Below are 56600 nucleotides of genomic sequence, written 5' to 3'. Positions count from 1 at the left end.
TTTCATGGTCAGAGACCGTTCAGCCAATGGACTTATTTGGATTGAATAGAAAAGGGAAAATTATACTATAAATGAGTGGTGACTCATGATTGAAAAAAGTAATTAAAAACCTTGTTATGTTCATGTCGGTTTAGTGTGATTTGACATGTAATTTACTCGCTTTATAAATAAGTAAAGAAGTGTGTAACCATTTAACACTAAAATCTGAAGTACAGAAAAAACCTCATTTAAACTGTATCACCATGTCTCCAAAGCATTTATAGGCGCGGGAAATATGGTTCTATAGTTTAGTGGTTACATCACAGCAAGGACTAATAAGTAGTAATTACAGTTTTTTAACCAAGCACAATCTTCCTTGATTAACTCACGCTCAACGTGTGGCTACAATCTGGCACATTTACATATTTGCCTATTAATGTGCATTGTCCCTTGTCACAAATAATAAATAAACTTTCAATTAATCACATTTTTCTTACATTAAAGCAAAATTAAAAAGTGGTGTTTATTGTCCACAGTATAAATAACAGTACAATATCTTGGATGGGGGCTTTTACCAGAAAAAGTTAAACTATAGTTATTGGAATTTTAATGATTTGAAAAGACGGAAATGCATAGTAAAAACTTATTGGAATTATGAGATTTTTGTGCCCCAGCTGTCGAAAACACATGCCAAGACTGGCTTTAGGGTCCCAACCCACAAGTTGAGAACCACTGCCTAAGAAGGGAAATCATAGTCTGCTTTAAACAAGTAGTTTTCCTGGACATTGTGCAATATTGTGCTGATTAAACTGACAGGAATCTACCTCTGAGCACGGTGGTGGTACCATCATGCTGTTGAGGTGCTGTTTGGGAACCCCACTGGGACAGATCCTTGCTTTCACTCTAATAATACACTGCCACATTGATGTTGAGTCGTTGTCCTTTTCCTCCTCCTACGGTGTGTGTGCCTTGCAGCGGCGAGCCTGTAGCGTACCAATTGGTGGAGCAAAGTCAGAGGGAACGGGGACCAGAGCTCTAATCAATCACTGACAGATTACCTCCAAAAGCCACTTCTACAGCCATTAAAGCAGGACAAATGCAGAATTGCAACTGAACAAGTTGGAGTTTTTAAGCCAACACCGGGACTTCCTAGTTATTCGTCAAAGTCAGTGTTGCTGAGCCGCATGAGTGGCCGCATGATTGTGTGCGTGTGTGTGTGTGTGTGTGTGTGTGTGTGTGTGTGTGTGTGTGCTGGCGGCTGCGCTCTGGGCCCACTGGAGCTTACAGTAAATCACATTGCCTTTATTGGTAAATTTAGCAGCTTATACTCAATAGGCTCTTCTTAAAGGTACACCGCGTCCCATCATAATGCAGGATTGGCCACACACTCTTCTTTTCTGTTTCCCTACATTATCCTTCATCTGAGCCTGTCTGGGCTTCTCTAATCTCTCGCTGGCATTCTCTGCTTTGACATTGTCCCTCATTCACATGGGGCTTTGTTTACATCAGGGTATAGTTGATACAAGAGGCTGAAATTGGATTGGATATCATCATTTTTCCTCTGCTTGTATTACCAAGGGAACGCGTGGCACGTATCATAAAGAAAAAGGCTATTTTATCCTAAAGCTTTTCCATTTATCCAAATGAAATGTGACGTCCCTACATCTCGGCAGACAAGATGGGTTAAGTGCTGATAATTATTAGCAGAAGATAAAGAAAAATAAGGAAAGGGGTGACATCAAAGCAGCTGGCGCGTTAGCGGAGAGAGCTTGATAAGCGTGACTTTCAGAGACTTCTTTGTTGTAGGCTCCTTTAAAAAAAAAAAAAAAAAAGCAGCCTTGTAATTTATTTCATAGCGCTGTTTGTAGAAAAGCTTTGTTTTGTGTGTTCTCGAAACATAAAAATATAGAAATAATAAATGGAAGTGAACTAATGAAGGCCACATCTGTAGTCTGAAGTTTAGTGAGTGCTGTGAATTAGAGGACAGCAATGTACGGTAAATGAGAGATGTGATAAAAGTCGTATTCACGGGCCTCTGGTGTTCTGTAATTGCAAAAAAACTGGCAGAAATGAAATAAAATCACATCCTGAAACGCAATATTGTCATTATCGTTATGGCAATAAGACACAAAACATATCCTCACGTTCATATTTTGGGACAATATCTCACATTCACACTCAGTTTTCCACGTAAACGGGTGGATAAAAAGACATAAATGTCAACTCTCGCACAAAGTCAGACGAAATACAATCCATTATCATGAAATTCAGTTCCTGAAATGGAAATAGCTATAATATAACACAGGCTAAACCCTCACCTACATTTTTTGGGACAATCGTGCATTTCTATGATATTTTTCACTGTAAACTAGGTTCCCTCATGTCCAGCAATTGTAGCAAAACTGCCAAAACCTGCATAATGATATCAACAAAAGTTCAGTAAATGGGTAAACTAAAAATTTGAAACTGAAAAAGCCAATTTTTAAACGAAGTATGTCGGGTTAAGACACAATCTCTCAAATATCTGTAATCCTCAGGTGACTCATCATCAAACGACCTGAGTCAGCCAATACCAGAGACCCTTTAGCATGTTTAAAGAGCCACAAAATAGGCTAATCATTGCTAACCAACTGTACAACTAGAAGAACAAGACTCTTCTGGCAAAACTTCCAATCCTTAACATAACTTATCAACCAGAATTAATATAAATATTGAGATATATGTTGAAATATCACACATGAAAAGATACTAGAATCAGGTCGGACACCGTAGACGGATTAGGATTTCTCCATCAGTGAGGAAGATTAAGTGTGGAAAGCTCTGAGAATCGTATGCATTTGCATGAAATCTGAATACTGGATGTGTAAGGAGTCACTTTTGTTCCAACCAGGTACGGCTGGACTCAGCGTGTTGTTGCTTCAAAGAGGTTGAGAAACGCGATTGTATCATGTTTTCCTCTTAAAATATTTAACAGTGTTGTATTGCCACAGGTGATCTGAAAGCTAATGGTGAGAAAACACTTTGTCACACGCCTTTGACTGAAGTCAAGTGGGTCCAAAAATACTACTTTGTCGCTTCTAATACCCAATGCGACATCAATATTGTTGCCAATGCAGATATTGATTCGATGCAATATCAGCATGAATTAAATCATACTTTTGCTCCATATGTTGTTGTTTGGACTGTTAGAGAAGGTTTGATGACGTGATATTAATCAGAGATCAATAATCATCAACAGACGGTTTGAGAACAACTGACCCATTTATTATTAACCAATGGGTTACATATGTTTTAACCCTTAAACATGAAAATAAATGAATAAATAAAAACAATATATATTAAATCAGATGTATTCGATGCAGGACAATTTAATCCAATACTTGTTTTTTGTGTTTCAGATCAGGACACCTTTCATAAATACACTGTAGTATGATGTATGTGTATGTATTAACTATATACAGTATATATGATTATTTTGTGAATCATTTTTTTTCTTTTGATAAACAACAAAATAATAATTATCTCTTTGTGTCAGACCGTAGTTAAAAAAACAAACAAAAACCCACCCCTAATTTCCTCCCACTTTGGACCTCCAAATTCTTGGAAGCGGCCCTGCTTTGTCCTTTTTTGGGTCATGATCCCACTTTTATAGATCGCAAATTTCTGGGGACCCCAGAGACTTTTATTCTTGATTTAATTTGAACTAGATTTTTATATTTGAGAAAGTGAAAGTTTAGAATGTGTTTGTTTGAGATTGTGTGGAAAAGAATAATAATGAAAAAAAAAACAAAAAAAAAAAACATAATTTTAATCATTCCTTTTTTTTTGTTTGACCAATTACTAGACATTTAATTCCTTTGCGACCCCATATGGGGTCCTGACCCCAAGGTTGAAAAACCCTGTCATGACTCTTTTAATCGTGTTCATTGTCAGATGTGTTATTTTGATGGTTCTCTGACTGGAGTCCAGTGCAGCCACATGTGCAATTATTACATTTTTTCACACTGCCTCTCTCCACCGCGCACCCCCCCCCCCCCCCCCCCCCCCCCATCACCCCTGTCTCTGTGCGCATGCGCACTGAAGGGAGCTGCATACTGGTCAGTGGGAGAAGCAGCTGTTCTCAGAGAAGGAGGGGAGAGAGAAGCAGAGGGAGAGCTGGTGAAATTCCAACATGGCAGTGTTGGCTGTGGTCAGTGTCCGCCGCCTTTGTTTGGGATGCCTTCGGCTCGTGCGCAGCTTTAATAACCCGGCTTAACCTCCGACTACCACAAGGAGAACCCCCCCCCACCCCCCACCCCTCCCTCCTCCTTATCCTCTACGGGATCGATGCGACCCTAACCCCCCCCCCCCTCCGCCCCCCCACTCCTCCACGTGAGGAGTCGACCCGCTTTAAAAAAAAAAAAAAAAGAAGAAGAAAAAAGAGGCAGGTAAGGAGAACACATGCGATCATCTGTGTGTGAGTGCGTGTCTGTGCATGTGTGTGACTGAGTACGCTATGTTGATAAGTCGTATCCAGACCCCCCTCCCCACCCACCCACCATCAACCCAATGCGTAAAATGCGACTCCGGCGGTGCGCACCTGTGCGTAAATGCGCATCGTCGGGGTGCGTAAAAGCACAACAAGTTGGCTCCGATGACAGCGCCGCGCGTCTCTCACAGGCTCATCTGACACTTCCCTAATGAGATGCGCGTGTGTGAGACACCTCCACCTATAGAGTTGCTCCAGCGGCATCCTCAGCAGAAGGTCTCTCTCCATCATCATCCTCCTCCACTGGTTCACGCCAATGCCCTCATCCTCCTCCTCTTCCTCTCTCTGTTCTGTTCCAGCACGACATGATCAGCAGCAGCAACAGCGTCTATGGTAGGTGCCTTCCACCATTAACTTTACTGTTCCCAGTGTGTGTGTGTGTGTGTGTGTGTGTGATGGAAGTTACTGGATCATGTTATTTTTATTTATTTTTTGTTGTGCATGTGTGGTAGTTTTCAATTTCTTTTTAAAGCACACACGTGCCACAAATTACGTTTTCTTTTGCAAATTTTGGTCAAAATGCAGCCTTATTTTAATTATAATTCTAATTGCATTGATTGAAATGCGCCTATTTTGTTATTGAATTGCACACATTTTTTTATTTTTTTTATTTTAACATATAGTAAAATGAAACAATTTGCACCTGAAGATTCAGCTTGAATTTATTAGTTTTTATAGTGTTGCATTTATTCCCGATTCACATGCTTTTTAATTAACGTGTCATCGCTACTGCAGTTTCATGACACATTTCAGGTGTTTCCCTTCAAAATAAGAGTGGTTTTCGCTCCAATTTTCCGGTGTGACCTTTCACCCCGGTGTCAGGATTCTGCTACATTATCAATAGGCCTCGAGGTTTCTTAACGACAAAATCAATCAATGACTTTGTCACGGAGAGATTAAACCGTGTTGCTGCCATACAAAATCTGCTTGTTTTTTTAAGCAAATCCACACATTGTTGTATTTATTTTAAAGTATTGATATATGTAAGTTAATCTAGGCAATAGTATTCCTGCACGTGTGTGTGTAACAGATGCATTTGTGTGTCTGACACACACCATAAAACTCATCAGGATTTATTTATTTTTTGGCACGAATGTAAATAATGTGTATTTCCTGTGTGTGTTCACTGATGATTGTGTGTCGTTTGTATGTTGTCCGTGTTGAGTTTTGCGCTTTTCTCATTTATCATGTACACACAATTTGTAATTTCACATATTTATGGATCATCTTTGCACATAAGTAGTTGAAATATGCAGGCCTTCTTTCTTTTCCACACCTTTGGACGTCTTTGTGTGCACACGTGCAAATTGAAAGCCAATTTTCATCAAATTACGCAACTTTACACACTTTTTCCCGCACATGCTTTCATCTTTGTGTGCCGTTTCTCTGTGCATTTGCAACATGTGTACAAAACTCCTGCATCAATTACTTAAAAGCTGCGTGTTTGTCCACATTCGTGTGCATAGGTGTGGGAAAATCTGCATTTCCAGTGCAAATGCTGTTTTTGTATCGCTTCCTGTTGGTGTGCACACGCCTGCGCTTGTAGGAATATTTATTTGTTCCCCTCAAGTCTATTTGTTTGCTACAGTCTCGGGCTTCAGATCTGCATGGGTAGAGTGTGTGTGATGCAGTGACAGTCGCAATAATCTCCCTCATTATACACATAACGTATCGCCTCACGTCTCCACCAAAGCTAATAGGGATGGATAATGGGAACAGAAGGATTCCTACTTATCTTATGCTACAACTACTTATACTAGACTTGGGCAACTGGCGGCACAGGGGCCACGTGGTGTATTTTTTTTGTCCCAAATGACTTCAAAAATACATAAAATCAACGAAAAATACATTAAAAACAATAAAAAAAACACACTAACTCTTGAAAAAAATTAAAAATGACAGAAAAATACACAAAAGGACCACAAAAATACATGAAATTACTTCATAAACACACAAGACAATTACAAATAAATAACTGAAAAATATATGGAACAGTAAGTAAAATTCCAAAAAAAAAATGACAGAAAAATATACTTGATGACAAGTTAAAAAAAACACATACACAAAACAGCAAAATATACACAAAATGAGAGGAAATATACAAAATTACAACAAATTGAATCCAAACAAATGCACATAAATACATACAAAATAAAACATTCGAAATGACTGAAAAATACACAAGGACAACAATAAAAAAAACAAAAAAAAACCCCCAAAACACTTAAAATGACAACAAATATACAAACAGTTAGAGTTGCTACAAATAAATAACTGGAAAATATACACAACATGAACCGGAATGTTTTTTTTTTAAAAAAATGACAGAAAACCTCCCACAAAACAACAAAAATACACAAAATAATTCTCAAAAAACAACAAATGACAAAAATGGACATAAATACACAGAAAAACACAAATAAAACCCTGTGGCTCAGATTGGTCATTATTCTAAATCCTGACATTAATATGGATGTGTCACAATTTATGTAATGAAAGTTGACTATTTATAGGAAAATACAGACTTTATTTATAGGAAACAGACTTCTTCCCAAGCCATTGTGTGGCGACGGTACCTGAGCATCTCCCACAGGGCCGTATAAATAAATTATCCTGACACTTTCTATCAGTCTGTAATGTTTACCATTAAAAGCTGTTTTAGCGTCCACTGCGGCCCCCGGGGGACTTTTACACGACGCTGTGAGATGGAAGTATCTATCCGTGGTGGGTTTCTCCTTGTCTGAACAGAAATAAAAGACCACTTCAAACAGGAGCCAGGCAGGGTTGTCATCTTTTAGCAGATATGTTAAGTGTTATCTTTGGGGGGCCCATGGGGAGCCCCGGTGCATGCAAATACAACAAATCCCTCTCGGACCTGCCCGCCCTGCCTGCCTGCCTGTCTGTTCCGCTTTCCTCCCTGGTTGGGCTCGACGGTGCGTCAGCCTGTCTTGTCTCTCTGCGCTCTCATCTATTTTACTCTCTGTCCACTCATTTCCCCTTCTTTCCCACTCCGGCTCCTTCCCAGAAGACAGTAACGCTGCTGTGTGTCGGATAACTGGAACCCAGCTCTGTGTCTCCCCCCCCCCCCCCCCCCATCCCCACACCCACCACCACTATGTGAGACAGGGGGCAGCTGTCTGCAGCACCGCTCTGTGGATGAGCCAATCCCTTCAAATCTTTGACACAGTGATCCTTCAGCTCCCCCCCCCCCTCCCACTCCCACCCTCTGTGGGTAGGGTCTTTCCCATCCACACATTCTGATCGGGGGCTTATGATTGGCAGTCGATGGACCCCCACACTCGTCCACCTATCCACCATCACTCCTTAAATACATCAAGAAAAGCTGTTCAAATTCAAAAATCAATTCTCGAGCTAAATAATAATGAGCCAAATCCATCCCCAAATTATTGCCCCTTCAGAATAAAAGATAAATAAAATAAAATAATAAAATAAAAATGTTTTTTTAAATTGGTGGAAAATGCTAAGGACTTACCAAAACCCCGTCCACGAGTCAAGGAAGGTTTGCTATCAAAAAGAGATGTATATAAGGCGAATCAACATCATGCGTTTAAACCAGAGGTAGGCACAGCGGGGCCACATGATCTAAAGACCAATCTGAGCAATAATACAGCAAATAACTAAAGGTTTTTATAGTAATTTTGTGTGTTTTTTTGTCATTCTGTGTATGTTTGTTGTTGTCTTACTCGTTGTGAGGCATTTTGTGCATTTTTCCTGTAAAATGTATGTTTTTTGGAGTCATATTGTGTATTTGTGTTGTCATTTTGCATTTTCTTGGAGTAATTCTTGTGTATTTTTGTTGCCGTTTTGCTTGTTTGTGAATACTGTGGGTTTGTGGAGTTATTTTTCATGTTTTTCTTGGCGTTTTTGTTATTTTCTGTCATTTTTTATATATTTTTCTAAGTAATTTTGTGTATTACTGTTGTCGTTTTGTTGGGGTTTTTTTGTAGATTTGTGTGTTTTTCTCTTGTATTTTCCTGTATTTTATCATGCATTCTTGCTTTTGTTTTGTGTATTTTTTTTGTCATTTTGTACGTTTACTTTGGGGGCCGCATAACATTAGATCGAGGACCTCATGTGGCCCCCGGGCCGCCAGTTGCCTATGTCTGTTTTAAACTTTCTCTTCAGGTCGTATAATGTACATATAGACCAGTTTATACAGACAACAGGAAAATCAACGTATGTTATATAAGTTGTGTGTACATATATATAGAAATTATGTATTTGTGTGTATACACACACACACACACACACACAGTGTGTCAACTTAATTCCATATGCATTCAACACGGATGAAAGCATAGCTTATGTTGATATATTTCACATATATATCTGATATCTATCACTTCTATACACACATTCTGTAGTATGTTATAATTGATTACACACAGCTGATATCACACACATTGGTTATACTGGTGTTGCTATAACAATCGATCCAGCTGACCAGACTTATATATATATGTAGACTGAGTTTTTTTATTCAAATATACAAAGTTACCATTTTGATTTTTGTTTATATTTAGGTGTTCAAAAGTTGTAATATTTATATACAGTATATACACTCTAATAAGCATATAGCAATAATTGTGCTTTCTTATATACAAGTATATGTAGGTAGTATAATGTAGGTTTATACATGTTTAATGATGCGTGTGTGTAAATAACTTGTCTAAATGATATTTATTACATTTTTATGTATTTTTATGTATATCTCTGATAGCCGCGCTCCTAGTTTTGTGTGGTTCATCCCAGTTTCCCCATTGACACTCAGTGTTACCTTCACATCCGTGTTAATCCCAGCATGCAACACGTTATCTGTCTTTTTCTAACAAATGTTTGAAGCCTCTGGTTTTATGTAAAACGCCAGTTGTGTCAAATCAAAGCTTCACATTTCTTCCTCTTCCTGCTCTTTCCTACCTTATTTATTCATTTTTGTATTTCAAACCCAGGCCTGCGTCACCTTTCTTTACTCTTAAATAACCTGGCCCTGGATTCTCCTCACATATTAAACCATGTGTGGAAGCTTTAAATATGCTAAGGGCTTATTTGACAGAAAATGAGGGCCAGGGATGGAACTTCCACTTTGGAATATTCCACACTGTTAGACCTCAATAGACATGGCAGCTTATCCTTCACATTGTGCCTTGGAATGAGAAGTCACCGTTTCTAATCAGGTTATTGCCGTGGAAGTCTTAAGTTAAATTAAGCATTGATATGCGAAGTAGCGCGACAATCATTTGGCCCCCGCGATGGAGGATGATTTAGAAAATATCAGGCAGCGATCGAGGAAAGAAGCCGACGGTAATCTCCAGCCGCTGACGCTCATCTCTTTCCGGCTCCGTCTGCAATGATGTGATTTGTGTTGCCTCGGTCAGATAACGGCGGCTGCCTCCATCTCAGCTCTGCTCTCAACGTCTTGATTAGAAAGCAGCGAGTAAGAAGTCTGCGTCACTTTTAGCCCTTATTCTTCTTCTTCTTCGTCTTTGCCAGGCAGCAAAAAGGTGTGTGTGTGTTGATGAACAATGTCCCATTGGGGGGGTGTGTGTGTGCGTGCGTGACCTTAGAGGGCCGCCAGGGGAAGGGACACAAAAGATACACAGTGGCTGGACGTGTGGCTACTTGTAGATGTGGACAAACTTTAAAAGGGCATTTAAATAACTTTTAGATAAGTTATAACTCAGCATATAGGAGTATTCTATGCCAGTGTTTCTAAAATGGGGGTACGTGGCACTACTGGGGGTACTTGAGAGAGAGAGTGGAAAATTAACAAATGAAAGCATTAAAATAATGTGGTTTTGTTTATTTTTAGTTAAAAATGATCGTCGCACTAAATATTACCAGTAACACAAAACAACTACAAAAACACACAAAACAAAAGAAAAATGCTCACTATTACCAGCAACACACAAAATGACAACAAAGACGCACTAAATGAGAGAAAAACACACAAAATTAAGAGAAAAATATCCTGAATGATTAAAAGAACAGACAAACGACAACAAAATGACACCGAAATCACTACACGATACACACAAATATCAGAGAAAAAATACAAAACGACATAAGAAACAACCAAACGACACCGAAAAAAAATCCTCACTGTTACCAGCAACGCGCAAAACGACAAGAAAGACACACTAAAAGAAAGAAAAACACACAAGATCACGACAGAACACACAAAAATATCAGAGAAACATACAAAACGACACTAAAAATACACACGCTGAGATAGAATAATTTAAATAATACCTACAACAGACCAAAATGACAACAAAAACACACCAAATAAGAGAAAAATATACTGAATAATAAAAAGAACAGACAAACAAACAGCAAAGTACACAAAATGACACAAACACAAAATGATGATAGAAATGATCTTGTTTAGAACATAAACTGAAAATACAAGAGTCAGTCTTGGTCCCACATCAGGATATAGATGACCAGAAATGATAATAATACAAATACATCTATTCCGGAGGCACTAAATACTATTTGATTCCACTAATTTACAAAATGAGAATCTTTCAAATGTGTGTTGTCACTCATTCATTCCATCATTATGATCTATTGATGTTTGAGAGTCACTGTTTATGCCCTTTGTGTATGTGTTTATCTAGTTGGTTTTTGCATTCTCTGCTTCTGTCTTTGGAACAATGTTTTTGTTAAGGTCCCCACAAAGCAGTTCCCGCAGGTGTGACTCTGTGGGGACCTGTGTTGATGTGTGTTTTGGGGGCTTGTAATGATTTGATTTGTGGGAACCTTCCTGTGTTGTGATGCCTGTGGTAATATGTGCGTTGGAGACTTGAGTTTAGGTTTGTCGCAATGCAACTTCCTCCCTTCCGATACGATACCAATATTGCATCGTTGAATATTGGCCGATTGCTGATATGAGCCTGAATCATACGTACTTTTATTACTTTTAGTTGCCTCTGGCAAGGAAATCATATTTTCACTGGTGGTTTGTTTGTCTTTAGGAAGGATTAAGTCAAAGGTACTTGACCAATTTTACCATAATTTGAACCAAAGACAGACCTTACGCCATGGAAGGTTCCAATAGTTTTTGGAGGACCTCCAGATCAAGATACTGATTCTGGATCAGTTTGAAAAAAAAAAAATGCATATGTTGTTTTGTACTTTGACTCAGTTATGTTGGGTTGGTTTCTCAATGAGTTTCGTTTGGGTCGGTTCCAGATGGTGCAAATTTCATCCCTGATTTTTCAAAATAAAGTGTGATTGATCACAGTACCATGATCAGGATCACTGATCCAGATACCTGTCAATGTCTGGCAAAGAGGATATTTGGCGCTCTTTGAGTGCTCTTGTTTTGTCGCGTGGAACGTTAGAAGACACTTGATGAAGTAATATTACTCAACAATAGTTAGCAAGAGTATGTATCAGAAAAACTGACCCATTTATTATCCACCAGTAAGTTAACCTTAAACATAAGAATGTTCTAAAATGTAATGAAATAAATTAGAAGACCTTGAAAAATGACTTTGATAAATCCAATAAAAATAAAAGATTGTTTCTAAAGTGCATGAAAGCCACTAGTTTCACTTTAACATGAGCATCTTCTTCAATGTATTGGAGATTTCAGATGCAAAGCAATATCATTCTATCTTTAGTAGTAAAGGTGTTTGTTTTTGGGGCTTGTGTTTTGGGGACCTGTGGTGTTTCGTGTGAAGTTGGATGTTTCAAAAAACCTGTGATTTTTGTTGTACGTTTGCCGACCGAGGTTCCCCATTGGGAGCCGGCGTGAGCATTAGGATGTTGGTTTGTTCGGCTCGGCTGGCGGGGAGGACACGTGCTGTAGCTAGCTAATGATAGCACACACAGCGTATAATGAGATCCCGTCTCCCCTACCTGGCATCATGCATTAACCATACTAGAGCAAGAGAAAGCACGCATGGTATTGACTTTTGAGTGGGTGTCAGCTTGTCCGTTGTTGGTTTTTGTTTAGCGCTCAGAGGTCAGCATGGCTGCAAGCGCCGCACATTTATAACAAGTTGTATTTTTGGTTGCGTTTTCATGGCAGGAGACTTTTATTTGTGTGTGTGTGTGTGAGTGATGAGAATGTCTCCTCATCGGCACCTCTTGGGTTCTGTTAAATGGTTGTAAATTGAATTTGGATGGGCTGCGATGTATACGCTTAACAAGCCAAATGGGTTCAGTTTGTGGGTTCGTTTGTGTGGTCAGAAGATTATTCTATTAACGAATTTCTCCGACTGTAATCTGCGAGGCACGGCTTTGGCAGCGTTCCATCCTCCTGCCCAGTAACATATATTTATCCTCTTCGCTACACAATCCTCAAGTCCCCCAGGGGGTCCCAATGACATGCTTACTAATATGTGCTTTGGAAACGGAGTGCTATTGTATCCCCTAAATCTCACAAAGCGCTGTATGATTTGCCCATTGTCGTTAAATCGCTCTGCTTGTGCCAAGTACTTGCGTCTCACTGGGGCTTAATGCTTTGAGGGTTTCAGGGACAGCTTTGAGTTCCTCTTTTGTTGGATTCATGGAAATATGCCAAGACTGCTGCGCTGAATATTGTTTTGAGGAAGGAGGGAGGGGTTGGGGAAGACGGCCCATTGCCAAGCGACTCCATTGAACACAGTGAATGGGCCATTCAAATTGAGGAGAATCACCCAGATGCCATATTGTTGGCTCAACAAAACTGAATATTCTCCCGCAACAAGGACGGGATTCTCGCATGTTTTTTTTCTGAGACGAGAACCTTGGGAACTGTGGAAAGAAGAATTAACAGAGAGAGAGTGTGTAAAATGTGAAATAGTTTACATATGAAATCTATATTCTAAATTAGATATACATGAACTATTACCTAGATCAGAGGTATAAAAACATATTTTCACCTAGAGGCTCATTTGATATTAAGTGGGCTACAGATTATAGGTAAGGGAGGGTAAAGAGTGATTTTTAGCATTATTGTGCTCTAGTTTGCACTTCTACGTAAATGGAATATTCAGTTTGGAAGACACCAACATTATCTAAGCATTAAAGTTAAAAAGTTCTTGATTTTTTTTTTGACCAATTTTTTAGATTAAAAACCATAAAAAATGCCAGCCTCAGCAAACAGTCATTTTTATTAAATTTGTGAATTTGGAAGAAACTGGCCATCGATAACTGAATTGTTTGGTAATTTACATAATGAGGAACGTTTTCTCTGTCATTGTTATCGGCTCCAGCAAGCCACGTTAGACCCGCTACAGCAGTGGTTCCCAAACTGGAGTACGTGTTCCACGAGGGGTACTTGAACAACTCTCATTAGGTACACAGAAACCTTTGCCTGTTTATTTATCAGCGTTATAGATTTTTTTTTTTTTTTTTTTTTTTTTTTTTTCATTCAAGTCTTTAAAATACACCAAAAAGTGAAGTTCACATTCTAAAACAAGCAGAAAAAAACAGAAATAAATGAGTGAAAAAGCCTAAATTTGAGTTTAATGTTGGACAAGACACAGGAAAGAGTTCAAACGAGGTCTGCAGACACAAATAAATAATGTATAACATGAGCTAATCCGTAGTGCGTTATGAAATAAAGGCTAAGGGGTGCATGGGGTAATAAAGTTTGGGAAACAAGTGGGCAACTTTTACTACAACAGGGGTCACAAACAAACTTATCAACATTTGTGTCAGCATTTAGAATAATCACATATCTGAGCATTAATACAAGAAAGAACAAAGGGTTTTTGGAGTCATTTGATGTTATTGTGGTCCTATTGTTGTTTGTATGTCTTTACGTTGTCAATTTGAGTATTTTTGTTGTAATTTTGTATTTTTTTTTCTCATTATGCTCAAATTTATAGTTTCTTTGTTTGTTTTTGGAGTCATTTTGTTTTTTTTTTTTTATCAATTGTGTTATTACTTTTAGTGTCACACGTGGCCCTTGGATTTTGAGTTTGACACACGTGCTATAAGTAAATAAACACATACATGTGGATTATGTGTATGAAAAGTGTAACTGTATGTGCACACACATCAGTTTTTCCCTTTTAATTTCTGTTCGTAATGCATTTATATCAGTCAAGGGCAGCTGGTGGCCCAGGGTCCAATTTTGTGCAAGAAAAAGACAACAAAAATACACAATTCTGCGACAAAAACAAACAAAACCCTTTGTTTGAGCCTGTGTGAATGGTCAGATTGGTCATTTTTCTAAACGCTGACATGAATGTTGATAATGTGGCCCTTGGGTTAGAAAATCACACTTTTCTGGCTCCTGCTGTGATAAGTTGCCCATCTCTTACATATAAGATTATCCTCACATACAAGCGCACACAAATTATACATGGCTACGTACCTATAGTTTTGTTTTTGTATAAAAAAAACCCAAATGTCATTTACATTCCTGTACGCCATGCATCCTTTACAATCCCGTGAAAATGTCACTGAGCGTGATGAAAGAAATTGCGTTTGTCTAACGGTAATAAGGAGTCATTTAGAACACTGAGCTGTAAAGTGGAAAGCTAAATGCTCACTGAGCTGTGTCACTATGCTGAGGTTTGTTTTAGACCCATAGTACATACAGCCTGGAGACCTTAGTAAATCATAGGATAGTCATTATTTATATTGAACTGTGTAGTTAAGTGAGCTTTCTCACTAACCGGCCTGTGGTAACTTGAAATAAAATTTTCTCTCTGGCTTTTCAAAGAATAAAAGATCCATTTCAATGACACTGTTTCACATGTCAACCGTGTGCTTGTGGAGGCTAAAGTAGGGTGTCTTATTACAGCCCCAGGCTGGGAGCCGACCCCAGACCCAAAGCGCTGATCAGTGTGCGTTTAAAGACGACCACGATATCCGAATGACGGCCTGAACAACCTTGAAGCATCCTTCGTAAGCGGGCGAAGTCTCGCCCTGGCTTTGTTCAACCGGCTCTATACGAGGACTTATCAAAATGTCACTGTGGCCCTTTATGTCATGCATGCACTGAGTATTAATCACGGTTGGATCCGCGCCTGAGAGCCTGATCAAATTTATTGTTTGGCTGCATGGGACAGTAATGGGTGTTTAATTACTCAATAAAAGGCCCTTTATAGATTCCTAGGCCTCCTGTGTGTTGAGCAAATGGTATTGATCTGTCTCTGGGCTGCAACATGATAGCCTGTGAAGGAGAATTAGAGCCGTTAGCCCGCTAGCGTTCTCTCATTCATTAGCCACATTAGCCAGAGGGGTGGTTAAGATGTTGCATCGTGGTCAATACCGAAGTCTCTCAGGTTTTTTTTTTTCCTTCTTTTTTTTTAATGTCTCCCATGTGTTGTTTAGCTCAGCGAGGCTCATTTACACAAATATGGATTAGATTAGCGATGAGTAACAGCTGTAGAGGTGTCCCAGCGAGAGTCGTTTCTCCGCGCTACATTTGCATCGATCCGCTAACAGCGGTGTAATCCACAGGACTACACACACACACACACACACACACACACACACACACACACACACACACACATTGTCTCCTGAGCTGTTAACTGAACTACTCAGACTGCCAACAAGTCTACATCTTTAATCCCACCGCCTACCCTCCCTCTAATAATCTGTAATCTGACGGTTCCTCCTCCTCATCGTGCTCCTAATTCGCCCCGTCCTCGCGTTAACCCTGCAGGCGGATCAACCTCCCAGGGAAAGAAAACACTAGCCCAGCCCTCACAGTGTCCACTTGGTCTTCCTTGCATCCATTGTTCTTTTATGTGGATACATATCCCAGCTCCACTCCTCTTGATGCCACTGCAATACCTCCCTTGATGTGTCTATATCAAATGAACGTGGCCTATTACAGACGTGCTGGAGTCAGTTGGGTGGCTTTGTGGAGGGGCCTGCAAGAGACCATGAAAGAGACATTGTTCCATACAGAGCGTACAGTTCCTTTGTAGATAATAGGATTTTCATGCTTATCAACGGCCACAGTGACGTGAGTGAAAACTGTGGAGAATGTGGAATTATTCTCACAGCTCGGCCGTACACAACGGAGGACTGTAGCTCCAAGTGTGTGTGGTCTTCCTTTGTGTCGATTACAGGTGCAATTTTTACTAAACATGACAGTGATGTAGTGGGAGTACGCCTCAGTGTGTGCGTGTGTGTGTGTGTGTGTGTGCACGCGCTTTGGGAAACATAAACCCATCAATAACGAACATTTATAACATGTAGTACGGTCCATTGATAAACAGAATTCAACAAATTTGGACTTTTCTTAGCACCAGTTTTTAAAAAAAGCCCAGTTTCAATATTGGCCTAATGCGAAAAATAGATCATTTTTAAGGTGTAGCAAACATTTAAGGAAATGCACTTATCCTTAAATGAAATAATAATTTGACAGTAAGTTCACAAATATAAAGACTTTAATAAGAGTGTTTGGTCCAGCCCTACTGTTTCAATACAATTTACATCTGGACAATTTCATTGGTTTAGAGTATTGATGGGATGTGTTTATTATCAAATATTAAGGCCTGACATTTCTTCTTCTATGGTGCTCCCCAATCTCCTGTTGATACACAGTGAACTCATTAATTACCTTTTAATTTCATATCTAAACACAGAATATGCCCGTAAACCATTTGGTTTTAATTTGATAGTTTTCCCAGAATTAATTAGTTGTAGATAATAAAGATAACCACCAGGTTCCAAACCCACTGAGGACAAAGGACAGTGGAACAGAAGCCACCTGTGTTTGTGGAAAGCTCTAACACACACACAGAATGTCTACGATGTTGAGGTAGTGATCTCAGTAATCTGCCCGTGCTGTGGGAAGCGTCTCCCGCACCACAAATCAATTGTTTTCATGTCGCCCCTTTTAGGCTAACATGGTAAGTGGTAAACACACTGAGCCATGTGGATGCTTCCGCTTCTATCCTCCTGGTTCCTTCTCAGACCGTCCAATTCCTCCTCTCCCGCTCCGTCAGTGCTGGTATTCTTATGGGAGTTACGTGTGTTTGAGGAGAGCTTTTGGCTGATGAACCCTTGTTGTGCTCTATTCTCCATTGCTATGTTTATGCTGTCTAAGTGATCCCTTGGGATCCGGCAACACCCCCCACACTCCCACCCCCTTCTTATCCATCTATGCTTCTCTGTTCCTGTATCACCTTCACTATACCTTTCTCTCTCTGCAGACTGTACAGTAATACAAAGAGCTGCATCAAAAACATTGCTGCGATTAGAAAAATGCTAATTTATGTCCAAGCAGATACCAAGTTTATTGCCGGCAAACAAAACATCACCTCAAAGCTCTGTTTTTTTTTCCCCTGTATGGGTGCGGCTAATGACTTAGCTTGTGTAACTGCAGCAATCCATTGTATCCACTCGTTGGGAGCCTGTTTGAGCTACTGTATGATAATTGAGTCATTGTTTCTCGCTCGACGAGGGTTGCAGAGTGTTTTTTTTAGTTGTTTTTTTAAACATGTTTTTTTTTTGTCCAGTTCAAGTTGAATGGCAAATCTGGTGCCCCATCCACCTGCTGGACCACTGTAAAAACCATACCAATGATATGGCATGGAAATGCGTGTTGTGGTTTCAGATTTGCCCGTAGTGCCAATATATTGTACTGTTGCTAGGAGACGCTGCAACCCTCGGACTCATCTGGCCAGCTGTTAGGACAAGTTGTTGACGAGCCGCGGAGCATCCGCTACAGCATTATGTTGTTTGCAATCCCGTTAATAAACCTGAAGTCTGTCAAGACATCAAAATAGCGACGTGTGATTGGCAGGAAAAAGCAGTTTTTCTGAGCACATCAAACCTAAAGGAGGAGTTTTTAAGGTCCCAGAGTAGAGTGGAGTTATTATAGCATGTTTACTTGCTCAACCTTGACTCTTTTCCCTGGTGGGACCTTTGTGGTAGAATGACAACTCCCTTCAAACAGCATGCAGTCAGTCCTTATCTTAAGTCTTATTGCTTTAATAAATACTTTCCACATTTCTTTTCTTTGTCTTTAAGAACTTGAGCTTTTTGCTCTGAATGATACAATGCCCAGAATATTAACAAAGAGCATGGAGTCATCAAACTCCATGTCTTTGTTCCTCTACATCAGGCAGAACCTGAGGAAAAAACTGCTATAGGCTAATGCTAACAGGATAACAGGCTGCATGTATATTAGTAAATACGTTAGCATTTATTAGCACATTAGTATCACATAGTATGGGGGAGAATCCACAGCCCTTATGGGTTTGGTATTCAGTTCCACAACAATAAACTCAGTTGTATTAAGTTGCTAGCTGACTTTAGCTCATTTCTAGCTAGTTCGCTACATGAGCTATCAAAGATAATTGAAGTCAACACTTGAAATATAATCAAATCTCATTTAGTTTCACTCAACGTGACATATCTGGAGCATTTCTAAAATTAAAAACAAGTTGACTAAACTGGATACATTGTTTTAACTTGTTTCAATGATTAGCTTCTCTGTATCTGAGGCTAGATCTTTGTGGTGGAATGAGAACTCCTTCAAACAACCAGCAGTCAGTCCTTATCTTAAGACTTATTGCTTTAATAGACACTTTACACCTTCCTTTTCTTTGACTTTAAGGACTTTAGCTTTTGCTCTGAATGATACAATGCTTAGAATATTAACAGCGCATGTCTTTGTTCCTCTACATCAGGCAGAACCTCAGGAAAAACCTGCTATAGGCTAATGCTAACAGGATAACAAGCTGAAGATATATTAGTATATACTTTAGCATTTATTAGCGCATTAGCATCACATAGTATGGGTTTGGTATTCAATTCCACAAGAATGAACTCAGTTGTATTTAGTTGCTAGCTGACTTTTGCTCATTTTTAGCTAGTTCGCTACATGAGCTATCAAAAATAATTTAAATCAACACTTGAAATATGATTAAATCTCATTGAGTTTGACTCAATGTGACGTATTTGGAGCATTTCTAAAATTAAAAACAAACAAGTTGACTAAACTGGATCCGTTGTTTTCACTTATTTCAATGGTTAGCTTCTCTGTATCTGAGGCTAGTCGTCGGTTAGCTCAAAGTGTTGGTGGCAGGTCGTGAAGGTTTGTTTACTAGTAACTACTGCTTGTAAGTTTCCCATAGCCGTGCAGCGCTACTGTCTTTATACTTGTGAAATGATCAGTCAGCGGATCAAGGTATTGATCGATAGACGCCGCTTTGATGGAGGGGGCGTGTGTGTCGCTGTGAATGAGAACTACAGGAGCAGGAAAGCAGAGCGAACGCATCCATATGCCCACGCCCGTCGTTCCATATGCTAGTGTCCGTGTACTGTACTCGCGCCTGTTAAACCCACGTCCAGCGCTGTAATGTGAGATCGTAGCCGGCCTGTTAGCCGCAGTCTTACATCTGCTGTCAGCTTCTGGCTCTAACTCTGTTAAGGACGTTATTGATTGCTCATTATTACCCCGTTCTCTGAAAGATGAGCGTCCCCTATGATCACATTAAATCTCTCCCTTTTCCAATTCTCCTGAGATGCCGTCTGCTCATCGGTGCCCATCAAATTTCTCCTCTGAGATCTGATATCAAGCAGCCTGACGTCCTTTATTGTCTTTAGTTCTCCTGTTTGATTCACTCCAAATAACTCTTTCTTTTTTTTTTTCTACCCATCACATTTCCTCCCCCTTAACTGACGCAGTTTAGCTAATTGATGTCTTTAGTCTGTGTAATGGAAATCAGCCGCATTTGAAATGGTGATGTCTTTTTATTAAGCTCTTCAGGTTTCCATGTTAGCGTTGTGATCCTTGCTTATTGACTTGATAGCAAACAAGTAGAGCTGACAGGGAAGTCATAATATGTGCTTTACTTTTCCAAGAGGGGCTATTTTTGCATGCTTGTGTTAAAACCATCAAAACGAAGAGTCTCATTTAAAACCCGCTAATGCTGACAGATCCCCCCCCCCCCCCTCCTTTTTTTTTTTTTTACTTTCCAAAGTTTGCTGCCCTTTCCCGGGCCCGAGGTTGTCATTTTCGCTGACGATAAACAGTTGTTGAAGGTGTCAGCCGTCCGCCAGCCTCTGTAAAAAGTTTGGGACTGTTGAAATCCAGCCCTCAGCGAGAGGCCATCTCATCGGCCCCCGCCGTCCGCATGAATAATGCAGAGCTATCGACTGTGTCAGTTGAACACGCGGAGACGCGGCGGCAGGCAGCTTGATATTCAGCTGCTGGAGCTGACTGGATGCCCTCACTTTGAGACAAACTGCTGGCAGACTGCTCCGACTCCAGCAGACAGGAGCTGAATCTGCTCCACCAGACGAGCACTGCTGCGTTCGCCCGTGTGTTTTGTGTCCCAACGAGCCCCCGGTTTCTCCCCGTGTTGGTAGAAAATGTAAAAAACACGTGTGCAAAAATGTCAACACAGATGTTCATGATATGTATTTATGTTCCCACAACAATTTTTAACCTTTACCCCATCAAATATTAGTTTCTTGTAGTGATAATTCACATTTTATATATATAAAAAAATGTAATTACTACTTAAATTACGGATTTAACCGTTTTTGGGGAAAATAATTTTCCTAATCCTTTTAAAAAAATGTCTCCCTTTTGTTAATGTACACACGTATGCAAAAATGTCTACATGGATATTCAATATATGTATTTATTACCCTACAAAAAAGTTAAATCTTTAAACTAGCAAAGATGAGCTTATTGTAGAGATAATTCCCATTTGATATATAACAAATGAAGTCACGTTTAGAAATTCCAGGGTAAACTGTTTTGTGTTCAATATATTTTAACATATTTTTTTCTATCCTTTTTAAAACATTAATTTTTCTATTTTTACTACAGTTATTTAATTATTTATTTAAAAATGTCAGTTTTTTTATTGTGCTCCAAACTCCTATATTATATATATATTATCATCATATTATTATATATTATGATTAATTAATTTAATTTATTTTTACTTTTTTTAATGTACACATGTGCAAATATGTCACTATGAATATTCAATATATGTGTTTATTTCCCTGCAAAAATGTGGAAACTTTAAACCATCAAAGATTAGCTTCTTGTAGAAATAATTCACATTTTGTATTAAAAAAAATTTAACTACTACTATAATTTTTGGGGAAAAGTTAGGAAATTATGGGTTGAACTGTTTTGTGTTCAATATGTTGGGGAACTATTTTTTTCTAATGGCTAATTGTAAACGTTGCTGCTTTTCTATTTGATGCTAAGCTAACGCATTGACCCAGAGGCTTGTGAGGCTCTGAAGTGATAAGAACGACCTATATTTGGTTAGTGATAAAGACTTAAGTGTGTTTGTGCATCCACGGGAGCTCCAGTGTGGATCTTCTGGCCCTCGACACGACCAGTGGAGTCTTAACGCCACCAATCGATAGGCGTATTGATCTGCTGTTTGACTATTTGGACAACCTGTGTGAATTCCTGCATAATGTGAGACACAGTGGATTTAAAGACGCCCAGTGAGAACGTGCAGACCGTGCGGAGCCTCGAGCGTGATGGAAAACAATGGTGAGAACATAAAAAGAGGCCCACAGTTTGTTTTTAAGAATAATCAGCATTCGGTAACAACAAAAAAAACATTTTTATTGTGGAGGGATGTTTACACCGTGCATAGGTAATCACCAAGTATGCTACCACCCTAGCTAAATGACTCAGACGTCCTATTTCCTTTCCTATCCACTTTTCCTTAACCCCCAGACGTGTTTAAGTGTGGCCATGATAAGGAACGTTCCAATTGTCTTTAAGCTAAGGAAAGGAGTCTCAGTGCTTCCTTTGTTACCTCCTTTAGCCAAGGAAACACTATTGCATCCTTTACCAAAGGAGACCACATAATGCTGCCCCATAATTCCTTGCAGCGACAACATCTAAAGGGACACGCTCTTCCGAGTGTTCACGGAAACTCATGATGACTGAAAACCGAGACATGGATTAGAGACACATTATGTTTTATTCAAGGTATTTCCTACACCTAGGAATGCTTTGTGTGGTTATACATGTGTATGCCTATAACATTATGTAGACTTATATCTTTCATTAATGTAACTATTTCATGAAATCATACTTATTTTTGGAATAATGTAGTAGAAGTTGAGTGTGAGCAACCATTCTCAGTGTTTTAGTTTCACTTTTGTTCCTCGTAGCCTGGTAGCCTCTTTTCCTTTGATTTACATTCAAACCTTGTGATTTTTGAGGTTATACCAGCGAAAAGTGTTATAAATGCACGTTTTGTTGTCAGTTTTTGGAAATTTGTAGTTTTTTAACCACTGTCAGATAATTACAGTATAACTATCAGTCTTTTCAAGAAATGTATACAAATCAGGGAAAAATTCTTAGTTAAGTCGCTCCAGTCACATGACCGGATGTTAGGCTGATTTGATTTGGCTTAATGCAATAATGAGTGACATTTTTTTTGAAGATTTGCTGAAGAATGTGCCCGTTTTTAATCGCCATTCGGAGGTGGACTACTTCCTGTCGTATTTCAGCTCCTAAGGCATCTACAGGCAACTTTAAAGCTCCTGTTAGCTCACTACGCTAACTATCCTTTAGCTGTAGAGACCAGTGTTTGCTTTTTTAGAGGGCAACAGAACAAACTCTGTGTTACTTGATGCTAGTTACCGTATTATTCTAATCTACGCTGTAACGCAAACACCGTCGGTGGTTTCTTCTTCGTTGGTGTTCGGCGGCTTATTCTTCTTTTTGGCAGACTATTGATAGTAGTTTGAAGAAAAGTTTGATGCTGTAAATGGTATCGGCGTGTTAATAGTACTTGCCAATACCGATGCCAGTCTTTTAGTGACGTATTGTGACTACCGATACTAGTATCGGTATTGGCACAACATTAATTGCGTTGTTTCTTACCTTTATTTTGTGCTACAAGAAGCGCGAACCCAGTCAAACCTTAGGGGAGCTGCATGATAGTGAAAGTCCCGGTGAACTCTGTGAGACCAACAAGCTCCGCCTCCTCATGAGCAGCAGCGAATTGGCAGATGTGATGAAAACCTGAATGAATGGTGAAGGGTTTCGATGCATCAAACATAGAAGATGAAAAATGGTGAGGGATAGAGGTTATACACACACACACACACTCGTATATTCTGGGGGAGCGCTAATCTACCAACCGCTTTAACTTGCGTTCTTGCCAAGTATTTGATAGTCGTCAAGGCTTTTTGATCTCTTTTGTACTCCATTTTAGCTTTTCAAAAACAGCTAAATAAACATTAGGAAAAGAGGTTTAGCTTGACAAATGCTTTTAATTTGAAAAGTCAAATTTTTAGGGTATGTGTTTGAAATGTTTGACACTGAGGGGTGAAAAATCTTTTGTGAACCACAGGGTTACTAGATTTTTTTTTTTTTTTTACAAAATAAGAATAAATAAGAACAATAACAACTTTATATCAATGATGATTGTTTTAAGAATGAAGAAATGTAGAATTATTTTGTCATTAATTTCATTATTTTTGCAGTGACGTTGGCACAATTTCAGTAATGTCAATTTAAAAGTAGTTTTTCTGACAGACATGCCTTTGAATCTGAAATTTGGTTCAAGGTTATTTCTTTAAACTAAAGTTTTCAATGTCATTTTTATGCAGCATTTAGTTTTTTTTAAGCAAATTACTATTTTTTAGAAACGTCACTATCAACTTTTTAATTGATTTTTAAGTTAGGAACTGTGTGTTTTTTTTGTGACAAATAAACACACACACACACACACACACACACACACGGAGCCTCCTGCTGACGGACATAAATGCATCCACAGATGGTGACACTCCAGCAGTCACTCCTGGGCTGTCTGTCTTCTTGCCAAGTGCTGGCAAGTACACACACACACACACACACACACACACACACACACACACACACACAAATACATATGCACACACAAACGCAAACGCTGCCGGCAACCGACACAGTGATGCATCATTGAGCATGGGCTGGTTTTTCTCGAACTGCTGAAGGGAAATCAGTGTGGTGTTAAGTAACCATTCATGTGGAGCCACACACACACACACACACACACAAACAAACACCCCCCTACCCCCACCACTAAAAATACAGCGTCTCAGCTGCATGGCTACGTTATATAATTTCAGAATAAGAGACATTATGAAGGAATCACTGATGGACAAATTACTTGGGTCAAGCTCTCTCGTGGAGATCGTTTCAACACCTACAGGATTTTCAATACTTGTTTTTTTTTAAATAAATAATCAAAAACACACTTTACTCCTTTTTTTTTTTAAACAGAAGAATTTAATCACTGTTGGTATATAGCCTCTGTTTTTTGTTTTTTTTTGTTTCAAAATGAGTTAATTAAGTTGTCTTTTGCAAGATTCGGTCATTTTTTGGCGCAACATTTGCGACACAATGGACCACCTGTTCTAAAGCAAAGAATACCGTGGAAATTTCATGAAGTATATCACAAGCGCTTGTGTGGCGAGATTTATCGTGAGGCTTGACGTTTCCGTGGAAACACGTGATGATGTGAGGCTATATTTCATGTCATATTCTAATTTCAAAGACATAGTAAATAAAAACGAATAGATATGAAATAATAATATTGGAATATGGTAAAAAATATATATATATATGTACATATATTTAATGCATTTTTTTTCACTTTTTTGCGTTTGATTAATTTCAGTAACATTTTTTTTATAGAAAAGCATTGCTATGGCAATATAACTTTTTTTAATGTAAAATTTAATATATGACAATTGTTTTGGATTTGCTATCATTGAACGTGTGATTATTTTGTTTTTAGTAGATTTTTAAGTTTGTTTCTAACCATTATGTAACCAAAAATGTCCCAATGAGATATCGACATTGAGTAAAGATTGACACAAATATACAATGAAACAACGGAAAAGATCAGTAAAGCAGTGATTACTTGTTTTCTACTAAACCAAAGGAAATATTTAGGAAATATTGTGTTTTTCTTGAATAAAGACAAAGGGATTTGTTTTAAAAGCTAACCCCGCCCCCTTACGTTATATAACTAGCTCGATTGGATTAAATCAAAGTTGTCTGGAGTGTGAGAGATGATTGATATGTGGTAGGTATCGCTCTTCCCGCGCTGACTCTCCAGGGCTTTCAAACTCTTACTTGGATTGTGATACATTCATTTGTTGATGCTTCGTTAATGTTCCCACTCCGTGTGAGCTGGTAATCGCCCACTCCGGGCTTTGCTGCTTGTGATGTGGATCTTCCTGAGGATGGTATTTGAATAATGAGGGAGGCCGGCGTGTTTGCTTGTGCCGAGTGTCTCGATAAATGACCCCTGAATAGTTGTTTTGGATTGGCCCTCGAAGTCTTCTCTCCGAGTGGCCAATAGATTGGTACTTCCAGAAATGACTCACTTGAAAATGATCATTGCCGCCGTCGAGCGTATAAGATAATGGATAACCATTACACTCCATTTTCCTCAGCTCCTCACCCACACAACGCCTGCTCTTGAAATATGATGCATCCACTGTGCTTAGTGAGCACTTAATGTCCAAAAGCACCGCGTTTGTTGGGATTTACAACCGCGCCAGCAGGAGGGAGGAGGGCGGCAGAAGAAAGAGTGCGTCGTCGGCATATAATGTTTTTTCACTCAATAATTATCTCATTTTATTTACGAAGACGGACAGCTTTAGGCGAGGTTAGAGGCCTCCTCGCTATTATTTCCACCTGCACTCCTTTTCCACCTCCTAAATCAGTGGTTCTCAAACTTTTTCGGTTCAAGTACCCCCATTCTCTTACTTTAGAATCCAAGTACTTTCTCTGAATAATGATGGAATGAATGAGTGATAACACTTTTTTGTAAATTTTGTAAATAAGTGGAATGAAACCATATTCAGTGCCTCCTGAATTGATTTATTATTTCTATAGTTTTTATCATTTCCTGTAATCTCCCTCCTGACCCCTGTATGGTTCCTGTTCTAATCAAGAACATTTCTATCATCATTTTGTGTGTTTTTGTGTCAATTTCTGTTTTCGGCGTCATTTTTGTGTGTTGTTGGTATTATTTAAATTATTCTCCCTCAGTGTGTGTGTTTTTTGGTGTCGTTTTGTATGTTTGTCTGTTTTTTGTGTGTATTTTGCCGTGATCTTGTGTCTTTGTTGTCGTTTTGTGTGTTTTCTCTCTTAGTGCGTGTGTGTTCTTGCTGTCATTTTGTCCATTTTGTTGTTATTTGTCTTTTTTTTTATTATTCGGTATGTTTTTCCGTCATTTTTGTGTGTTGTTGGTAATTATTTTATCTCGGTGTGTGTTTTTGGTTTCGTTTTGTATGTTTCTCTGTTATTTTTTGTGTATTTTGTTGTATTTGTGTTGTGTATTTTTCTCTCATTTAGTGTGTTTTTGTTGCTGGTAATAGTATTTTTTCTCTCCTAGAGTGTGTGTGTGTGTGTGTTTGGTGTCATTTTTGTGCATTTTGTTGTCCTTTTTTATTGTTCAGTATATTTTTCTCTTATTTTGTGTGTTTTTGTTGTCGTTTTGTGAGTTGCTGGTAATATTCAGCGTGATTATCATTTTTAACTAAAAATAAACATCCTAAAACCCCATATGTGCCATTGTGTACCCCTAGGGGTATACGTACCTCCCATTTGAGAAACACTCTCCTAAATGATGTCCTTCATATCGAGGACTTTCCAAAGTTTCCAGTGGAAGAGACGGACGTGGCGCTACACGCGGCGTCGTCTGCTCACGCTGCACGGGATCAATGTCATTTCTTAAAGGATTAGGCCTCCTCGCAGAAATCTATTTTAATTACTGAGCACTCAGGTAAACAAAGTGCTGCTGGTTGGTAGGTATGGATCCCAGCACCAGAGGCGTATTGATGGCGTGTGGCCCCGCGTTAACCTCGGGGCTCGCTCCCAAAGATCCAGCAGGTGGGATTGAGCCCTCGGATCGTCATCCGACAGCAACAGCAACGCAAAGGCTTCCATTTCCTCCCCAGGAACCAAGAGTCACCATGTGACGCTACAGCAGGAACCAAAGCACTAGAAAAGAGACAACGTTCTCTACAAAGAGGAGAATGCGCATTCGTTTTTGTCACATTTTAGTCTTTTTTTTTTTTTAATCATAATTGCTTTAGTCAAATTTTAAGTTTTGTCAAACTTGATTGTCCAGCTTAAAGTTAGAAATGTCGTTTCATTTCCTTTAACATTAGTCCAATATATAATCCTCAAATACAGTGTTTCTCAAATGAGGGTACGCAGTGGCACTACAGGTGGTACTTGAGAGAGAGAGAGAGGGGAAAATTAACAAATGGAAGTATTAAAAATATAGGGTTTTATGATGTTTATTTTCGGTTAAAAATAATAATCACATCTGAATATTACCAGCAATACACAAAACGACAACAAAAACACACCAAATGAGAGAAACATTTAAAACGACATGAAAAAAAAAAAAAAAAAAACAACCAAACGACACCAGAAACACACGCACTGAGAAAGAATAATTTAAAAACACACACGAATGACAACAAAAACAAGCAAAATAAGAGAAAAATATACTGAATAATAAAAAGAAAAGACAAACAACAACAAAATGTAAACATCAATCTATTCAGGAGCCACTAAATACTGTTTCATTCCACTTATTAACTAAATGAGATTCTTTAAAATGTGCGTCATCACTCGTTCATTCCATTATAATGAGCTGTAGTTGTTGTTTTTTTTCAGTATTCTGAGCAAAATGTTATCGTCAGACATAAGTGGGAACTTTAGCCAAAGAAGTTTGAGAACCACTGCTCAAATACATTAAATCATACTCATAAATAAAACTGTAAATGATAGTGTTGTTTAAACCAGGGGTTCTCAACTGGTCTCAACGGTCGTTAAATCGCAATACACTTTTTTAACCAAATTTAGTTTATATGTTCCTGTGCAACATGCATTCCACAGCATGCCTGTCAAATGAAGAGTTTCTTTCAAAATAAAAGACCAACTTGAGAGTACATAAGGTATTTAATTATTTTTGACCCGCTGGTGCGTTTTCATCATTATTTTCTCTTTTAAGGAAACACATTTATTGGACTTTAACTTTAACAGTTCAAACATATCCTGCATGATCAGATTTTATTTTCTTCTTCAGAACATAAAAACACTTTAGCGCCGCAGTAAAATATTGTGGGGGTAGTTGGTTTTGACTTGAATGCATTTGGTCAAAAAAATAAATAAAAAAATGTTGCCATAGCAACAGACTCAAACAAAAGTTGGGCAATGCCAGCAACACTTTCATCTGATCTTCTTGTTGTTGCTCGTTGTCGGACTTGAAACGTGAAAGCCGCAGCGTGATACGGGCAGCTCTGGCTTTTGATTGAATTCAGTTATGTTAAATTAGCATGGTGATGCTAGCACACGCGGCACGCTGCGCATGTGTCAGAGGTGTGTGTGCTGACATAATCACCTGCACACATCAACCAATATGTTATTTTCTTATGTTTTTAATCATTAAGGCTGTATTTTCATATTTTGTCATTATTTTCATCAACAAGTATACAGTAACGACTGCGTTAGCTTGGTCATTTCTATACATTTTTATTTAAAGCAGTCATTTATTTGTGAGTGTAATGTTGATGTTTTATTATAAATGCCCTATTGGGTATTTTGTTCACGAAAATGAGACGTAAAACCAAATTATTAGCTTTTATATGTTTTAATATATTTCAATTTCTGCATTTACATATTAGAAGCAATGATTATGTTTATGACTTATTTATTTGTGTATTTGATTATATTCTAACCATTGTGTGATTGCTGCTGCTCGGAAAAGAGTAAAATAAAAAAGTTTAATACTTGTTATTAATCATTTCTGCAAGGGGTTAGTTGAAAGTTTAGTGTGTTTTTAAATGTATACAGTATGTGTATGCACAACGATAACCTATCACCTTAAAGCAGTCTACTCCTTTCCACCCCTTCCATTTTCTTACCCTGACTTTGTCTTCCCTGTTCCCTTCCCCCTCACCTGTCTGTAACACTGCCCTTTCTTTTTTTACTCTCCCTTTAATAAAGTTTTTAATTGCAATAATAAAACATGCGTAGCTGTCGTCAAAAGATCGCTCTTCATGTAGTGTTGACCTTTGGTGGCATGTGCAGACGAGGCAGAAAAAAAGAAAGTTCAGTGTATTTTTGATTACGTTAAATTGCGCGTTAATTTTTTACGTTACAAACCTTAAGTCATTTGATAAGATGCACCTATAGAAACCAACAGGAAGCCGTGCTTTTTATCCTGAGTCGGGCGTCATGAGTGATGAGAGTTAGTTGACACACCAGTGAGACGGTGGGGACAGTGAGACGGCGCGCGAGTGAACAAACAAGAAGCGGGAACGGCAACGTGTCGCCTGCTGGAAGTCACATCTTGATGATCCGCTCACAGGCTGCTGCCGCCTCGTGAAAGCTTTCCTTCTCTGAGTGATGAAAGAGTCGCTGCTGGGGTCGCGACACTGTTGGTGCACGGTGGCGGCGGGAGTCTTTACAGATGTTTTGTTCGCCAGATAAGAATAATCTGTTTGCCTCGGCGGGCCTGATGTTTCCACGTGTCGCTTTTCATTTCTCCTGTTTGTGTGTGTGTGTGTGTGTGTGAGCCGGGTGATTAGGCACGCTGGGCTAGTCACAGGAAATGAAGTATCTGACGGACAGGCCGAGTGCATTATAGATGAATGCCATGCGTTAGTGGCTCCGAGCCCTCGCCGAATATCTCTCAATTTCCTCCCTGAATGACAAAAGAAGACACGCACAATTTCCTTGATCCGGAGCATTTGTTTAACTGCGCCCTACCCATTTAACCCACCCATTCAATAGTCTGTGGAGTAAAGGGAAATTTAGACAGTGTCAATTTATACAGCTCTAAGGAAGATCTGATACAAGCAGGAAAGGGCGGCCGTGATCCGCCTGTGGAATTAAGTTAGAGATTTATATTAGTTCTGTTTTTTTTTTTTTTACCGCCAGCTAAATTTAGCCGTCGTTTAACATTCCCTAATGTTTCTAAAGCTTTTTCCATACCTCCTCGAAGCTTCAGCGGTCAAAGAAGCACAAGGTCAAAAGATCCCTGGCTACGATGAATATTTGATTTGTCTTTTTTTTTTTTTTTTTCAAAACATCGTCATCCGTCATATCCTCACGTCCCCCGAGCTGTCATCTGCACAGGAACTTCTCTCCCCTCCCCTGGTCGTCTTTGAGTTAGCGACAGCTCATCTCTCCCGGTCACTGCTCGCCATCTCCACTTTGAACCGTCGGCTCCCTTATTGTTGTTGTTGGGTTGTTTTTTTTTTTTTTTTTTTTGTCGCGTTTGCAAGAGACTAGAGCTAATGGTGAGCTGGGATTGAAGAGTGCTTAGTTTACCGTCACCAAAGATGACCAAAGATGACTTTCATAGTTTCCTCTTTCAAATTCCATTTCATGCTTTTTCCCTTATTTGATGTATTGACTGACAAACTAAACCTTCTAAAATCATGGTAAAAATGTATTAATTGTGCTTTTTTAAGTGATATTGCGCAGCCTTGCAGGATTCTATAGATGGAGATTTAGTACTATACTGTATATTAAATGTCTGTTTATCTCCTCCAAACACTTTTAATGGAAAATGTGGTGATATTTGATGTTCTCTCAAAACATGTAGGCGAGGGCATGTCTTTCTTTGTGCTATAATGTGCAGTCGCACATTTAAGGAAACCTTTAAATTGACTTACATTGGTTTAAAAACGTACACATAGACTACTTTTGCTCATGCAACAAATTCACTTTAAAATGTCAGTGTATCCTATGCTAATAGCGTACCACGTAGCATGTGTTGTAACTCTGAATAAGTGTATGTAAACTTTAAATAAGAAGAAGACAAAAGCTGGGTTTCCATTAACAGATTGTCGACATTTAGAAATTTCACTTTTATTTTGCGAAAAAAGTCTAATTGCACTTTGAACGTGTTTCCATCGCGCGTTGTTTTGGGCAGGAGCCTCGTAACTCCCGTGAAATCTCATCCCGGGAGACTTTGCTGCAGGAAGATGGACGCTGCAAACCTCCTTATAACACTCTGTATTCCTTTGTTGTTTTACGTCCAATGTGGTCGTAATAATTTAAGTATAATGCTTAGAAAATGTCTGTTTACGCAGTGAGAAGTGACGTCCTGTGACGTGTATTTGCAGAAAAAGTCTTTCCGTAGCGCTTTTGCGACACATTTTATAATTGAAACACCTGAAATTCGTCCTCATGAAAGCGTCAAAACTTTTTAGCGATATTTGAGTGTTTTGTTTTGGGTTTTTTTTTTTTTTTTTTTTCAAATGTGGGTGTTTGCATCGCCAGTTTTTATTGCACTATTTCGATTTTTTGCATTTCCAAGGGTAATGTAAACGCAGCTAAAGATATCCTTTGATTGTGCATGAGGGTTAGCTTGCGCCTTAAGCTAAAATATGCTAACGGTGTTCAAAGTACTACTATTATGTTAAAACCATACCTTACAGCATGAATTGTATTCTGACAAAACATTTATCTAAACAACAGTAGTTGATAGTGTAGGAGCTCAAACTTCATGCTAATATGAGCTAATGTTGCTTGTATTGCTCATTCATTGTATTTTTGCCTTATTGCATTCATTAGCCTACTTGTGCTGTTAAAAAATACTCAAATTACTCAAGGTTTTCTTGAATCTACCTTGTAACGGCAAAATACAATACATGTAATGGATAAATAAGTTGTGATTGTCAGTAAGGTTTAAAAATACATTTCTGTCTTTATAATAAAGACTTAAAGACTCAAGTCACTCACCTTTATTATGCATTTTAACCATCTGTCCTTGAAAAGCTCATAAAAATCATCTTAAGATGTCTTAATCGTTGACATATTTTGAGACTGAGACATTAAAACTATTGCAAAAAACTCAAGGCTTACAGAACACTAAATAATCATTAAATATACACTTTAGAGATGTAACGATTCACTCGACTCCCGATACGATTCGATTCACGATACTGGGTTCACGATACAATTCTCTCACGATTTATTTTACAAAATGGGACTGTTGACAAATGATGACTGAAAAATATTCCTTTCTTTTTTGGGTGAAAAAAATAGAAAATACTGTATTATTTACCTTTTATTTTTAATTGTCAAAAGAATCCCTTGATAAACTATGCAAAAAACAATGCAATTTAACTAAAAATATATCTTGAATGAAATAAATAAAGGAATAATACAAATGAAGAAGAAGCTTATTAATTTCAATTCTGGTTCTATAGTAAACAATACAAAACTGCATAATAGTTCTTTTTTTTTTATGTGCAACTGAAAATATATTTTATGCCTTAACAATTGGACTTTTAAAGAAAAAAAAAACGTTATTGCACTGATTTACGTCAGATATTTGTTTGGACCAGCAGAGGGCACTGGTAACCCAGTGGTCGGTTGGCATGCAGCTAATCTAGCAGTGAAGAAGAGATGCTATGCTAGCAGACAGAGCTAATAGAAAAACTTGACTTTTACAGATATTCACGTAATATTACAGATATTCTTTCGGTGCTAAAGGGGTAAGGAATCATTTATTAACATGTAACATTAACATGTAAGAGTAGAAGGCTGCCAGAAAGAAAATAGTAGCAGATTCCGCCCGCCGGTACACTGCTGGACAAGAGAAGGGATAAATATATAGCGCCCTCTACTGTTTAAAAAAAGTACTGCAATTCAATTTTCAAAGTATCGATGTCAATCGTGATACCTATGAATCGATTTTTTACTGCCTTACGATTAATCGTTACATCCCTAATACACTTCAATCAATATCTTTTTCAATTAAATCCACCGCCATTTGGTCTCTTCGCTCTCTTTCTCATCCTCGTGTGTGACGATTTTGTCAAAACAAAGCTGCATCTTTAATGTCACGCGTGAGTAAAATTACCGTAGTGATATTGGCTTTAAAGAGCAACTCCCTAGCTTTCAGAAACGGGTGGAATTTCTCATATTGAGCAAATATTAGCAGAGTTACGGTCTTTAAAAATAACGTGTTCCCGAGATGCGTTCAAGGTCCCTGGGAAACTCAGACAATTGGACGTATGGTCATCCTATTTTCACATTTAAACAAAAAAAAACCTGCATTTCATGTGTATTGCGGTACAGGGGCTCTCGTTAGGATTGTGCTATACGCATATTTTTCCTCGTGTGTGTGTGTGTGTGTGTGTGTAAGACAGCAGCTCATGACTAATTTCATAATTAATTGCCTTTTGGAGGACCTAATCACATTATTTGACTCTCCACTGTAGGTTGTGTGCCAATACAGCGTAGCCTGTGGCTTAGTCACAGTGTGCTGGACTCATTAACAAGGCAGTGCACAGAGGTGGTCCAACACACACTTGTAGGCGCGCGCGCACGTGTGTGTGCAAAGACACACACAGTCAAACAATAATACATTTCGTACATATGGAGGTTTAGTGCTAGCTGTGATTTAAAGGGTAAAAGGTGGCGTTTGATGAGGACTGGATAGATTTCCCTGGTGACGTGTGAAAACAGGTCTCTAGACCTCGTCACTGTCATATACTTTACATTTACTGGGGTCTCTGGTGTGTGTTTACGTTCACACACAATAACGGTACACTGCTACGTCTTGTTTGGATTGTATGCGTTTGTGTGTGTGCGTGTGTGTGTGTGTGGTAGCAGCAAAGCGCGCATACAGATAGTTTAATTATGACGTTAGTGAAATGGGCAGTTTGTGTGGAAACCCTGCATGCGGAATGGCACTGCAGATAGACTTAAAAGAGCTCATTAGCTCTCTCTAAAGAGCTGTTTACTACACACACACACACACAGGCTCAGTAATAGGCAGCTCTGTTGATGTGGATGGACGCTGTGTGTAATGAGAATGATTAGGTGTCTCCGTGTGGAGACTGGAGGGAGGGGGACGGTTTTCATAGAGTAGAGAAGACTTATTCTACTCAATGAACATTTGTGCGTGCGCGCGTGTTCGTGATATCAGAAATGGGCCGCTTTTATCACAACGACCAAGAACACAACAACACAAAGACCAACATTTGTTTTTTTTTTGTATTTCTTTGTCATTCTGTTGTTTATTCTTGTTGTGTGACTTTGGAGTCATTTTATGTTTTTGTTTTGTTGTTTACCTTTTGTGTTTTTTTGTTGTTGTTATTCTGTTTATTTTTGGAATAATTTTGTGTTTTTTGTTGACCTTTTGCGTATTTTCCTTCGTTTAGTCTATTTTAGTGTTTTTTGATTTTTTTTTTTTTTTTGGAATCATTTTGTGTTTTTCTTCTCGTTATTTGGGTTTTTCTTGTCTTTTTGTGTATCTTTGGAGTCATTTTGTGTTTTTTGTGGTCACTTTGTGTGGTTTTTGTGGTCATTTTGTGTGGTTTTTGTGGTCTTTTTTGTCTTTTCTTGTGATCATTTTGTGATTTGTCTTTTCTTGTTGTAATTTTGTGTCCTTTCATCAACCTTTTGCATATTTTACTGTCATTTTGCCTATTTTTGTGTTTTTTGATTTTGTTTATTTTTGGAATCATTTTGTGTTTTTCTTCTCGTTATGTGTGTTTTTCTTGCACTTTTGTGTGTCTGGAGTCATTTTGTGTTTCTTTTTGTTGTCTTTCTGTCAATTTATCTATTTTTGTCGTCCTTTTCTTGTAGACCTTGTTCTGTTTTTTTTGTTAACCTTTCATGTATTCTTCTGTCATTTTGTGTATTTTTGTTGTCCTTTTGTGTGTCTGCACAGCCTAGGTTTTGTCTCTGTTGAATTGGAAGAGTTAGCGTGAAGCTATAAGCTAACGTTAGCTCGTGATTACATCAAAGGGAGAGTTTTTGTGTTTTAAATGGGGGGAAAAAAGACTTCAAACATAAATGGTGATTATGAAAATGATTATTCTTGTTGGTTTTAAATAGAGTCTTCCTCCTTTCAAACAACACAATGACTTTTTGAGATTCCAAGGTCGATTAGTCCAAGCCACCCGTGACTTTGCGGCGATGGTTGCCTCCAGTTTACATCACATCGAATTAGCAAGCGACACCCCTGAATGTTAGCGCAGTCCTCAGTCTGCGTCCATATGTTTGGAGGAAGAGCAGCGAGTTCAAAAGCGCTCGGCTCAAAGCGTCTGTCTTCATTTGAATAACGTGGCGTAATCGCTATTACCTTATTTAAATAGTGCAAGTTATCATCATGGCCTTCATTTGCATTGTGAGGGTAATCACTGCGTCTCTGCATTAACCTCATTATAGAGGAGATGAAAGCCCTGATGGAGCCTGACACACGCTTTTTATATGTTATCTTTATTAATGATGGAATTAGAAATAGTTGTGTTATTCTGAGCAGAGCGCTTTGATGAAGTGTCAGCCTTTATGTGAGGAAGACTGGGACATTAAACGTCCATAATTCCTTTGTCAGGCTTCAGAACAACAGATATATTGTATTATTATTGTGCTGCTTCACAGTGCTCACTCTGCAAAGTTCAAAAAGCCGTATAATAACAGTGCAAACTAAAGTCTACAGCCCTCTAACCTCCATGTTTCTTTTCTGTCATCATTTTGTGTGTTTTTTTTTTGGTGTCCTTTTTATTATTCAGTATATTTATCTCTTATTTTGTGTGTTTTTGTCGTGTGTTGTCTGTATTATTTGAATTATTCTCAGTGTGTGTGTTTTTGGTGTCGTTTTGTATGTTTCTCTGTTATTTGTGTGTATTTTGTAGTGATCTTGTGTATTTTTCTCTCATTTAATGTGTCTTTGTTGTCGTTTTGTGTGTTGCAATAATGGTAAGTATTCTCTCTTAGTGTGTGTGTTTGTGTGTGTATTTTGTTGTTTATTTGTTTGTTCTTTTTATGTTTCAGTATATTTTTCTCTTATTTTGTGTATTTTTGTTGCTGGTAACATTCAGTGTGATTATCATTTTTAACTAAAAAATAAACATTATAAAACCCCATTCTTTTAATGATTTAATATGGTATCCCCCATTTGAGAAACACTGGTTTGAAGATTTGGAGATTTAAGCATCAGGCTATCGCTAGTAGCTACTGCATTAGGTAGAAAGTTTAACAAAACATTTGTAATAATTTTTATGGTGATATTATTGTTAATGACCCTGGTGTCAGTTTAGCAGCTAGCTGCTAGTTAGCTTGTTAGCCGCTAACTAGCTGCAAAACTGACACTAGAGTTCCTGTCAATTGCTGAACTTATGTCGATTTATTTGTGACAAATTAAGCGAAATCTACTTTGAACAGCTGAAAAATACAAAAAAAAAAAAAGATAATTGGTGTAAATTTAGTGCAAATATTCAAAAAGTGCTCCATGATTCTTAAATAAACCTGTGATACAGTGATTCTTAACTAACGTCACAATCAAATAACGAGTCACTCACATACACGAGCCAAACTGACGAAAAAAACCCTCAACTTCAACTCTGATGAATTAGAATATAGAGCAATTTTTAGCTGCAACAATACAGAATATCACACAGAAAATAAGGAATTGTCACTCTATTATAACACAAACAAAAAAAACAATAAATTAAAGAAATTGTGTAGTTTTTATCTCAACATTTCATATAAATTATTCTTTTTAAAAAGCCAAATAAGCTTCTTGCTATCTCTGTAAGGTTTAAGATTTTTTTGATTTGTAATTTTAGTGAAACGACAAATGTAATACTGACCTGGTATACTCAAAAAGTACGCTACGTTTCATAAATAAACGGTTTCATACAGTGATTCATTAGCCGCACACATACATACGCCAACCTGAGGAGAAATTCAACACATATAAATAAAAATATGATGCAAGCTAGGACATAGAAAAAAAAAGGATTTTCACGATAACAGTCAACACAATATTTTTTTAAATTGCAGCAATAAATCGACAAAAATTTGTAGTTTTTATCTCAAAATTTTATATAAATTAATCTTTTAAAAGCAAATCAAGAAGTGTATAAATCAGTTTGTAAACCTGAATTTCTGCTGCTGATTTATGAAGAGAAAAAGGTTTTTATTATTGCTTTTTACCTGTGACCCACTAACAATAGGTTTGCGAGCCAGTTTTGGGTCCCGACCCACAAATTGAGACCATGCTTTGTCATAGAAATGGACAGTTTATTAGATAAGTATGCCACTTCCTACTTCCTATTCCTGTAAGGTTTAAAAAAAATGAGATATTTAAAAATGAAATCCTTTTCCTCACCGTGCTGTGTATGTTTCTCTAGACGTTCTACAGACTTCACCCACATGTGTAAGTGGGTATTTTCTTGATTATAAAGTGTTTTTATGGTCGTTCTTTTACTTATATAATTAAAGTCAATATGCTGACGCGTTCACTTGACTAACCACAGAGTCTGAAACTATAACTTCCTTCCCCCTACACATACTTTTTTTTTTTTTTTTTTTTTTTTAATTGCGAGAACAAAACACGTTAAACACCTTTATACACAATCTAAATAAATCAGAGTTTCTCAACTTGTAGGTCCGTAGCAACCAAAACTATGTTTTATAGCAGATTGCCATCTATTTTTAACTTATTATGTACTTTGAAAGTGTTTAACTACTGTTTCAACTGAAATTTTCACATTCAAATAACATTTTTCAAGCAAAAACCTCTAACGTTTTATTCTGAAGCTTCAAATTTGACAGTGATATCATTATAGGTGTTTTATTTTGGTATCCAAGTCCCCTCTTTGTCCGACTACAACATTAAAAACAACTATAAATCATAATGAAGGAATGAATGAGTGATAATACACATTTTAAAGAACTTAATTTTGTAAATAAGTGGGAAATAAACAGTATTTAGTGCAGTGGTTACCAACCTTTTTTGGATTGTGACCCCATTTATTTTCTAGAATTCATTTTTGATTATGTTTACGCTCATATACATATATATATATATATATATATATATATATATATATATATATATATATATGTATATTTATTTATTTTTTTACTGCATTTTAGTTGAACTGGATTTATATTTTACAAAGTGAAAGTATAGAAATACTTGTTTAAGATTGTGTTGTATTTATTCAAAAAATAGACTTTCAAAAATGTATTTAAATTTTTCTTAAATTTCTGGCGACCCCACATGGGGTCCCGACCCTCAGGTTGAAAAACACAGATTTTTTTTTTTTTTTTTTGTGGCTCCTGCATAGGTTTATTTCTATAGTTTTTTATCATTTACGGTCATCTGGGGTGAGACCAAGTCTGACCCTTTATTTGTTCATTTTCTACTCCCTTTCTTTCAAGTACCCCTGTAGTACACGTACCCCCATTTGAGAAACACAGAACAGAAGAGTGACTATACAACTGTTGATACAAAATATTTTTTTTATTTGCGTCATCACTTGTTTTTTTACCAGGTGATTCATGTCCAAATGTTCTATTATCTTCTCTGTAACTATAGCAACAAGTACAAACATGTCTAACATAGATCACATAGATCAGTGTGGAGAGGCATGAAACTGAAATCCACACATTTCCTCAAGCTTTGTTTTCTTTTTGCCCATTATATATATATATATAGATATATATATATACTGTATATTGTTTTGTGTATAATTCCCTGGTTGTAAGGGTGCCTCTGATGCCTCCATCTAATCTGGTCCCAATATTAAAAGAAGTGCCTCCCAGCTAATATCAACTTCCCTTGGCTCAGCTCTTTGTCTGAGCTTTACATAAGGAGGCAAAAACATAGTAAATTAAGACAATTAGCAGATCGCCTTTTCCCCCTAATTAGCTACATGCGTCTGGCGAGAAATGGCGGGAGGAGGAAATCAGAAGCGATGGGAGTCTGGGGGATTCCTCGTCCATGTTTGAGTTGTAACCAAAGGAACGGGGAAAAGGAAATGATACATGTGTGGCTTTGTTTGTCCTTGACGTCTTTATTGTGACGTCTCACAAGAGAAAAAGGAAATGTGCAAACACTAATAATAAATGTGATGAGAAGTCTTCTGATGCTAATATTTTAGATGATGCTAAATGCTAAAATATATTTGATATGGATCAAAAAGTCATGTTATTTTTTTTTTTACAATATGGCGATATGTGACATAAATCTCAATATTTTTAATTCAAATAAAGTCTAACCAGTAAAAAAACATTCCGGGTTAAATTTGCTGATGCAAAATGCCACATTTGGCCTTTTTCTCCTCTAAGGGACAGCACGTGTGAGTGAGTTCTGTAGTGTGGCTTGTTTAGATGAAGGTCTGGGTTAGAGGGCACTCAGAAATCCATCAACTGTGCTTTTTATGATATGAGAAGAATCGACTCCTAAAACGAGTATTGTAATAACAAATTAAGCTATCAAAAATATATATCGATATAGGTGATATTGTAATTTCTTATATCGATAGATCTTGAATTTTGATATATTGCCCAGCTCTAATAATCAACATCCCTGTTCATTTTGTAAATTTGTAAATTACCTGTTTTTTTCTCGTTAATTCCAGGAAAAGTTTCCAGCTAAAAATTTCCAGTAATTTTGCAACCCAAGTTAAAATATTATGCCTTTTAACTGCATTATGTTGCATGGATGTTAATATTAATGTTTAGATATAAATTCCAATAAATAATTCCTGTGAAAAGTTTTCATTTTTGAATATTGTCAAAATTCCTGATCTTAAGTTCCTGTGGAAACTGGAAATCGTGTAAAATTGCAATGTCTGCTTTATTTTAATTAATAAATTAAATAATAATAATGTCCGTTCTGTCATTTGAAATCTGTCATGTCTGTCACAGAAAATCTTTAAATGTTTTGCATATTTTTTTTAATCTTTTTTAGAACCTAAAGTCTAGAGCTGGCATATGCAACTGGCGGCCCGGGGGCCACATGCGGCCCTCTGTCTAATTTTATGCGGCTCCCAAAGTAAACATACAAGATGAAAGAAAATACACAAAACAAAAGCAAGAATATGTTAAAAAAAAATATATATATATATATATATATATATACTGTATATATACAAAGAATTACAACACTGCAGGAAAATACTCCAAAAACACACTCTGCAAACTCACAGTACTAACAAACAAGCAAAACGACAACAGAATGATAACATAAACAAACAATATGACTAAAAAAAAAAAACATACATTTTACTGGAAAAATACACAAAAGGACAACAGAAATGCACAAAATGCAATCATAAGCAAAACAACAACAAACCACACAAAATGACTCTAAAAACCTTTTGTTCTCTCCTGTATTAATGCTCACATTGGTGATTATTCTAAATGCTGACCTGAATGTTGATAATGTGGCCCTTTGATCAAACTAAATGTAATATTTAGTTCACAGCGTTTCATAGACTTATGGCTGCTTCAAAACAAACAAACAAACAAACCTTTTTGGGGGTCTCCCCCCCCCCCCCCCTTTCTTCCCCACGTGCCTGCTTGTTTCCTTTTCTTCAGTCGAGTAAATGGATGAGAGACGAGGAATGAATGGACTTTATTGTGTGTCCCTGCTTTACTCACACAAGCAGGAAAACACATAAACCAATTGTGAGGCAGGGATTGCTCCGCAGGCCCCCAGCTGTGGGTCTCTACATGAAACTAGCGCCAGTCAATAAGTCGAAGGAAGCCGCCTAAATGACACCGTATTATCCTTTATTTGTGTGCACTAAGTCAAATCAAACGGGGGTTGAATGTGCCGTGCGGCTGCTGTGATTACGCCCCATCCAGCCTTTGATAGCGGCGTGGCTTTGATAGGGAGACGACGATGGAGTCGCCGTGTGACTGTCAGTGTTTGCAGATGGCACTGGCAAGGATTAAAGGAAACAGTGGCTCTCCAGCCTCCCGAGGCAATAAAGGGGAGAGCCAGGTGAACGCCTGTCTGAGATGAGATGGAGGAAAAGGAGGAGGAAAGGGGAGGGGGCAGGTGGCGAGTAAATAAGAGGTGGGGTGGCCGTGAAAGAAAAGGGGAATGAAAAGGAGAGATATATATCGAAATGGATGGAAATAAAGACAGATCAAGCAGGAGGGGATGAGGATGAAATGAGGAGGAAAGCAGCAGGGGGTGGGGTTGGGGGGGGGGTCAAGGTGGAGCTGTGCAGACAGGAACTAAGCTCGAGACACATTGTGTTGTAATTCATGCTCCGTACATCCCGTGTGTGTGTGTTTGTGGGTCAATGGATGTGAGCGACTGTGCACGTCAGCACGCCTGAGTGCAGGCACACATAGTTTTTTTCTTCTGTGTGCTTGTGTGTGTCAAATAAAAGCACCGTGTGTGTGTGTGTGTGTGTGTGTGTGTGTGTGTGTGTGCAGAGCTGTGGTGGTGGATTTATGTGTGTGTGTGTGTTGCTTTGTGGTATTCACACAGGCACATTTTCAAACCCACCTCAGATGAGCCGGGGATTATAGAGTGACCCTCCATGCCTCTGTCTTATTGGTCTGGCTGAGGTGCATTAGGCTACCACATCCAACAGTCCATCTGCACCACAGTGTTCCTGCACACACTGTACATAGTGGACACCGCTTTGGAATGTCATTCATCATTTCATTACTAATTCTACTGCTGAAATGTGATTATTATAGCTTTTTTTTGTAGATATGTTATGATGCTCATAATCAATCAGAACACGACACAAATGAGTCATTCATTTTGTTTTAATTATTGCCAAAACAATGGGTGAAGAGAGAGGCAATGGTTTCTAAATTGATTCACAATTTCATCAAATAGTAAAAATGTGAAAATGCCCTGAAAAGTCCCTTAAATATTGCCTGAAATGTCACAAAAAAGTCTCAACTTGCCTCAAAAATACACAAAATGACTCAAAGAAATAAACGCAATTGCAGAAAACGACAACAACAGTACACAAAAAGACAAGAAAAACACAATAAATGACTTACCCCACAGTGCTAACAAACAAACAAAACAGATAAAACAGGAGAAATACACAAAAGGCCAACAGAAATGCACAAAATGCAATCATAACAAGCAAGACAACAACAAACAACGATGGAAGAATAAAAATGAGAGAACATGTAAAAAAAAATAAAAAATAAGAAATTAATAACTTATTGATTCTAAATTGATTCACAATTTCATCAAATTGTAAAAATATGAAAATGCCCTGAAAAGTCCTTTAAATATTAGCTGAAATGTCACTAAAACAAGTCTCAACTGTATTTTCCAGGAAATTGACAATTTTCCTGACAATTAAGTCGCTCTTGTATACAAGTCGGCTTATACGCACAGTATAGATCAACCAAGCTGCGTGGCTAACTTTAGTGTTAGACTTGTGTTTATAGGTGGCGGTAATGCACCAACACATTGGATACCAATCAACGTTAAAAGAGAAAACGACGCCTGAACAAAATAGAGGGAAATTTGACATATTCTTCCAGTTGCTACACTTGCTATACCTTGAGTAAAAGCGTGATATGGTACCAAAACATGCCATGAATTTTGTGTTTTCAATATTTTCTATATTACAATATTGTTTATATTGATTTGTCATTCATAATTGTCATACAAGTGCAATAACGTTGTCTGTTTGTGTTTTTCAGGCCTAAAGATGCAGTGGGCCCCTGAGCACAGCCAGTGGGCCGAGCAGCACTTCGATATATCGTCCACCACGCGCTCACCGGCCCACAAGACCGAGGCCTACAGGGCTGTGCCTGGTCATCTTCAACGCTCGGCCACTTATCAGTACGCTTGGGCCAATGACGACATCTCAGCACTGACGGCCTCCAACCTGCTGAAAAAGTACGCCGAGAAGTATTCCGGTATTCTGGAGATGCCGGGCTCGTATTCAGAGATGCCGACAGTAATGAACGGACGCAAAGTTGAATCAGAGCCCTGGCAGGATGGCGTTTATCCCATGAGCTGTATCCCCGAGGGCATTTCCGTCAGAAAAGGAGGCGTGGCAGCTGCATCGGAGGTGGTGTCTGGGTTGTGCAGCTCTCCTGGACTGGCCTCCAGCACCCTGAGCGAGCCCAGTTACTCCAGCAGCAGCTGTGGGAGCCACACAGCCACAGCCCTCCATTCCTCCTCCCAGGAATACAGCTCTGCGTACAGCGGCTCCTACCTGCACGGCAGCTACAGCTCCCAGTCTGCCCCCACCCCTGCTATCCCTTCCCCACTACACAGCTCTGGGCTACTACAGCCACCTCCACCTTCTCACCCCACTCTGGTACCTGCTTACAATGGAGGCTCCCCAAATTTATCCAGTTATAATTACCCCCCAGCAGGCTACCCTGCACAGAGCTCAGTCGGACCAGGATACAGCCCTGGGGGAGCACCCCCTCCTTCCTCATACCTCCCCTCAGGCATCGCTGCACCTACACCTCTTCCCCCATCTTCAAATTTACCCGGATACCCCTACCAAAGCCACAACATGACTCCGATTGCACCAACTCCTCTCAATAGTAGTTCATCCAACTCATTGAAGAGGAAAGCCTTCTACATGACGGGACAAGGAGAGATTGACTCATCTTATGCTAACTTTGGTTACGGGCAAGGGCGGAGCTCTGCTGAGAGCCCAATGTACCGAGTGGCCGACAGCAGTAGCACCAATGGAGGCTCCAACAGTACAAGTGGAAGTGGGTTTGATCGGACTGGAGAAAAATCATCTTTACCCTTCAATCCTCAAAAGTCCACACTCCCATCAGAGCAGCATAGGAAGTACAGCAGCCAGGCCACAGGGGGGCCCCCGACCCCACCGGCGTATGTCTCCTCAACCCTCGGCGGATCCCGCTCAGCAGACTCTCTTTCTAGCTTCACGTCCCCGTCTCTCAGCGAGCAAGGTGGTGAAGACCATCGCCTTCACTTGTCCCACTCAGCACCAGGTCCTACCTCTTCTTCCTCCACCTCCTCCCGGCACGCTGAAGAGCAGCTTAAAACCAGTGACCCTCACCTTCTGGACATGGTTACCTCAGAAATTGTTCAGCAGGGGCCTCCTGTGGATTGGAACGACATCGCAGGGCTAGAACTTGCCAAAGCCACCCTAAAAGAGGAGGTGTTGTGGCCCATCTTGCGTCCAGATATGTTTAGCAGTTTAGGACCGACCCCACGGTGTGTTTTGCTGTTTGGCCCTCGAGGCAGCGGCAGGACATTGCTAGGCCGCTGCCTGGCCAGTCAGCTGGGAGCGCCATTCCTCCAGCTTAGCGGTTCCACACTCGCTACTAAGTGGCTGACAGACGGAGAGAAAATAATCCGGGCATCGTTCCTAGTGGCACGTTGTCGGCAACCATCAGTACTGTACATAAGCGAGGTGGACATGCTCCTGTCAGCTCACCTCAGTGAAGAGAGTCCCATCAATGGACTGAAGGGGGAGCTACTTGCCCAGTTGGACTCAATTCTAATGGGTTCAGGCAATGACGCAGGCAACCAAGTGTTGGTGGTTTGCTCCACAAGTAGACCCCAGGACATGGACGAAGGGTTACGCAGGTACTTTGCCCGAAGGGTTCTAGTTCCCTTACCGGACAGTGCAGCCCGGCACCAGATAATGAGCCAGCTCCTGGCCCAATCTCAGCACAAGTACTGCCTGAGTGAGGAGGAACTGGCCCTTCTGGTCCAGCGCACGGAAGGTTTCTCGGGACTTGATCTGGCAAGACTTTGCCAAGAGGCCCTCGTAGGTCTGTTGCATGCGTCCACACAAGGCATGGACATGTCGGGTATGATTTCAAGAGGACAGATCAGGCCACTCACCTACCAGGACATTGAGAGTGTCTTTTGTAAATTTCAAGCCAGTATTTCACAGAAAGAAATTGACACTTACATTGAATGGAACAAAATGTTCGGCTGCAGTCAGTGAACAGATAATATCTGCCCCTGAGTAAAAAAAGAGCCGTCCACTATTCTTCCCCTCCGGGCAGAAGCATTGTGCTGGAGGGAATGGCAGGCAGAAGGCCAACACAAGTCTACTGAGAACTCCAGGGCAGGGTGGGATGCACCACGAGACACCTGGCAGTTCTGCTCCTAATGAGCAACAGTTTTCATTTGAATGCTTGACACTCCAGGAAAGCCAGGAATTGTTTACACAAAAGAGATGCCAGAGTGTCTGTGTATATATATATATAAATATATATTGGTATGTTGTTATTCTTGAGATTTTGTTGGCTATCCAAGTGCCTGATGTGGTGCTTTCTGGTTCTGTTAATTTGCTTTACAATTTCTATTCATGGCATGAGCTGATGATTATGAAGAGCTTTAAAACTTTAGCAATGGGTCTGAAAAAGGCAGACTGGAGGTATTCAGTCATCCTTCTACAGGCTTGTAAAAGGAAAAGCGACACATTTCCACCCTGAATCCCACTCATCTCCTCTGATGTTGCGTCTAGAAAAACAAGCTTACACCGTCATACACGCGCACACACACATGCACACATACACACATGCACGCACACTCAGGAAAGCTTTTTAATTGTAAAGTACCTCAAAGTATCTGGAAAAAAGCACTAAGACCTAAAGGGGAATCTGGTAGTGTTAAGTGGACCTCGAGTGGCTGGCAAAGAGGTGGCAGTGAATGTAGTAGATGTGATGGTTTGATCCGATTGACACTTATGTAATGAGCAAAAGGAATAAGTCCCTACTTGTTCTCACAGCAGGTGCTGTAACCCCATTTCCACTTAAGCATTTTTTGAAAAGCTTGAATTCTCAAGTTATTTACCTTGAGTATATTACATGACATGAGGGCGGTGAGACGTGTACATTTAATAAACACAGCCTGTATCGTACCTAATCTAAGCTACATGGCTAACATGCACAGAAGCTCCACTAATTTAGATGCTAACTTTAAAAAACACAGGGTCAACCTACTTCAAACCTTATTTTGAAATGCACTTTGTTTGTTCTTCTCTTGCTAGTTCCATAATCATAATAATGAAAATGCTACTTCATTGGCCATTTTCTACATTCACATTCTTCTATACAGTGTGACCCATTCCCACTTAGTCCAGGGTGACAGACTCATGTTAGTTCAGACGATGAATATAGAAAATATAGACCAGGTTGATCTAAAGTGGGCTTGACCAGAAAAATAAATGCGTTCTTTTAGTAAAATAAAAATAAAAATTGGATATTCAACAAATTTGTGCCCTCATTTTCTATGAATCACTTGTAGTTCTTAAGGTGTAACATTCAGTTTTACCTCATTATTAGTGTTTTCCTGCATTCCTTGGGTCGAATTGGACAATTTCCTAAATAGAGACTCCATTTACCCAACATAGATATTTTTGGATATGAATTTGTTGTACCGTAATAGTTACTTATTCTGTATATTACCATTTTTTAAACACATGTTAAAATAAAGGTAGAAGGTTAAGGCTAATATTGGACAAGAACATTCAAGTTCAAGACCCAGTAATTGGACGTGGTGGACGGTGGTGGTTTTTTTCATGGCCACCGTATGGTTTTTGCCAAACTTACGAGACGCAGTAACTGTTCAAGCAGATGGATGTTTGAGAAAAAGGTCAACCAAAAAAAAGTAGCAAATACTCAACATTTTGCCTCTTGGTTTTCAGGTCAGACTAACTACAATTCCATTTTTGTTTGTAAAAACAACAACCTAAAGTAAAGGGTATAAAATATTTTTGAGATAAAATGACATTATGGGTAACGGTTAACGTGAATTGAATTGAGCATTAGAATAAGTCTGGCCATTACCTTTAAACTGCATAGTTATCTTAGACCTTCAGATAAATTTGCACACTCTGATTAGCTGAATTTGAATCAGGTTATCACGTCTCTCGATTTGTACCGAGAGTAAAAAAAAATCAACCTAAGGTCATAAGCCATCATATAATAATACGATCTTTTGTGCAATCTGTGGAACTGCGTTCTAATCAGTACGGGAGATGCTCAAAAATGTATTGCTGCTTGAGTTTAACCACCAAAAACCTGGGGTTAGTAATCTAAACCCTGACTAGCAACACTCAATGGTTGTTATGTATAGTATATGTAAATCCTTTGAATTACCATGAACAAGAACTAACTAGAAGTGACCAAATGGACAACCTGGCGGAGTCACGTTTCGTTCTATGTACAGAATGATTTTTATTAAAGGTGCATAGCACATAATCCCACTCAGTTTGTTGGACAATGATTCAAGTTTGGCACTGAAGCTCTTTATTGCTGAGTTACCCACTGGGTCATATAACTTACATTGGAATGTATCTATGGCAAGTCAGTTTAACATTTATTATGGATACCTACGACATTATTCCACCTAGAATGTTAGGGCGTTATTTCACTTGGTCAAAACGTAATCTTGGATATCTAAAGTGAATAATATACATTTTAAAATTATCGTTTTGGGGTGTAGTAAATATGATTTACTCAAAAATATTTTTAAGGAGTAACTCATGGTCTCTTCTACTAAATTATACTAAAGAATGTCATTAGATTGAACAAAAAATTGGGAGGTGACGTCTACTCCCACGAACTGAGTGAAATTTACCTCAATTTAATTGAGTAGATTCTGGAGGTAGTTTTATTTTGTAGATATTTAATCAAGAGGAGTTGAAGATATTATGAACTCAAGGATGTGACTAGGTGGCGTATTTCAGATGTCTTCAACTTTAAGTCTGTATTTTCAAATTAACATTATAGACGTATTTCATGTGCACAAATGGAAAAAGTGACGGAGTTTAGCCTTGCCTGTGTTTATTTTGACTTGGTGGAATCAGGGGTGGACTGGCCATCTGGCATACAGGCATCAACCCGGTGGGCCCGTCCAGTCCGCTGTGTTTTTTGAGTGGAGGTAGAAATGGTAACAAATGGCCAAAAGTGGCAATAAAAGAGACAAGTGACTGAAATGGGCCAAGGGCAGTGGCCAAAAAATGAGCAAATAAAGAGAAACCAGGTGGTATGGAAAGGCAAAGAATAGCTTTAATGGGCAAAATGTGGCAAACAATAGTGAAAAAAGGCGAAATGTAGGGAAAAAAGAAAACAAGTGGTATTTATTTGGCAAAAGTTAGCTATTTGAATGAGAAGTGGTCAAAAAATTAAATAAAGGACAACAATTTGATGTGTTGTGGAAATGGACGGAATAAAGGGATATTCATTGGTGGAAGGAAGCTAAAGTCTCAAAAAAGTATCAGAACTTTTGGAAAAGGGGCAAAAATTGGCCAAAGGAAATTGCAGAATTGATAATACTTCAAATTAAGACATAACAAGCCACATGTTGAGCATCACTGACTTAATAACATTTTCTACATAGTTGATATTGTAGTGGGCTGGTCTGGACTAAAATGCCAGGACTGCATTTTTGTCTCAGTCCACCACTGGGTGGAATTAAGTTGCAGATAACTTTATTTAGGATAGCTAATAAATATTAAAAAAGGCTTGCCATGCGTATCTTTTCCTTGTAACTCTCTTGTTGTGGCGTGGGAATACGTCTTCAAGTAGTTTAATGCACTTAGTGAAACATTTAGTGTCTTATTAGCAGCACTTGTATTAGCCTTAAGGAGATTTTCATCTTTCTAAACCGATGATTACATGCTATTGTACATTTGCAGCCTCCGTGTAAAAGTCAGCGTTATGTGTAAAGAGTTGGTATCTAGACGGTAGTGCAGCACCTGTTGTGTGTGGGATGTGAGGGCAACAAAGCTGCTGAGCATCAGCAAAACTGACGGCAACGAGAGGCAACGGCAGCAGAAAGGAAGGGAAAAGCAAGCGGTCCGTCAGAAAAACCACCTTCAAAACAATCTCCCAGAATTCCCTCTGTCAGCATATCCTCTGGAGAGAGAGTCCCTTATGACAGAGAAAAGCTACTAATGCACTCCAGAGCAGCATAGGCCTTCTATTCTCTCTTTCTTTCTTTCTTTCTTTCTTTCGAGCTAACACCTGTTAGCGCTTTTTGTCTTTTCTCCGTGCAGATGCTAGCTTTCAAAATAAAGCCCTTCTCTTAGAAATGGAGCAAATCTTCAAAGCATTTCTACCTCATGGCTACAAAACATGTTTGATTTTTTTTTTTTTTTTTTACATCTTTTCAAAATGTTTGAGCAAAAAAGTAAAAAAAGTAAAAAAAAAAAAAAAAAGAAAATGCAGAAGAGGAGGAAACACCACCATGACTTTTCACACAGTCTACCTCAAATGACTGTAATGGGGACATTTTGCCATTTGTGTCCATTTTCCTGACGACACACACACACACACACACATCGGACATCACAAATGCACTCGCCACACGATTGTGAAGGAAGTGGAACATGTAATCCAATACATTTGCTTTAATCTTTTTTGTGAAACTACTGTGGTCGTGCGCGTGTGAATGTCTATATACATTGGCACACACTCCTTTTTTTTTTTCATTTTTAATTTGTGTGTTGGATTTTATAAAATGTTCCTATATATAAAAACACACTTGCACAACTTTAAAACCAGAGTGTGACGTGTTTCCGTTGTACATACCTATACCTACGATACAAAGGCACCACTTGTTTATATGTGTGAATATGTTGCCATACTTGCAGTCGATGTATTTTCATGTAATCCGAGGTACAAGCAGCAACAAACGATTCATTAAAGACATTTTCTTGGGAGACGATATTTTGCACATGTGGTTATTGTAATGTCCGTGGAGTGTGGGTAACGAAAATATATTTATTGTGGTTTATTTATTCATAAATTGGAGAGAGGAAAAAAAAAAAAGGGCAGACTTGAAGTAGTCCATCCGAAATAAAGAAAAAAAACCCCCTGCGTTAATGAGCGTTGAGTAAGTCACCCTTGTGTGCAATTATAAACCCGTCCGCAGAAAGCCAGCGCCGTCGCTTATCTCATTAAAATGTAACAATTCATTTCTCCTGGTGCACCAAGAGTGGCAAGACAAAAACATTAAAGCATTAATTATATTTCTCCATCACAAAGAATTTCCAATATGTGAGCACTCCTAATGAAATGATGTGCTTTTGCCCGTTACGTTTACAAGGTATCATTATACAGCTGGCGGTGAGGTGTGGGAAGCTGCTGGAAAGCCTCTATAATTATCCGCGAAAACTCCAACACATCGCATGAGGTCAGAGTGTACCGAGGGCTGCTGTTTGCTTTATTTCCCCCACTTTGAAACATGCTATAGCCATGATCATAAATCATTCCTAACAATAGCCATATTTCCCTCTTCTTTTCACCAGATATGTAGTTCTAGATCTTTAGCCTTTTGATGAAATTAATTGTCCCAACTGAACTAAAACACATATATCACGTGTGGGGTTTAGGAACATGTATGTAATTTTTTAAGTGTGAAGATAAGATTTAATATTTTTAACTACAATTTGTCAAAAGCTAGAAATGCCCTTGAATAGAAGTGGTTGTAATAACCATGTGATATATTTGGAAAGGGAAAAAAGACAGAAAATAGAATAAAAACAGTCATTCTGGACATACTTGACCTTTTTCAAGTCAATAGGAATGTAAAAAATAAAAACAAACCATGATAATCTCAGCGGATCCTTATATAGGGTTTTAAAAGACATTACAGTCATAGATCTATGAATAAGGCCTTAATTGTCATTAAAATGTCTTAAATCAATGTTTCAAAAGTCTTGAATTTTAACATAAGTAGGATTTTATGATTGTAATTAGTCTCATATTTCAAAATAAATGGTAACATTCAGGGTTTTTTTTTTTTTTTAAAAAAAAAAACAATGTATAAACAACATGGGAAAATGTAACTTTAACAAATATTTCCTGGTTTTTATTGTGTTTTTGGATTGATTTTGATCATTTTAGTCTGTTTTTTTTTTAATGTGTTTACTTGGGGGGCCGAGAAAAAAAATTACCCTAACCCCATGTAAGAGATGGATTTTTTTAAAAAAAAGCTTCTAAAAATGGTAAAAGAGCGTTTTTTCAAATAAATATTTAAATCACTGAAGTATTTCCTGAATAGTTACCAAACCGTCTCTTTAATTGTATTTTTTTTATTTTTTAATCTAAAAGCCATTATCAATGACCAAGAGTCATAGCAAGCGATTAGTTTTGGCCCGCTGCCCAAATTTGAATTTTTTTTTTTATATTTATATATTTTTTAAAAAATTGAAAATGAAATAATACAGGACAGTGATTTATAAGAAAAAATAACCTAAAGCTTCCTGTAAAGCGTCTTTGAGTTTAAGTGTCGCGTTTTATTTTTGTGTCCCGTTGTTTTTATACTACACTTAATCTCTTTAAAGACATTTAGATGTTTCATAATTTTATGCTATGAAACAAAATAAAGAAAAGTCTTCATCAATTCATGAATCAAAACTACTTTAAGTGTTTATTTTGCACAGTTATGTTATTGGCATATTTAGTTCCATGCACTGGAACATGAAAATGAATGTTTAGTCTTGGCCCGTGGCGCTCCACTGCGATTCATTTTTGGCCCTTCAATGAAAAAAAAATTGGGCACCCCTGTCATGGATAGTCAATAATGTCTTGGACACCCAATAATGTGCCCAAAACCTTTTTTTTTTAATCCCACGGGATAAACTATAGAGCCATCTCACTGTTTTATAGAATCCATCAGTTCTTCATCTTCTTCTTCTATCTCAACTTTGGAGATAAAACTTCACGTCCTTGGTAAACTTCTGCTTTTGTGTTCGTTACTTTAAACCACAAAGAAACATAAAAACCTAATATGATTTGGTTGGTTATTTAATCAGTTTGACTATAGTTTTGCTACGTGTGTCTCCTTTCTCAAAGCCTCTAAAACATGGACGAAAAGCACAACTTTACGTCATCTTTCTCAAAAAGAACGCCGACAATAACCACGAAGGCCAAGCTTTTTATTTCTTTACTGTATTGGAGAAACAAATTCTTTGAGCAGACGTCTTTCACTGTCTGATGACTCACTTTTGCACGAGCTCGTAGCTCACGCCATGCTAATGCTACACACAGGTGTGGAAGTAACAAACTCCATATCGCCAAGTTACTGTGGTTACGTAAGCTTTTTTTTGGGTAATTTTACGAGTATTTTTTTTCAAGTGTGTAATTGCACTCATACTTAACTACAACCTACAACATGTCATCTACGTCACTACTTTTAAAATTATAAGTTGCGACTGAATAACCCCCCGCAATTTGAATAAATATTCAAGCAAAATGAATTATAAAGCAAAACACAAATTCCTGCTTTATATTCACATTTGTGTAGAAAACAGATTCCACTATGGACACATTAGGGCTGAACGATTTTTGGAAAATAATCAAATTGTGCTATTTTTTTTTCTCCTCAATATTGTAATTTAATATGCGATTATTTTTTCAAGGGCCTCTTGCCATGTATTTTTCAAAGAACACAAGCACTAAATCAATGTTTCATAGTAAACTATTTCAGATTTGTTTAAATAGATCAAAAATATACATTTTAAAGCACAGATTACAACAATAAAGCAAACAAATCAGTGGCTTTACCTCGTCAATATATCTGAAAGAGATTTCCAGTTTAAAACCAATCTTGAACTTGTGGCGTATTCAAGGTTAACATGTTAAAAACACTGGTAATTAATGGTCAGAATTAGTATTTAATTACTCGGACTTCAATGTACTTTGATAATTGTAACTGCTAAGGTTGAAATTTACATCTTTTGGTGGATTAAGAGAAAAGACCTAATATGGTTTGGTTGGTTATTCGGTTAAACCGGTACATTGTGTATCAGTTATAGGACTTTTTCTTCTTTGGTTTGGTCCATTGTCCATCTTCTTCCTCTTTATATTTAATGAGTCAACGACCTTCACCGTTGTTGGACTTAAAAGCAAAGCGTATTCAGACGATTTATCCATATTTGGATGCATCAGCTTGTCTTCCCCTCCCAGCTTTATTTGACAAAAATGGTTTACAGGACGACGTTCGGCGGGTAGCGTAGCGAAAAGTTCCGCGTGAGTCCGTACTTTGCGGAGCCAATCCGAGGTTATCAGCGGGAAAACTGCCGCGTCCTCTTTACCTTAAAGGGTCTTTTAACCATAAGCCTCACACCTCCGTTCACTCCTTTTTTGCCGGACAATTAAAATATGCTAAGTGATCGTTTTCGTTAAGCAGCCTTAAATGTGCGATCTATTCAAATATGAGAGGAAATTGCCCACAGCTCGCAGAAAAAGAAAAGGAACACAGAGGTGGATGAATAGAGGGGGGAAAGACGGAATAAATTATGCAAATAGCACAAAGGACTTTACTACTTGAAAGCCTAATTTTCCTATAATCAGCACACTGTCGCCTAATATTTCTTCCCCCACCCCTTATTAAAAGTGACTGTTCTTTCACCGATCATCAGATGGCTCTATCTGTTTTGCTGCTGTGGAACAAGTACAGCCAGCCAGACTAAATGCTAAAGCGTTTTGCTGGCGCTTTTAGATGATGGTTACAATCCCACACAAGTAATTATGTGCTGGAGAGTCGAGAAATAAGGTTTAATTATACAGTAATCGTTGGTGATGGACACGAGGAAGTGGCGAGAAACGCCAGGCTGCAATCCATCAATGACAAACCTCTGGCCGGTTTTAATTCCTCCTCATTTGCATCCTAACCTCCACACCAAGTTGCGCAAATGCTGTTAAATGTTAATGGGAGCTGTCTCGCCACTCACGGCGTTTTCTCTTTCTTTTTTTTTTTTTTTTAACTCGCTTTTATCGCGTCACCCCCCCCCCCCCCCCCCCGTTTCATCTCCTGCCTTCGGTACCCCTCTCTTCTTCTCGGAGACGACATCTTTCTACTCCTTTCCTGTCATCCCTCGCCGTCCCATCTCTCACGGTGGAGGACGACGACGACGAGGCGCCGAGCGGTCACTGATGCACTAATTGGGAGCAACACTTACAGTTTTATCTCCCCTCGCCGTTAAAAGCGGTCCGCAGCCTAAACCGCTCACCTTCAGATGAGGAATAGACGAACGTGTTGGAGGTAGAGGAGGAGAAGAAGAAGAAGAAGAAGAAGGGTGGAGGGGAGGCTCAGACAAGGCCTTGAATTTCTTCCAGACTCAGTGTGAGATTGGGCCCTCAAGCCATCACCGTTAATCCATATCCCGCAGGACCTCGGACTCAATTCCCTGCTTCATTAATTGAAAACGATGGCCTTTTTCCCCTTTTTAGTGTGTGTATGTGAATAAAACAAGTAGCCATTTATGAAAAAAAAGCATTCCGTCAGTTCTTTTTTTTTCTTCTTCTTCTTCTAGAAGGAGCCGCAATCTCATTATGCCTCTGTACTGCATTTCAAAATGTGCTATCATCTTTGTCTTGATTGTCTAGCAGCGTTGGGAGAGATAAACACACACACTGGTGCTTTGCTGTGCTGATGCCAGGACTGTTTTTCAGCAAAATCATTTGAAGTCTTATCAGCCTTTATGGAAATAAAGCCTTTGCTTAATAAACTGTTTCACAGGCTTTGGGAGAGTAGCACATAAACACCTTTTTTTTCTCATGACAACGCGATCATTAGCACATCTTGTTCACTGCTTTACACATAATTGGAATCAACATCTATTGTTCGCGTTGTTGACCTTCCACTTGTTTTCCAACAGACACTCAGGAACATCGTATTACTGCTGAGAGGGAATCTTAACTAGAAGAACACGTGCTCGCCGCTTTAGCATTGTTTTATCGGCGACACCTTGCTTTACTTTGAGTATAACGTAAAAACAGTTCTAATTAAATCATACAAAAACAACCATGTGCTAGCATGGGTCCAAAACACTGTGGAATTTAATCAGTTTTCCCTGTTTGGCCACTTGTGTTGTTGACATCCGTCCACGCAGGACAGCTGCTTTAAGGCCTTTAAAACATGGACGACAAGAACACATTTACTAAGTCTTTAGTAAATAAAGGAACACCTTTCACTTTTTGATGACTCACTCTTGCACGAGCTAACACCATGCTAATGCTACACACAGGTGGAAGTAACAAACTCCACATAGTCAAGTCACTGTAGTTACGTTAGCTTTATACTCAACTACAACATACAACATGTAATCTGCTTCACTACTTTTAAAACTCTCGCAATTTGAAAACATGTTCAAGCAATAAATCAAAACAAATGATCAAGCAAAACACAAATTCCAGCTTTATATTTCCATTTGTTTACAAAACACATTCTACATTTCTATATTTTTCTTCGCCCAAGAAATGTTCGCTATTGATGACGCAATAAAACACCCATTATTTAAAAAGTAATTAATACTCAGTAGTTATTTTTTACAAGAACTCTTTGAACTTTTACATAAGTGCTTTTTAGTCATCAGTACTTGTAACTGAGTGCAATTTAAGCATTATGGTACCATTTCCACTACGTGCACAAACAAAAAACCAAGACGAACCACACCAGATATTGAAGACCATTATTGAACTCGTAGTTGGTGCATTCAAGGTTAACTTGTTCAAAAATATTACTTTAAAAAGAGAATTAAAATAATTCAAGGTTGACTATAAGGTTGTTCAATGTTGAATTTTCTGCCAGTTTTAGCCGCTGTAGGCTAGCAAATTGAACTTTCACTGCCTTGGCTAAAACTTTATAAATAAACATCTACTTTTTTTTTTTCCTTTTTTCCCACAACTCTTTACAGCACTAAAACTCTCTAAATTCCCCAATGAAAGCCAACCATATCCAACATCCATCTTTTTTTTTGGTGGACCCTTGTATGACTATGACCTCTACCACTGGATTAAGGCTTAGATTAGCCATTAGTGTTGGGAAATGCAAAGGGGAGAGTAACAAGTTAGCAGAAACGTCTGAATGGACCCCAACCTTCCACTGATCTGTTGAGGTTTGCTTTACCGCAGCACCTTCCATGCAAATTCTTCTTGATTATGCTAATATCTTATTATGTTAATGGTGTCCAGCTTTAATAATGCATGATGTTGGCATATTGATAATGCATTGCATTGATTGTCATGCAAATTGGAGGTTGGGCACATATTAATTGACACATATCAAAGATCCCGAATCAGAATAATTAGAAGAGGTTTTTAATTGGGTTGTTTTCTGAATGGTGTTCAAGGGTTTGCCCTGTGACTGCTCTGATGAGGTTTTGTCCATTCCTTCCTGTGGCATCGCACGGTGTTGCCCTCTATTCTGAATGAAATGGTCTTCAGGTTAAACAGCTTGTAGTTTTTAGTCCAAGGTCTTCTTTAAGGCAATATCGCAATATAATAACAGTTGTGTTTGATCGCTAACGGGAAGCGACCTCCCTCCTCAGTAGAAAAAGTCTCGAATCGAGTCTTTTGCCGGCGTCACAGGAGGCTACCTTCAGACACACTCCTGTTTTCCTGTTGTTGTCAGATCGG

The 56600-nt window shown here is 38.5% G+C and overlaps 1 protein-coding gene across 1 annotated transcript; it reads left to right on the top strand.

Moving 5' to 3' along the window:
• Nucleotides 1–4082: 4082 nt before the first annotated feature.
• LOC114476574 (fidgetin-like) lies at nt 4083–49889 on the top strand. The gene is made up of 3 exons (XM_028468194.1): nt 4083–4168; nt 4807–4840; nt 42921–49889. The coding sequence occupies exons 1-3, from the start codon at nt 4151–4153 to the stop codon at nt 45167–45169; spliced, it is 2301 nt and encodes a 766-aa protein (XP_028323995.1). The 5' UTR covers nt 4083–4150; the 3' UTR covers nt 45170–49889.
• The last annotated feature ends 6711 nt before the right edge of the window (nt 49890–56600 follow it).

The sequence above is a fragment of the Gouania willdenowi genome, chromosome 2, assembly GCF_900634775.1.
Source record: "Gouania willdenowi chromosome 2, fGouWil2.1, whole genome shotgun sequence".
NCBI classification, from domain to species: Eukaryota; Metazoa; Chordata; class Actinopteri; order Blenniiformes; family Gobiesocidae; genus Gouania; species Gouania willdenowi.
This window is presented reverse-complemented; position numbering and strand designations above follow the sequence as displayed.

Bases quoted from the DNA above. Each gene is read 5' to 3' on its own strand.
- LOC114476574 (XM_028468194.1), top strand. The intron at 4,841-42,920 runs GTAGGTGCCTTC...TGTGTTTTTCAG, and splicing joins CAGCAGCAACAGCGTCTATG to GCCTAAAGATGCAGTGGGCC.